This window comes from Calonectris borealis, chromosome 2 (genome assembly GCF_964195595.1).
Source record: "Calonectris borealis chromosome 2, bCalBor7.hap1.2, whole genome shotgun sequence".
Taxonomy (NCBI): domain Eukaryota; kingdom Metazoa; phylum Chordata; class Aves; order Procellariiformes; family Procellariidae; genus Calonectris; species Calonectris borealis.
In genome coordinates this window covers 9,362,304-9,433,928 of record NC_134313.1, presented here as the reverse complement: position 1 = coordinate 9,433,928, position 71,625 = coordinate 9,362,304, and the positions used below count along the sequence as shown (strand labels likewise).

The following is a 71,625-nucleotide window of genomic DNA, read 5'->3' as shown; positions in this document are numbered from 1 at the left end:
TACTGATATGAGCTAATGTCCTATGAAACCAATGCACATGGACCAGTGAAGACCCTACCCTCTTTGTGAGTTTAAGGACCATATGAATATCATATGCTACTGACAGGACTTGTGTTTGGGCACTTGCCCAGCTGAGCTACTGTGGATGTAGCATCTCTTGCTCTCTAGTGAATCTTTCTTCAATGCTCCCCATTGCACAAAGCCCAACACTTCCCAGTTAAAGATCTGCTGCCCAAATGTCTCTTATTTGGTTTACTTGCTTGACTGAAGCTCCCTAAGCAGGAAAACAGCTAGCCAAGGTTCCCTCAGCTTTCAAAGAAGAAAGTCGGTCACCTGGGCAATCCTCATTAATGTGGGATGAACTTCTCTCTGAAAGTCTTTTCTCCCTCTTTTTTTCTTTCTCTGTCTTTTTCATCCTTTGACAATATAGGAAGCCTAGAATCAAAGCTAGTTGGGCTAAATCTGGACCTAGGTGATTGTCCAAATTCACCTAGAAACTTTGTGAGAAAGCCCTGTCTCCTAAGACCTTTGTTTAGTGCCTTATCTTTGAATGTTATAGTGATAGAAGGAAAAAAAAATAAAGCTGTAGTCTTTAACAATTTTGCTAGTAATGTTGCCGTTTTTAGGCTGCCCTTGAATTATTTGAATATTATTGTAAAATCCAGATTCTACTACCAAGATTGCAGTATTCAAATAACATTAAAGATCACTCAGAAACCCATAGAAATAATAAGTTCAAGAACTAAGATAAAATCCTTTCCAGTTCACCCAGACTGCCTGGGTTTAGAGGGACTCTTAGTCCCTGAGAGATCTCACTGTGAGTACGTGAGGCATATGCTGCAATGGTTAAGCAATGTGGAGTGAATTAAGGGTAAACTGGAAACCTTAATTAAGCATTTTCATTACTGTCATGGGTTGCAGCCAGGCCTGCAATGTTATTTAAACATAAGGTTTGTGGGTTTGATTCCATGACCTTTTTCCAAGGGAAATGATGGGATTCAAGCACCAGAGGATGCTTCTTGCAGTGTGTAAAGAGTATGATGTATCTCAAATAGCATTCCCATTACACATTGTGATAATAACAGTCATTTCTTTATTTTTGGAGGGTTGCTGGGGATTCCAGGGTTCTTTCACCATTTATGGATATTGGTATATTCTATAGTACTGGGGGGGCTGCTTAGTGAAAAATCAAGTGGGTTATTTGTGTGTGTTAAACATGGATTGAGACATACTGTTTGGATATTTCAACTTAAAAAATGTTTACTCTGAATATTTTAGGAGTAACAGAAAGGTAAAATCGCTTTCTTAAGCCTAGAGGACTGGGCACAGAAGAGTCAAGTGGGAAGACTTTATAAGCTGCATAGCCAAGGCAAAGAACACTTCAGGCTGCATTTATATTGTTAAATATATTTATTATAGCCATTCAGGCAGTGAATATGGGCCCACAACCAAATGGTGCAGAAAGCTTGTATCCACATCATTCAGTGCTGGCACTTTCTAGTTGTCACGCAACGTAGCACTTGGCACTGGCCTTTTCTGGGCATCAGGTGCCCAGATATCTCTAAGATATCTTTATCCATTTATGTGCATTATTTTTATTTCAATTGTCCAAAACAGTTTGTGGACCACTCTGTGGGCCAGGGGTATTTTGATGGCATGGGCCATCAAAATACATGACATGCCTTGGAGGACTGTTCGTGTTGGAGGATACAGTGTGAGTGTTGGAGCCACACTCACTGCAGTCTTACTTATCCTGTTTATTGGGAAGGGCCCTTAAACTGGACTATCCCCCATGACAGGTTTTGTGTTGGATGAAAGATAGTTCACTCCAAAAGAAAGTTGTTACAATTGATATTTAGTCAAAGTGAATGATCAAGGGAGTAGACTTGAAAGTAAATTTTGGGTGATGTTATCTGACAGTGTGAATATATCACCCAATATTCACTAAGAAAGAGTGGAAACAGGCAAGTTCATTGCTGAGAGATTAGGGTCAACCAATAGATCATGCAGGCTTTTGCTGGTGTCATTCATATTTTGCATCCTACTAGCTGAAATCATCAAAACAAGATAATAAATGTGGAATTAATAAGCGGCTTCAGCAAAAAAAATATAGACACAGACACAGGACTTTGAGCTGATGACATGTTGTTTGCAACTTTTCAAAAGAATTTCCAGTAAAAACTTGTTTTTCATCGTCTTCAGAACAAAACCCACTTAAGAAAATGCTGAGACCAGTCAGGAAATACAGCCATGAGTTTAAGTTTCCTATACAAATGTTCAATCTGTAATTAATTTGAATTACAACAGAAATCACATTTTCTAATAGTTTCCTAAAAAGTGTTCCAGAGTAGAAGAGCACAGCTGGTGTCACTCAGCCCTCAAAAGATCAGCCAGTGATTGCTTTACGGAGAAGAACGTGCCCTGCCAGGAGTAATCCCATCATCTGCAAAGGAATCCTCTACAGATTTCAGTAGCTTGTAGGGGGTAAATTGTATTTCCCTTCTCTGGTCCCCGTGTCTCCTGCATTGCCTTCACAGCTGGTAAGTCACAACATGCTCAGCGACAACCATAATGGTGATGCAGCATAAGAATTGAGCAATACAAATATTTATCTTGACCTTGTCATAACACAGGGAGAGATATAGAGAGGTTTATCAGACTTCCTGAATTATTCTAATCTTTTTGAGACATGCAAGAAGAGCCTTGCTGCCTGCTGGCCTTTGAAATTTCACTGCAAGGAAGTCCAAGGTCTAGAGATTTGCCTTTTTCTTTCGTTGTGTGCAATTCCAGACGTATTCATTTGAGCTACATTTAGTCATAAAAATCAGCAGTTTTCCACCACGGGTGATTCTCAAGGAAACTCTGTGAGCCTGCTACGATGCTGGAGCATGAATGTGTGGCTACGTATATTCATGCTCTACATAGCAGGGCCCCCGCCAGTAAAAACACACTGACAGTAGTTCAGAGACATAAAAGCAGGAGGCAAAAAGAGAAAGACAAGATCTCTCTGTAAACTCACCTGTGCCTACCGCATCGGGCTCAGCAGCACAGCGCTTCTCAACACCTGGCTGGCTGTGGCTGACAGACGCTTCCTGCGAGTGGTTAATATTAGCTCTATCTCTGCTCTCTGCTGCGGCGCTCAAGACATGGTTCAAACTGTGCTGCTGGTGCGTAGTGCGGAGACTGATGCAATACATTGTGGGATTCTTCGCTTACCACAAAAAAGGAGAAATCCATGGGAGCAGCATATTAAAAAAGCAAGCAAACAAACAGCAATGCCTGAAAAGAAAGCTACTTTCTTCCCTCAGTAAAAAACCCTAATCCCTGGGAAATAGCATATTAAAAAAAGCAAGCAAACAAGAGGAAATATGCAGAAGAAAACATTTTCGTTGCAAGTCTTCAGACAGTCAGGAACACCAGATTTGTGGTTGCATCTGCAACCTCCAGTGAACTCTTCTTGGGCATAGATATTTACTACACAATTTATTTATTGTTATCTGTTCATATTCAAAGGAGAAGTAAAGAGAAAAAGTTGTCAGTGGTCACACAGCCAGGCAGTGGCAGAGGTCAGCCGATGCCTTAATTCTCCCGATACTCCAACTGATGCCCTGTGTACTGCTCTGATGCCCTCAGGTAGATGCTTTAACAAAATAGATTACTTGCACTGATTTATTTTTTTTTAATTATTATTTTTTTGATGCTCACAACTAACGTGACTGTACGCTGGGACTCTCCTGCTGAAGTTTCAAACTCTTTTATCACTTGTTCAGCATTGCCCATAGCAGAAATGGAAGCAGTGAGGTTTACCTATAAGCTTGTGACTTGCAACCAAAAATGCACTAAAATGCACTAAAAGAAAGAAAAGTAAGAGTTATCAGGAATAACAACTGGACATTATTTCTGAAGAATGTGTCAGATCATCAGAAAAGAAAAAAAAAACACACCAATTTTAGTTAAAAGTGCAATTGTCAAGTAAAGGTAATGAGTGGAAACAATTTGAAAATAAAGAGTATATAACAAATGAGAAGGTTGGAAATATGTTTTGTGATTTCTCTCTAATCAGGTGGTTGATAAGGGAAGCTGAAGACATCAGACACTATCCAGAGTTGAAAAGGCCAAAGACAGGAAGAAAGAGCGGTTTTTAAAGTGTATCAGGAACAAATTAAATGCTAGTAACAATAAAGGTAGCATGCTTCCAGTCTGTATTTGGGAGCAAGCAGGATGATAGACTGAGATCACATGAGGATGATAAACTACTTTCTGAGCCTTTAGTGGTTCAGAGAACATGAAACAACTCTTTTTGAAATCAGCAGGCCTGGATAACTTTGACTCGGGCATCTTAAAGTGAAGCTGATGCGGTCTCTGGTTCCCTGATGTTTCCTTTTAATCTCACAATACTGGGGAAATTACAAACGACTGGAAAAATGTAAATTCTCTGCCAATATTTGCTAAGGACAAACAAGACAATGCAAAGATAGGCTGAAAGCCAACCAGCCATTTGTATCAAAAAGAGACGTTCTCATAAATCAAGAATGAGGTTAAAGGCTAGGACTACAATTAATGATCATTAATGACATGTTAACATGAAAATAGCTCTCATATAACAAAGCTGATATTTTGCATATCGCAGTAAACTGACTGATTAAGGAAACTGCATAGCTTGAACCTACTCTAGCTATTTTAGGCTTTTAGTACCACATAATATTCTAAATAAAATAAGATAAAATATGCCCTGTACAACATCAAAGCTCATTTTTAACAGATTAAAGAACTACTTAACTGACAGCTATTGATTTTTTTTTTAATTGAGTAGATTTTATCAAGCAATAGATCTGCTAGTGGATTTCACAGAGATTGGTCCAGAACCACGTTTTTATCAGCAGCTTTGGAGTTGAATCTAGAGTTTGCCAATGACATAAAGATTGGCAGACTAGTAAATTATCCTGTGACTAGGCAATAATAAAAAGATGATGAAACATTTTGTAAATTGGGCCCATTCAAAGTAAAGGCAATTAAATAAAGGTGGCACTTGCATCCTAGAAGCACAGACCAAAGCAGACCTGAAGATGAGATTGGATACACAGGTGAATTTTAACCTTAAGAATGATGCTGGGGGAAATGACATCACTGATGTGATCATCAGACATACCCAGAGGAGGAAAGTGAGTAAGAGATGGGATGTGATTTCTACCTGGGTTTGTAGCAGCGGTGTGTACTAGAGTACTGCATCTTGGCCAGATAACCATGCTTTTAAAGGGATGTTGGAAAATTGTAGAGGAAACAGAGAAAAGCCACAGAAAAAAATGAAAGAGCTGCAAGAAAATATCTCACAATGAAATAAGTAAGTTATTAGAAAATTTGGCTTCTGTAAGTTACTCGGTAAGAAGAATGAGGTGCCTCTTGGAGTCATGGAGAAAATGCAAAGTAAGAGAAGTTGCCCAGGAAACAACGGCTAGCAGTTAAAATGAGACAAGCTTAAGGTAAAGGCAAGGTCTACCAGTCTCCAAAGGGAGACTGATTAGATCACTGGAACAAATCAGCAAGAGGAGTGGTGGCAGCTCAGTCTCCTGCTGTTTCCAGCCATGGCTGGATGCTTTTCAAGATAATCCTTTAGCATGACCTGATTGCAGGCAACTAGGTGATATTCTGTGACTTTCAGGATTCACAGGAATCAAGAAAGGTGGTCTTAAATCCTATAAAAATGGCCCTGCTTTGAGCTGCTAGTAATGCACAAGGTATATCTATATGTTACTGTACAGAGATTTTGGAACCCGTTGCACTAATATGTGTAGGCATATCTCATTTCTTAATAAAGGGTTATGAAGCAGGATACATGGGAGTTCCCCCATTTTTCTCTGTTCTTTTTGACCCCTTTCTCTTCCTTTAATGGTAGCAATCCAGCATGTCGAACATGGCTGGTGCCTCAGATCCCCATGTTTGCATCTGGCATTGCATGTCCATCAGCGATGCATTTCCACCATGTAGCAAATTTCCTACTGAAAAAAAAAAACCCAAACCCAAAACCCATGCAGTTCCATGGAAGGGTGACTTCTGCAGATTCTCATAGAAGTCAGTAAGTAGGTTTGACATGACATAGTGCACATCTCCATAAGGTGTCTATACATGACCAAACAAACCCAGGCTCCCTTGATGGTCAATAGAAAAACAATCACTAGCGTCCATGGGGTTGAGGGAGTGGTTCATCTCCTGAAGTATGCACCTCTATGTGGGTGGATAAACTGAACCATAAACTCCACTGACTCAACTGGCTGTAGTGGCAGCCCAGACAGCCAGCTCAGGTTTGCCTCCTGCAATGGCAGATGTGATGAATGCCATCTTTTTTGGTCCTACAGATCTTCCCTTAATGCTATTGTTGAGGAATTTGATGTGAGTAGCATATAGGGCCAAAGTGAATACATTGCTTTGGCCTATGTTGCAATTACTTTTACTTCATATGGTAAAGGAAACTAAATGGCTGTTTTTTTTAGGATACGGCCAAGCAAATGACTTCAACACATGCATAAACTGCACGCAAAGGACTTCATCACATAGAAACTTTGGCCAAGTTGGGGGAAGATGGGTTTATATTTCTATCATTGTACATCTGTGTCAGATGAAAAGTTATTTAAAAAATTAAACTTTCTACCTTGATACAGCTCTACCTGTCACTTGTTTCTTTCCCCTTTCTCCTCTTATCTGAACATGGACTTAAGGAATGGCTCCTAGAGTTCCTGCCAATTGCACATGACATTGTGATGATGTAATATAATTTCTTCTCCGTGGTCCATATGTGCTAAGGCAGAGACTATGCAGATATGCCATATTTATGGGATAATGACAATATTTCCTAAAACAGAGCAATTTTTTACTGCTTGTGCTGGGGTCCAAGTCATTACCGCATCTTTCAAGCAGTATTTCCCTAACCTCATGATTAGTAGGGTGAATGCAAGGAAGTGCTGCAAGGAATTACTCAAGATCAGAGTCATTTATACCAAAACTCCATCACATTTCATTCTGTTTACAAAGAGAGAATATGGCAGTCACATAATCTAGGGTTGGTCTTAGATAAACACATACAGCATGTCGGGGATATTCAGCTCTGCTACATGTGCTCAGGCCCACTAGAGAGGCAGCTGTCAATGGGGCATCATTCTCTCCCAACAGCGCAGCTGGAGGAAGGCTTTGCCTGGTTCCCAAGTGTGGGGTTACAATCTTTCGTACGGTGTCAAGCCCAAAAGTTTGTGAGTCCTTGTTCAAGTCCCAGGGGCTACTGGGGGAAGGGAGTTCTGCTGCTATCTCCAGTGATGGTTCCTGTCAGCCACTCTACAGTAGGTATGAAAATTGCACAGCAAACAAAGAATAGACTGAGGATTTGGTGTGCAAATCTCTTCTGAGACCTCAGCCGTTCTGCACGTGCAGGTACAAATCAGTCTCCAGAAATATATTGTGTAAACACCTTCAGTTTTAAAAAAGTCATAAGCAAACATCATCAATTGTAACCTACCTCTAACCTTGAACCCACCTCAGTGTGAAAAGTTGGACTCTGTGATCTCCTAAAACCCCTTTGAGCATTATGGCTATGATTTTAAGGGTTATGCCTTTCATGCAGCAGAAACTACTCCGTAAATGCCAGATTCTCCAGGGTACTCCAAATCCTTTATGTTGCTTTGGGGAAGCAGAGCAATTAACCGCTTTAGCTTGCTTTATAGCTGCTTTGTGTCTCTGGGGCAGTGCAAAGGGGGTTGATGCATTTTCTCTTGCAAAGCCTAGGGTATGCTAATGGTAGGTGTAAGAATAAATGTTCTCACCTGGGAGAAGGCAACAGAAACAATCATGCCCAGAAACCTTCCAGAGACCCCGAGCACACTGAAGGGCACTGGGCTTAGCGTTAGCTGGGGAAACAGGAATATATATTTTATGGAGTTTTCCAAATAATTTGCCAAAAGTCTCACTTCCAGCTAAGAATGGGTACAGAAATGCTGCTGGATGTGTAGGAACTAACACGTGTGTGGTTTAAGGGATAAGCTGTGGAAAAAACTATATCATCAGGAGCTAGATTTGGGACTTATTTGCCCACTACAACTCCTTGTTCCATGCTGTAATAGGTTTTCACATTATCTAGCCAGTCTGCAGCCCAAGATCATGAAAAGTTCACGCGTATGAAACATCTGTTTTATCATTCATGACAATAACTCAAACAGCAGATAATTTATTCCAGCACTTTCTTCACCATGCTCCTCCACAGGAAAGTTCAGTGGAAACAGCTACCCCTCAATAAGTACTTGCAGCTCCCAGGAATGCTTACAGGGGAGATGACACAAGAAATGCAGGCTTTGGGCTTGTTGGTGCCGATGTGCTGCCATTTTGACTTTTTCTAGAGCAAAACTTTTAAGAAAAGCTGGGAGAGGTTTCATGCACACTAGTGCGTGTCTGAGACCATTTAATATGTTGTTCCTCCTCAGAATTCCCATGCCCCAGTTTTCAAGGGGAATGTGTAATTAAGAGACATTGATAATTGAATACAGAGGGCTGCTACCTTTTGTCATTTGATGGCACAAGTCTTTCTTAGGCATCTGCTTCTCCAACCTGGTGCAACATTGAGGTTACTCTTTGCTCACAGAAGCAATGATCCTACAATATTTCTTCTTAGTAACCTCATCTTGGTGAAAATGAGTTGGTAGACGATCCCGGTTCCCCCTAGTCTCCAGACTGGAGGTGAAACGCAGCCTGCGCTGGTAACGGCTGGCAATTGCATGCATCCGACAGATGGTCTATAAGGACACGCAAGAAGTGGAAACTAGGTCAGTTTACTAAAGATGCATATAAAAAAATTGCTGGAGCATGTAGGGACAAAATCATAAAGGCCAAAGCACAGAACGAAATACAACTAGCAAGGGACATGAAAGGTAACAAAGAACTTCCTATTAATATTTCAGCAGAAAGAGGAAGATGAAGGAAGAAGCTGGTCCTCCACTTAGTGAGAAAGGAAAACTAATAATGCCTGGAGGGCTGAAGTGGTTAATGCCTTTCACATATCAACCTTCACTAAAACTGCTATGAGCCAATGACTAATATGTTAACACCAATGAACGGGAAGGAGGAATTCAATCTACAATAAGCAAAAGGCAGGCTAAGGAAATTCTTTGAAAAGACAGATTTTTTTGTTCAAATCAGAGAACTGGCTAGCCACTGTCTTGAAGGATATGTGAGACTTAAGAGGGACAGAAAAGGACAGATATGGGGCTATTGATGTGGAGGAAAACGAAGAGCTAGGGAATTATCAACCAACCAGCATACTTTCAACACCTAGAAAAATGTTGAAACAACAAGTGGAACAGACCATTTTTGAACACTTTGAAGATCAGAAAGAGCTTAGCAACACCAAGCATATGTTGGTTAAAAACAGATCATGATTAAAAGAACACCAGATTTGTGACAGATCTTGAGGATATGGGAGACAGAGTACATACCATAGAAGGTGATGAAGTTGCTGTGGTGTGATTTCATTTTGACTGTAGTAAGACTTTTGGCACTACCTCACGTGAAATTTGCTCAAATGAGATGGGAATCTTGCCCAGATTAAATCCTGTAGTGTGGATGGCTATCTGGTAAGAGAGTTATCCTCAATGGGATATCTGTGCTGCTCTTTTGCCCTGGAGGAATAGCTGGAGTGGGGCTCTGGAATGTAGCCTGAGGTCTTGGACAGCAGCACATAGGAGCTAGCTCTGCTGATGGTAGAAGTCAAGGTTTGAAAAGTTGACATGCATTTGCCATAGGAAAACTAACACAGGGGAAATAACAGAGAGGGAGAGAAGTAAAGCCCTGCAGATTACTGGTTCTGCCAGGGCATATCTGAGGGTGGTTACTGCTGCTGTTGAGGTTTTGTTGCTATTGTCAACCATTTTATCCCAGCAGATTTAATTGATGTCACAGACCAGATGCTTTCCCAAATGCTAACAACAGGGTTGTGGACATGTTTTGGTGACTGCCTGTTTTGCCTTGGCAGTCATTCACCTCAGTGGGAGCAACCAGCATGGTGGGAATAGGTGGCTTCCTGCAGAAGTAATCTAGAGATTGCAGGTCAAGAAGAAGTAAGTGGGAATTAAGCGAACTCTAGGAAGTGTAAACAGAAGGTCTCTGTCTAGTCCCAATGCTAGTCCTGGTTTCGGGTACCTCAAAGATTACAGGAAGAGCAAGAAGTCTGAGCAAAGAGTGGGAGAAGTAGGGAAGGAGACAAGGCTGCTGTGGAGATATGCATATTGTCTTTAAACTAGTTAAATGCTGCAATGAAGAGGAAAGAAATAATTCCAGTGTGCCCAAGGAACAGTGGACTTACACTGCAGCAAGGGAGACTTAAGGTAGACATTAGGCTTAACTCTCTAACTCTGAGGACAGTGAAGGACTGGAATAGGTTGCTGCAGAGCAGGTAAAGGGAAGCAGATTTGCTCCCTGAAGACAAGGTTAGACAAACATCTGTGAGGAAGAGTTCAGTTAATGCAGATTGTGCCTTGGGGCAGGAGAGATGTGAGAGGACCCCATGAGTCTCTTCCAGCCCTCTGACTGTGCCTTGGGCGTGTTCCCTTGCCTCCCTTTCCCTCCCATTTTTCTTCTTCAGCTCCTGAGTCTGCTCTCTAGAGGCTCGGTGCCTTGGCCTTGCTCTCAGCCCAGGCCCTTCCCTGCTCCAAAAACCAAGAAGTCTGGGGTCCTGAGGCAGGAGAGAGGTTGTGATGGCTCCCACCCAAGGAGGTCCCTTGGCAGGAGCTGCACTCCAGCACTGGTACCCTGAGGGAAGTAGATCCTCTCCATCACCTGGACACTTTCCCCAGGCACATTTCAAGGACCGCGGCCCAGCACATGGTGAATAAATAAAGCCAAGAGGCTTTTAACACATGAAAGCTCTCCTAAGCTGGCCACCTTACTTGTAGTCTCAGCAGCCACCTTGAGGCATCAGACGGGTCAGAGATTTTTCTTCCTAAGGTGCCTCTGGGAGGTGACACAAGATGAGGACAACAGTCCCCACTTTGCAAAGAGAAGGGTGGCTTTCCTGGGAAACCCATCCCTTCCATGGCCTGCAACAACTTGAAGTAACTGAAAATAAACGAAACTATCTACCCCCCAAGGGCATTGTGGTGTCTCAGCCATGGAGGCAAACTGTGCATTTTCCTGCTCCATGATGAATCCTGCTCCGTGAGACGCTGGGAGTGCAGCCAGACAGTCCCTCAAGGGCTGCTCCCAGGAACCAGGGACGTCATGCCAGAGAAATGCATTTGAGACTGAAAAAACAAACAGATAAGACTGCAAAAAGCAGCAGAAAGAACTTGCCAAATTATGCTAGAACTCAATAGTCAAAAGTGACCACTTTTGCTTGAAATTCCAATTTCCTCCTTTAACACTGAGCACTTGCATTTGTTCTGAGAGGTGTTTCTTGTGGGATGCCCCAAAGGACATCTGAGATGTGTAGGTCTTGTTGTGATGGACCAAATGGAGGTCAGGGAGTTAGAGTGAGGGGGAGTAACGGAAACCAGCCTGCACGGAGCTGAAGGACCCTTTACAGTTTCCTTTACAGGCTGGATCGATGGGCCGAGGCCAACTGTATGACGTTTAACAAGGCCAAGTGCTGGGCCCTGCACTTCGGCCACAACAACCCCAGGCAACGCTACAGGCCTGGGGAAGAGTGGCTGGAAAGCTGCCCAGAGGAAAAGGACCTGGGGGTGCTGGTTGACAGCCGGCTGAACATGAGCCGGCAGTGTGCCCAGGTGGCCAAGAAAGCCAATGGCATCTTGGCCTGTATCAGAAATAGTGTGGCCAGCAGGAGCAGGGAGGTGATCGTGCCCCTGTACTCGGCACTGGTGAGGCCGCACCTCGAATCTTGTGTTCAGTTTTGGGCCCCTCACTACAAGAAGGACATGGAGGTGCTGGAGCGTGTCCAGAGGAGGGCAATGAAGCTGGTGAAGGGCCTGGAGCACAAGTCTTATGAGGAGCGGCTGAGGGAACTGGGGGTGTTTAGCCTGGAGAAGAGGAGGCTGAGGGGAGACCTCATGGCGCTCTACAACTACTTGAAGGGAGGTTGTAGCGAGGTGGGTGTTGGTCTCTTCTCCCAAGGAACAAGCGATAGGACGAGAGCAAATGGCCTCAAGTTGTGCCAGGGGAGGTTTAGATTGGGCATTAGGAGAAATTTCTTTACTGAAAGAGTGGTCAGGCCTTGGAACAGCGAAGTGGTTGAGTCAGCATCCCTGGAAGTATTTAAAAGACATGTAGATGAGGCGCTTAGGGACATGGTTTAGTGGGTATGGTGGTGTTGGGTTGATGGTTGGACTCAATGATCTTAGAGGTCTTTTCCAACCTTAATGATTCTATGATTCTTTGATCCTACAGAATCCGGGGGGCCGTTTCACTACAGCTAAAATAGTTCCCACTGTATTGCAGCCTGAGCGCACTATTCAGGGATTGAAACTGTATTGTGATAGGCCCCAAAAAACAGTCCTGAGCTCTGCAAACGTAAAGACTACACCTCATAACCCAGTAGAAAGGAACAGCTAAATCAAAAAAACTGCTGGAGTAGGAACAGAGTGAGAAAGGCCGTTTGATTCACTGGAATCAGCCCCCAAAGTCCTCAACCCGTGTTATCTGAAGTCAAGCTGGTCCCTTTGGGTAAGTCAACAAACTTCTCCCTTGTCAAGTAAGGAGTGGGTATCGTGATGCCGTTAGGGCAGAAAATGACTTTGTGGAATATGGTGAAGAGTTTTCATTTTTGGCATCTAATGGTGCTACTAATGTCAAATTGTGTTCTAACTTATGAATAATAGGTGCAACCATCTCAGTGAAACTGGATGTTTTTCAGGGCTGATGAATGTATAGGTTGTATTTTAGGCTTTCCTTTTTTTAAAAAAAAAGCATGCTGGCCACAATTTTTGCTAATTGTGGGGGATACAGGATTTACCCTCTGTATATTTTTCCGATGCTTAAAACCAGGAATAACGAATGACGCCTCAGGAGCACGATGCTGCAGATCCCACGCGGGGATCTTCTCCTTTTCTTTCCCCACTCCTGTGTTGTGCCTGTCTCACGCAGTGTCCCAAGATATCTCCTCCTTGTCCAAATTCCCTTTGGGAAGCCTGTCCTGGCTGAATATGTGCAGCTCAGCAGTTCCTCAGGGACTCAACAATTTTAGGCATGATTAAATGGAGATGGACCAAAGCCATGTTAAAGAAGCACTGCCAGAACCCGTGAAACCATTTTATTACTTGGTGAAGAAGAAAAGCATTTGCTGGATCAAGGTAGACATCAACTGCACCAACCTTTCCCGTGAGCATGTGGGCTCAGGCCCTTGTTCCAGCCTGTTCTTCTGCTTTTCCCCCAGGTTGAACACAAGTCTATATCATCCCATCTGCTCCAAAAGGCTGACAGGAGGAAGAGGAAAGAAAAATAAGCCCAGAAGGAAACAGTGATTACTCTGTGTGGTGCTCTCAGTCCAGGAGAGGGTGGAAAACTTTATCAGGGATGATAGGCAGGGATGGAGCAAGGTGGACACTGATCACAAACGCAGAGCTTGGGGCAGTGACCTTCTCAGGCACTCCGGGTGTGGTACGTCACCTCCCGTGCCCCGTTCCCTTTCTTTGCCTCGGGACTGTGTCTTTTGGGTTGGCAAACAATGGTGCTCCAAGTGAAATCAGGAAACAAAATCATAATGCTCCCGATTTTGTAAAACTGATAATGAACGCTAGCAGGCATTGTGGTGAACACCCTCCAGGGCATTATATCTTCATTATAATCTTTTTTAAATGCTTCAGATACAATTATCAGTGGTAATAAAAACACGTATTTCCTGAATGCTCTCCATAGCTGAGGCCTCCTTCTGCTGAGATGTCTAAAACAACCCATATCAGACCCTCAATTTATTCATCTTCTTGAGGCAGAAACACTCTATATCCACTGGAAGGTGTCTGTATTTTTGCACCTTGAAAGAGTCCAGGCAATAATTTGTGACAGACTTAATATTTTACTTCTAAGGTGGTAGTGTGAAAACGGATACCTTTGTTCTCACCCTTCTTGCTTTTATAACTGAGACTAAATTAAGGAAGAATATTGGCATGGACTGGGAGGAGAGGAAGCTTAAAAGTGCTACTTGCAAGAAATACAAAAATGAAAAGATAAGAACTTGAGAGCATGTGGACTATGTGTGCCTAAAGTAGCAGTATTTTTGTGAGCACTACATCAATAAAGCCGCTTTCCCCACAGATTTGTGTCTGATGGCTGACTGTAAGCTCCAGCTGTTTTCCTGCAGTTGGCCGTCTGAGAGGTCTCAGCTGTGTGGCTTCTCTGGCGTCTAATATTGCTTGAGTAAGCACTCCACTTTTCCCAAAGGTGTGATACTCCTATGGCCTCTCTCTTCTTCCTTGGTGCCTCCTTTCACAAAATGCGCAGGAATGTGATCGTTGGTGAGATACCTCTTTTTCTGTCAAATTTGGCTTGATTTTGGCCAAGAGGCTCAAAAATTACTGCAAAGGGACACAAGCAGACAGACATGAACACGTACGAAGTGATTGCATAAGCTCCATTTCCCCAGGAAACAGAGACTGAAAGCAGCTCTGTTGAAAGAGAAACGTTTACTAACCAAATACCAAAGGAAACTTTGAATAAAATGTTACCAGAGTTAGAATGCAGAATTTGGATACTCAGGCCATAGAGGGAAAACTGGTCCTCGAATATTTCATGTTTCAAACAGGTTTGATCTCTTGGGGATCTATTCATAACTTTTCTAAACATCTCATAAAGTTTCTTTCTTATTTTCTTTAATATGAAAAAAATATATGATTTGTCGGCATTTATTAACAAAATATTTTAAAAACAACACACAGGCTAGAAGGGTAGACCTACTTTCCAACAGAAAAACAAGCCTATCTGAGACAGGAGATGGTTGTGTTTTATAGCCTTCATTCTTTTACACTTAATGCAATTTCATTGGCTTGAGGTTTTTTTTCCAACCAAAAATATGTATAATCTAACCCAACCTTGGAAATTCACTGACATATTTACAGTGCATATTTACACTGCATATTTACATATTTACAGCCTTGGTGTGTGATTGAAAGGGTCAAATCTGATTCCAGTCCTACCTAGACCTGGCTGGGAGCAATGACACTGGCCACAGTGAATTTCCAGCAGAACAGAGGAGATTTCCCTCCTCGTGTCGCCAACTCCATCCCAGAGACTGGAGAATATTGCTGCACTAGTAGGAGGAAAAAAGGCCCAGATGAATGAATAGTTGTGTAATTCTGTGGTCACTGATCTAGAGAATAGAAATACCAGGGTGTGCACATTATCCACAGTGGGTGAAGTCATTTTTTGGAGCATGTCATAAAATTACTTGTCAAGGAGACCATGATATGAAGCAGGCCAACCTATGAAGGGAGCAGACTACGCCGCTTCAGGAATGTGTGTAATATTTGTTGGGATTCTTCATCCTTTCATCTTTTCATCGTTTGTTAGATAATATATTTTCTTCTCTTTTCATGTGCATCAAGAAAAACATCTGCAGGAGGCAAACCCACAGGTTAATTCCTCCCCTGCACTTCCCGCATTTGTTCAAATAGTTGAACTAATATTTATGAATAATGCATTGCACCCGTGAATGCCACAAATCAATGCAACTCCAAGGACTTCATTTTTATACCAGCTGAGGCTCAGACTCAATATGTGTTATTAATCCAGCTTCTTTTATTGGTTAGCAAATATTATGTAAATCTTTATTTCCAGAAGACTACTTTTCTACAGCAAAGATTTATCAGAGCTTGTTCATATTTCCGGCAGGTTCTTGATTCTCTGTGGCCTGTTCATTTTGGTTATTAATTATTCTCAGAGTTTGGCATCTTATTTGTTGTTTTTTTCTTTTCTTCTTTTTTCTAAGTTCTGTTTGAAAATTTAAGAAACTGATGTTTTTTGAGAGCAGATACTGAGACAGACAATTTCTCAGGAAAAGCACCAGATACCCCAGAGTACTGTTGCTGCTGTCACAAATGCCTGGTACTGGTTCAAAACCATCAGAGTATCTTTTTTTGCCCACATAATGGCCACATAAATGTCCAACAGGAAATTATGAGAATTTAAGAATAGCTGAACACAATAGTCAGGCCATTGCTTTTGAGGGCAATGAAGAAAATACAATATCTGAAGTTGCTGGCATCAATAATTGAAAATCTAATATAACATATATTCGTAAATTGTTATAAAGTTCTACAATGTTTTAAATGGAAGCTTACAGAAACTAGTATTTTAATGGCTTGGGTTTTTGCTGCTGTCATTCAAACCCTCATGTTTTCACTCACAGTGGAACAGCTCAGCCGCTGTCAGCCAGATTAATGCTGCTGAAATCAACAGAGTCACACAGATTGACACCAGCTGAAGACCTGTCCTAATAAATCTGAGTCTATTTATGGGGGATGAAACCACAGTCATGTCTCCCCAAAGGCACTATTCTCACTCGAATAAATGGTTTTGGCTGCATGAATGAATTAAATATTGAAGATTCCATTTTTCAGACTTAGCTGTGGCTTCACCTGTATCAGTGGATCTGATTTCTACCAGCTCTTTGGAGAAATAATCACTCAGTCCTGGAGTGCGGACAGTCAGGCCAGTTTACCTGAACTAGCTGATTTTCTTTTTAGCTGTTGGCTGTATTATCAGCCTTACAAGTATGCGGCACGAGGAGTGCAAGCCACACAGCACTGTGCATACTTACTCAGTAATGGAAATCTGGGTTGAATAACATTTCAAGGCACCTCCCTTCACCTGGCATTTTTTAAGGACTGAGGGAATCCAGTGGTGGATTTACCACATCATTAGCTCCTCGCTGGTACCTTCTGCATCATGGTACCAGGGATGCAAGGCTGAACAGGTGCAAAGGAGCTTTTGGCTCTCTATCCATATTGTGATTCCCATCCATCTTCTTCTTTGGAAAGGCTGTTTAGACAGCAAAAGGGTGAGTCCTCCTGCTGTATTGCAGCTTCTTGCACTCTGTGGTGTCAAGTCTCATCCGCAAAGGCCAGTAACTCTGTGGAAATGAGATATTCACCTGTGCTGAAGTGGGGCTGGCTGAGTGCTCAGAAGCTCGATGTTATCAAGAGTCAGCTAAACCAGATGTTTTCATACCCTTGTTTCTAAAGTTTCTTTGATATTTCAAAGGACCAGGCTGATGTAACCCTCCTTCCCATCACCTAAGTAGCAATAACAACAACAGTAATGGATGGTGCAGTTTGACTCCCCCACCTCCCTTCCCATTCCAGTACGTGCCTCCTGAAGCGGGTGAGGTTCCCAGCCTTCCTGCTGATTGCAGGCCCAGCGAGGCCCCTGCTATTCAGCAAGCAAATCCTGCATGGAAGGGGCGTCTCCTCCATCACCCCGGCATGGAGAAAGGCAGAAAAAAAGGCACCCTGATAGAAAACTAACACAGCTCCTTGTTTGGCTTGTTTAAAAGCCAGATTCATGACTCAGCCTTTACCTTTTATGAGTCAGGAAATTCCAAGGTGCTCTTTTTTCCCTTGGACTTGTAGGCAAACTCTGATCTCACTTATTACAGGGTAAATCTGCTACAGGCAAGGAGCTATTCCTGCCACACATTTGCAAGCAAGAGCAGCATCCATCCTCCCTGAACTCTCTTTCTGTTCTTAACAGTCCCTGTGTTCTTTGGCCAGCTACAGCCCTCAGTAAAAGTGTCAGGCACATCAAACAGCATAAAATAAATCAATCCATTTCCCAGTTTATTTAGTCTAAAAAGACTGTAAAATGGAGTCAAATTGAGAAACCTGTTTATGTGGCCGAGAGGCCTAAGGGACGTATTGAGGAAGGAGTGATATTAAAATGTTAGGCTACAGAATCAGAGCTAGTTTGCACTGGGGCGTGCTACCTGTTTCCAGTTCACTGTGGGTAGTGTGACTGCAGAGTGATGGATAGTTGCATTCGCAGACATAATGTCCATGAAAGGCGAAAGGTAAAGAGACAAAAGTTATTAAAACTGTAAAATTGCTTCAAGGTCCAAAAAACCAATTAGACACCGAGTCTTAAAAGCAATGTGGCTTCCTTGTGTTATTGAAGAGGAGAGTCAGCGGTGATTTACTGAACCCTTGCATGTTTATATGTTGGAAGAAGGTACTGAATTCTCATCAGCCAAGCAGACGTTGGCAGAAAGATGAAACTGGCAAACTCAGACTTGAAAATATGGCACAAACTTTTAATAGTGAATGTAACTGAACTCACCAAAACATGAAGTGGATTTTCCATCATTTGAAGATCTTAAATTGAATTTAAGTCTTTGAACTAGACAGAGAAGTGTCTTTAGAGCCTCCATTTATTGGGGTCAGCACAAGACTCCCCAGGATTAAGCCAGGGTGATACAGGATTGCAATGATCCCTTTCACCGTTGTCATCCTTAGAGGGAACTGAGAGCCCCCAGGAGCAGAAGCCAAGGCGTGGGCTGTGGCCATCACTGAGTTCAACAAAAGCCTAAACGTCCCTGTCGTTTGAGACTTAATGAAATAACCTGACACCCAGTCACACCTGTAAGTGCACCGATGTGCTGTATCCACACAGGAATCGCTATCAGAAAGGCTGCTGAAGCAGCTGGATGTCTCAGCACCCCTGCCCTGGAGCTGCAGGCCTGCTTCTTGATCCCTGTCTCATCCAAGCTAAGACAGTGTCTGGTTTATGGTCGCCACATGATAAACTCCCATGACCAACATGAGATGAGCTGTGGAGCTGCAAGCAGCCAGATGTCCACATCTCAGACTCCATCCTTGCTGACACACTTGACCACAGCATCAGTTAAGGAATTCACTGAGGGGAATGAAATATGCAGGGGAAATAGTCAAAAGAGAGTGAGATAATCAAATGTTTTTTGGGGAAAAATACCAAAAACCACAAACTGCCATTTCTGGTGTGATTTATAAAGTGTTCTTTCCCTTGGTTTTGGAGTCTGATAACCCAGGAGCTTTGAACTCTTGTTCATCTTCCATTTGCAAAGCTACTTTTGCTAGGCCTGCTAACATGGCCCCTTCAGCTCCGAGCCAGCAAGCCTACCTTGTACGAGGTATTAGCCACCTACTTTACATCTCAGCCTATTACCCTAGGCTGATCCATCAAGTTTCACCTCTTTTTTAAAGAAGACCTCTCACCTAGGTCAGAGGAATTGCACTCTCAAAATGCTCCTTCCTTCACAAGGTGCTCAGGGCTTTCGACCCCGAAGTCAGGCACTGAGTAGTAGCCATCTGCAGATGAACACCATCCAGGTGACATGAAGATAGCAGGCTTCTTTCTAGGTTCCTCAGCAGAGAGAGAGCGTCCCTGAGTATTGCTGGTGTAGGAGGAAGGATGGGCGCTGGTGATGGGGAGGGGTGAGAGAGAAATATTGAGATAAAGAGAGGTGGAATGAATGAACAGAGGAGGAAGTGAGGAAAGAGAGGGAAGGATATAGAGAAAGGAGAACAGAAACAGCCCTGGAGGAACCTGACAGAAAATACAATCCCCAACCTGGTCTTCAGGGTGGTATGTCCTGGGAAGGGGCTGTGGTAGGGGTGAAGGTGCTGGAGGAGGAAGGCAGAAGGTGGCACTTCATCCAGCTAAGCTCTGGCTGAATCATTTCCACGGTGTCCAGACTGTCACACAAAAAACCTTTTAGAGCTCCCTGGTCCAGCTGATGTAAAACCATGAAACTGCCCATGTCACATCACACAGCACGAAGGGATGGAAGTCGCCGCGAGAATACGTGTTACTGGAGTACGGCTTCCTCGCTCTCCCCTCCCCACCCTCCGACAGCCGCAGCCTTGAGCGCTCAGCCGTGCCGGATCCGGGGAGCAAACCCCACCGCGGTGCCAGGTCCCCTGGAGGGCTGGGATGGCTGCTGGGGGGGTGGGGGGGGCTCACCCCAACCCCACCTGGCACACCTGAGTTACAGGAGGTAGCCAAGGCTGAGCAGAGGTTAAGGCACTATCTCAGTTCTAGTTTGGCCGTCAGAGTGTTCACCCACCCATCACTGCCCAGCCTGCCATAGCGAGCAGGAAGGTTTGCCTACTTTTAAATTTACCTTGACATCTCTTTAAGCCCATGTCTCGACTCTTTCTTGGGTTTAAGATCTGTAAAGCTATTAAATATGATTTTTCTTCTCTTTGCAAGCACTCATTTTCCTTGCAGTATTCTATTTCAGTTTAAAGATGAAAGAGACTTTAAATTCTTTTAAATTCAGATTTAGAGGGGTGAGGGAAAATACTGTGCCTCTGCCTGGGTCAAAGGAGAAAAACACATCAGAGATGACCCGGCTAAAATCAGGGTATACGTTAACAGGAATATAGGTGATCAGAGAGTTTATCTCTGTTCAGGGTGGGGTTTGCACTCCCTTGTACTTGGGCAATATTTGTTTTGCCCAGGATAGAAATATAACTGGGCCCAGGAGCTGACGCATACTCTGATACACTCCACTAAAATCACGGAAGGGATGCGAAGCATGGCAGGGGATAGTGTGCCTTCCTTTCATTTCCCATGTGGGCTGCTTTGTAAAGAGCGTGGGTCCCAAGGGAGCCGGCAGACTGCCTCCCGCGGGGTGCACTTACGGGACAAACATCCTTCTGCACTTCAAATGAAGCCACTCTTTTTAAAAGATTAAATAAATTAAACATCTGTGCATATTCGTATACATGTCAGGTCATTAATCATAACCAGTAAAGCCAGATCAAACATTTCTTGCCGTACTAGCTAAGTTGCAAGAGTCTGAATGCCATGAGCAACACGAGGGGTAAGCTTTGAGCGTTTCGGCGCAGAGCTAAAATCGCAGTGCGATGGACCACGGCGCTGCAGCTTTCCCTTTAAGAGCCCTTTGGCTAACGGCGATACACTGAAATGCAGGAGGTGGGACAACACCACACACAAAAATGAAGAAGTGAAGGCAGGAAAAGTTTCTCCAGAGGAAAAATGCAGGGCTTGTCCTTCACCCTGACGTCAGATCTGTCTTTAATAAAATCCCCAAAGAGCCAAGAGAAAAAGGCAGAGTGCCTAGGCTAGGTTGCCAGTTCAGGATTGCTCTGCATTCCCCAAAGTGGTGTTTTTGTTCAAAACGGCTCTAAATCTGGGTTCAATCAATGTATTTAATCCCGGCTTCCAGGGATGAGGTGGCTTTTGCCCTGGATTCTAGCAACAAGCAGCATTTTGCAGGTGAGTTTGGAAACTGCAGGAGAGACTCGTCTTCTGCAAATACACTTGGTTTTAATGCACGGTGGGCTGGGAGAGCTGAGTGCGGTATGTGGGAAGGTGGGCACTGGTGAGCTTTGGGGAGGTGGGAGATGTGAGAGTGGGGAGGGAAAGGTGAGCTGTCGAGGAAAGGGGAGGGAAGGGAAGGGAAGGGAAGAAGGAAAGGAAAGGAAAGGAAAGGAAAGGAAAGGAAAGGAAAGGAAAGGAAAGGAAAGGAAAGGAAAGGAAAGGAAAGGAAAGGAAAGGAAAGGAAAGGAAAGGAAAGGAAAGGAAAGGAAAGGAAAGGAAAGGAAAGGAAAGGAAAGGAAAGGAAAGGAAAGGAAAGGAAAGGAAAGGAAAGGAAAGGAAAGGAAAGGAAAGGAAAGGAAAGGAAAGGAAAGGAAAGGAAAGGAAAGGAAAGGAAAGGAAAGGAAAGGAAAGGAAAGGAAAGGAAAGGAAAGGAAAGAAGGAAAAGGGAAGAGTGCAGAAGTGTCTCTGAGTTGAGTGCACTTCTGCTCAGCATCCAGGTGGATCTGCACAGAAAACTGTAGTGTGGGGTGGTTTTTTTCCCTTTTTTTTTTTCTTTCTTTTCCTTTTATTGCTCCTATTTGTATTGCGCAGCAAAAGAAGGAGGAAAAGATCACCCATTCCTGCCCGAAGCAGCCAGGGTGAGGCTGTTAAGGGAGCGGGTTGGAGGGGAAAGGGCAGGTCCCCGGGCGGTGCCCAAAGGGAGCTGGGACAGAAGCAGTGCCGGTGCCGGTACCGGTGCGGGAACGGGGCCGGAGCCGTGCCGTGCCATAGCAGGGAGCAGGACCGGGAGCGGAGCCGGGAGCGGGACCGGGAGCGGGAGCGGAGCCGGGAGCGGAGCCGGGCGCCGCCGGCCGCTCCCGCAGGTGTGCCGCTGCCGGGGCTGCCCCGGGGCCGGCAGGGGAGGAGGGTTTGTTTCCCCCTCTCCCCATCTCTGTAGCTGCCCGATCCACGCAGGCAGTAGCTGCTTTCCTTCCCTTCCTCTTTGGGAAAACTTGCATGGGAAAGCCGCTCATTGCAGAACGTGTTTGCGTTTTGCTTTTCCTTCCCCGGTGCGGGCTTGCGGCGTGTGTAAAATCCGCGTGGGAGAGAGCTGGTTGTTGGGAGCTGTTGGGGTTAGGAAGGTGCCCACCACGGCGGGGAGGCGGTAGGTGCGGGGAGCGCCTGTCCCCGGCGGGAGAGCGACTGAGCGGCCGCCTCGGGACCTGCGATGTCCCTCCTCCTCATCCCCATCCCAGGAGCAACGCTGGGCTCGGGGAGCCCAGGGGACCCCGAAAGAGAGATGCAGAGGGTGGATCTTAGGGATCCGCTCGGGCTGTGGCGTTCCCTGAGCCAGACACGTGTGAAGGTGTCTCTGAGCATCGCTTCTGCTCGGAGGGGGGTAACATCAACTGCTTTGCACAGGGGGGATTTTGCTCTGCAGGGCTGCTGGCATCAGGGGTTGGCTTGTGTGTAGTGAGATAAAGCCGGGCTTTAAAGCAAGAAAGTAGCACGCGTGGTGTGGTACACCAGACGCACCTGTGTGAAAGCAGATGGCAAAGCGATAAGTCCTGCGTGAGTGTGGAGATGGACTGATAATGGCGCCTCTCCTAGAAAAAAAAAATACAACTCAAAACACAAAACTAACAACAAACAAACAAAATGTACCTCTTGGGCTCTCTGAGGTAAGTTGATTCTGACCTCAGTTGATTTTAGTGGAGCAAGTAAAAAGTCACGTAGAGGGAGGGGTCACCCCCAAACAGCGTTACTAGAGGAGATCTGTGTGAGCCTTGTAAATTTTACAGTGGTTGTTCTGGGTTTCCTTGATATCAAAGATGTTTGTTAAAAAAGCTGCTGTAGCATGAAAGTACGTGTGAGTGCATGCAGACACACGCGCCTGCTGTGGGGGTGAGTAAGGGAGTGCAATCCAAATATTGCTGGCAGCAAGTTTGGTCTAAAGATTGTCTAAAAAAGAGTTTGAAACAGTATCAAAAATAGCCTAAAAAGAGTCGTGGGTCTCGACTGTTTCAGTTCAAGCTCTCCATTGAACGGCGCAGGTGAAGCTGTGTCTCTATGGAGCATCCCAGGGGCACTGTCACCTCCTGAACACACCCGCGGAGTTGGACCTTAGAAGGTTGTGCTTACAAACATTGAGTAGGGATGATTTCTTCCCAGTAATGAACTGGCTTTCTGTGGGTCTTCTCCATGCCTGAACTGGGATGTGATGGTGGGTTGGTAGGCTGACGAAGGGCAGATTTCTGTCTGGCGTACATAAGGGAGTGGGGGAACGGGGATGAAAAGAGTGTATAGCGTGGAGGGATGAGAGGGGCTGGGGAGAGCAACTGGGAGGTCTATGTAATACTCAAGGGACTTTTGGGAGAAGAGCAGGCTTAGTTTGGTCTGCTTAAGGGAAGGATGTCTGAAGGAGCAAGTGATATTGCAAATGGTATGGGATATTGTGACTACTTAGCTGGCATGGCTACCCTGCTCATGAGAGATATCTCAGCTAAGTCACACGGTGACTCATAACAGATAAGTGCTGATAAACCACTGACATCACCCCACCTCATTGTCTATTGTGTTGTATCTTTGGTGACATCATCACAACAGTAATAAAGATCTTTCCAACACTGCAGGGGCATCCATGGAGTGGTAGCATCAGGCAGGTCACTGTGCACAGGCAAAGCCCTGTGGTCACCCTGGGGACTTGTCACTCTTCACATATATGAAGAAATATGGACAGAAAAAGATACTCCACTGGGAAAGAGGAGGATTGACTATCTGGAATATACTGGAATGTATATACTTGTTCCAGGAAGAAAGACAAAAGAGTTAATATGGGAAGGTCAGGCAGGTCTCAAAGGGCATTTCAGAAGGCAGCTATCAGGTTCTGCAGGAGTGTCCCCCTCCCCAGTACTGTATTAAGCTACAGGCAGTTACTGAGTTCTTAAACACTTTTATCAACAAGGTTTTGTATTGGGGCATAACTGCACAGGTGGTGGGCTTGCAAAGAGAAAAATAGCTGCGCATAGTTGGAATTTCAGGCATAAGTTTTCAAACATTTCTTAAATTTTTTTTTCATAGATATAAGGGCAGAGACCATGGGAGCCCAAGTCCCGTCAACTAGGCTGAGATTCCTTGGTGCCTGAGTCATTTCTGCAGCGAGGACTTTAAGGCTGGATGCGTTGGCCCCTTTCAGTGCTGCACATCGAGGAATCAGAGCCAGGATCTTCAGCCTCTAGTCCTGATTTGTTCAAAAATGTCCCAAACCAGGGTGATGATTAGAAAAGCAATTCTGCACTTTGTAGAAAATTAGTAAAGGAGATTATATAGGAAGAAGAACAGAATTGGAGGCTTCTAAAACATTTGAAGTGGAGGAATGGGTGGTGTGTGCATAAGAGGTGAATGCAAACCTGCAGACTTTTCCTTTAATGGTGCTGGTAAGCAACAGGTCAAAGAGCAAATAGCATCAACTAGTAGGCAGATATTGACACTTTTATTTGATATGATGGCAGTGACAGCCTCCCTTGGCTTTAGGGGGAGGAAGGAAGCAGAGAGATGTTTAAAGACAGTTTTATGTAGGCACCATCTCCTTTGTGAGCATTGATTTCACTAGATAGTCACTGATAATGACCCAAGTTCAGGGCTGCCTCAGGCTGTGTGGAAAGTGGTTTGAGAACTGTAATGTGCAGTTTTTCCTTCTCCTTTTTATAAGATTTATTGGCACAGATGTGAGGCCAAAAATTTAATTTGTAAAATGTTTGGATTTGGTGGGAGGAAAAAATTATTACATTTCTTTGGGCTCTTCCAGGCGAAACCACATTCTGACCAAACTTGAACCAAAAAAAAAAAGAAAAAAAAAAAAAGAGAGAAAAGGCTACAGATTGATTTATTCATTTATCTATTTGTTTTGCTAGCAGCTCATATATAGTCTAATGCTAAAAGTTCCAGATGCCTTTATTTTTGCCTGCAAAAATCCTGTGGCTCTCCAGGGGAGGTGAACTGAGGTTTTTATTGAGTGCTTCGTAACGGAAGGCTACAGGCTTGCAACATGGATAATGATGCATAGATAATCTTAGGCAGCATAGGTTCAAAGTTGATGTGTCTTGACCCTCTAACCTTCCCACCATGCCCTGTTGCTTGACACCATCTAGTTACCAGAGACAGGGTCGATACACTTCTCTTTGGAGGGGCTCCTACCCTACACTTCCATAAATTGTAGATGTCAATTAAAATTACTCTGGTTATAGCAGCTGAAGATTCATCTAAGTAAATGAGTATCTTGTGGCTCGAAGCTGGTAGACATAATCCCCATGGGTATGGCTGCACCATATGTGGGGCTTTCCCAAAGCTGGTCTTTTATTTGGCAGTCCCCCTCACAAATCCACTTGCAGAATGAAATCATTGCCAAGGCAACATCTTGAAGGTAGCACTGAATGTGCTTCGGACGGATCAGAGGTTCAGACGCAAGTCTGTGTCTGATGAAGCGAAGATGCCTCCCAGATACACAAACACATACACACACAGAGTTTTTGCTGAGAGCAGCAGGCTTTTATGCATTTTCTTCATAACTTCTCCTATCAGTGTCTGAATTTGCTTTGATAGCCATCAGCTGCCAGCGTGCAACAGTCTCTGCCAGCATTAACCAAGACAGAGCTGGGGACAGGAATTGGCTTCCTGACCCCCCTCGCAGTTGTGCCACTGCCTGTTTGTGTCCCCTCGGGCAGGTCCTGTCCCCATTTCACACTGCAGCAGTGCGAGTGCTCCGCTGGTGGGGCTTCTCGGGGAAAGGCATTAGTTAAAAATGATAGCTGTGGGTTTAGCAAAAGCATAAGGGTTACATGATTCTGCTGGCTGTTTGTCCTGTGAAAGAGTTGTGCATGTTTAGCTTCTCCTGCCTTTCCCAGGTGCTAGGAAAAGGCACTGGTCAAAAATTTCAGAAGTCCTCCACACCCACATGAGACATTTGATTTTTTCTTCAGAAGCTCTGGGCTCCCACGTTGGGATGTTAAGAGTTGCTTTAGCTTCTTTCCAGTGCTCAGCTTACTGAGAACTGCTCTTTTTGGATGGCCTCAGTGTCCCAGAGGGGTCTTGAGCATTCCTGTCTGGACAGCCCTGGCTCTTAGCATGAGTGGAAATGAAGCTGTTTAAAAAAAAAAAGAAATAGTATCACGTATGTGAACATTGTCAGCTGTGGCCTGGCAAAAGCTGAACGCCCACAGCTTCAGCTGAAGATGCATTTGAGTATCCAGTCTGACAGTGTCTCATGTTGTGGACCAGAAAGCAGGGTAAGGTTTGCTCACTCTTTCAGATTGAAGTTTGTCACCAGGAGGTGCAGGTAGGCACCCTGGATTAAGATGTTCCTCCCGATTCCCCCTTTGCTTTCTTGTAATATAGTTCAACCATCTTCATTCCTAGGGTGCTTATGTTAAAAGTAAGATTTTCTGTTTCTATTAAATAGAAACTTTGACTGACAGCTGTCAGCTTGTCAGTGATGGGCCCAAACAAAGTGTACCCATTTGTTTTCTTTTTGTGTTCTGATGTTCACCAAAATTCAGACCCAGTTTCTTGGACTGGGTGTACAGCACCCAATTTTCCCATCAATCCTTCTTCCAAGTTTTGTCCCACCCGGGGTTTGCTGCACCCTGAGATGAGTTACCTTCAGCCTCCCATTGCTGCAGGTTGGCTTTATCTTTACAGATGTGTTCCTGGGTTAAGGGCCTCTGCCTCTGCTGCTTTAGCAGCTCTGTGCAGATGTTCTCCAGTGCTGCTTTGGGTTTCCTAGCTGTGGGTGAGGATCACTGGTTCTCCTCCATCCTGGTGGTCTCCCAGCTCTGGGAGATACCTCCACTAGTGCCTCTGTTATTTATTGCATCCATACTGAAACCTTTTGTGTTTCCCTCTTGGCTGCTGCTTATTCTGGCATCCTGGGTGAGGCTTCTGGAGTCCTCTTAATCCTTTGTGCCTTCTAATAGGCTGCTGCTGGGCTTTGACTTGTAATCCTTGCATCTGGGCTAGGTGTTGGAAAGTAGAAGGGAGAAAAGGCATTTTTACCTCTGTGCCAACAGCTGGCTCTGCTCTACAAGTAGTTCTTCTTGTGGATGGGGAAGGAAAGGAGAGCCTTTGGGCTGAAATAGCTGTGGAAGAAGATAACACTTAAGCTAAGCTTTGCAGCACAACTTAAATAATGAATTTCTAATACTTGGGTTGGTAATGCATTCCAGGACTGTGTGGTCATCTCTGTGTTCTTCTTCTTTTTCTCAATAGCTCCCACGTTGTTCTTCTGTTTTATTAGTCTGAGTCTGTCATTCTACTTAACCTATAAAGCAAATAAGAGATGAACAAGTTGTAAGGCCAAGTTTCATGAACTCCAGGATGGCGTGCAATGAGCCCAAAGGGAAACCTGAGAGGTATTTGCAGAAATAACTGTGGGCTCACGCATCATCCATGGAGGGTTGTGAGTCACGTGGATCCTGATTTTGCTGGACATGTGCGCAGTTAGGGTTTTGCTGTCATGGAGCAATTCCAGCCCTGCAAAAGGACTTTCTCCTAAGAGCTTGCCTTGCAGATTCGGAAGGAGTTATAAGAAAAAATGTCTCGTACTTGGTGATGGGGCAGCATAGCAAGGTCACTTGGTCCAGTATTTCATTGACACTCAGATGAACAGAACTCACAATAACTGTAATGCTTTGGCTGCTTCTATACCTTTTTCTTAGAGCTGAAATAAACTCCTCCTACTTCAGGTGAACCTGTCCTTTACCTTCCTAGCATACTAAAATCATCTCCAGTGTAAAGCTTCCAGGTGGATATGAAACATTGGTTTTATTATTACGTTTCTAGCACGCAACTGTCTGGCTTGACTGAGTTAGTAGCTACATTAGATTTAGAAACATGGAACTACTATATGTAGTATCTGTATATAATGGAAAGAACACAGTAAAGTCAATAGTAGTAAGCAACTTTGTAATTCTGTACAATACCTGACACAAAACTCTGTGCCACCGGGAACAGTGCAACCCACATAGACTTAACAACTTTGACCAAAATTGCTCTGGATGACTCAGGGATTTTTTTTTTTTTTTTTTCCAGAAGGCAGCAACATGTGCACAGTGTCACTTTCCCCTTTATAGAATTTATGAATGCATCTCAAACTTTAATTTTTGAGTGGTTTGAAAGTTTCAATTTCTTTCCATGCTCTACCAGCTTTCCAGACTACCATCCTGCTTTCATTTTTGGTGTTTTCTTACTGAAGCTTTTTGAGCAACAAGAGACAGCAAGATGAGTGGGGGATTGTTTCTTTCTCTTGCTGAAGTTTCCTTATATCCATATATGTATGCTTGGCCTGTGAAATTAAGATTATAGAGAAAAGAAGGGAGCATGGCTTTGCTGAAATCCAGTTCGGTGCCTTTTGGGGACAACACTAATCACCTGAAGCAGTGACCCTGGTGAATTTGTTTTACTCCATGAAGCGGCCAGCCTTCTTGCACTGGGCAGACAACTAATGTACCAGGGCTCTGCAGAGAGACTGGTAACTTCCCCCCAAAATGCCATCGCTATCTTAAAGCATCTCCTGACTGGGCTCTAAACACTTGTGTCATTGTCACTGCCATGCCTGATAAATGGTGTCCTTGGCATTCTCCTATTTGTGGTGCAAGAGGTCACTCTGCATCTGTGTTTTTTGGACTTGTGGATCCTCTTTTCTGGGTTTTGAAGTCCACCAAAATATTCCTGGATGTGTCTGATGACCAAGCAGGCTATAGCTCACATTTATGATCACCAGCTTATATCTGCTGTGACAAAGAGAACCTTCTGTATCTGGGCTGATAAGAAGGCAGAGACATTGAAACCCATATGGGGGAAATTAAGTGCTCCTCCGAATGGCTGGCACATGTACTTGGCTGCCCACAGGCTACTAATTCCCTGGTTTTAGAGTAACAGCTGGGTCATTTTAGCTGTTTTGCAAGGAAGGACCAAACCACAAAAACTGCAGCCAGTGCTGAGAATCTGCTAGTGGATTACACTATAAAACTCTTTGGTTACATTTTTATGAGAAAAAAAGGGTGGAAAAATAATTAGGAAAATATCCAGGTTCCATTAACTAGTTTGGCCATTCAACAGGTGATTTATTTATAAGCACTGCCAGCAATATTTCCTGCTGGATCTTGGTCTTGAAGGACTAGGTCATACCCACAGCATCTGTGTGTGGGCTGATATACATTGATGTAAGAGAATGAGGGCAAATTCAGTTGGCTTCTTTCTTTTTTTCTTCTACATTTGACCCTAAGTATTGCAATAACTGTAGTTAAATATACAATGACATCCCTGCTATTTAACACTGCAGTTCGTTTATGGAAATCATTCACTATTATTTTTCACTGTTTCAATAGAGTGTCAAGTGTACATTTTTAAAATTACATTTAAAAATACATAAGGGTCAGAGAAGCTGCAAGCTGATGTCTATGAGGTAGTGGATTTCTGGGGTTCACTTGACTTATTTTTCCAGATATTGCATCAAAACCTGTGCTTAGCTTCCCCAGTGCACTGGGGTTCCCCAAAGAGGAGGTATGATTGTGCTCGTGAACGCTGGTGAATTCCTGACCCGCCAAAGCTGCCCGGGTGTGGGTGAGCTCCTCAGTTTGCGATGGAACGATGCATTATGTGCCTGGTTTCAGGCTCAGATAAGAAGCTTCTGCTTCTTATAGTTGATATGCTTAATTCTCTGTGATTTACATATACATATATATAATACATGTATGCATATACCCACATCCACCCTATATTTTTATGTTTTGTGTCAGTTATTCCATACATATTGTATCGGTAGTCTGTTTGCACTCGAGGAGATGTTTGTGACTATTTTTGACTGGTTTTGACTGTTCGCCCCCCACCCCCAGCAATACTAATATGTTTTCCCGAGTATCATCTGGGAGGCTGGAGTATTTTATTAGAGGAATAAATGGATATTATGGCAGCATAGTTGAGATCCCTTTAAAAACTCTGCATCCTCGATGATTGTACCATTTTATAGAGGAATAATTAAAGAATTGCATTTGTCTCATTCCCATGTGACTATATGACCGTAAAGGTGTTGATCCTGGTTTTATTGTTCACCCTGTAAAATAAAGGGGAAGCTTTCTCAGAAAAACTACCTCTACAGTGGCATATAAATATTTTGGCTTAATACCTCCCTCCCCTACGCTTCCCAAATGTGGTTTTTCTGGCACAAATGGTGTCTGTGGAGCAGCCTTGGCCCAGGGGGGATGCTTGGCAGAAGCAGGGTGCTGTGCAGGGCTGCTGGGGAGCACCACAGCCTTGTCATTTGTGCACCAACACTGCCCTCGCGCGTCGGGGATTTCGGAGACCAAACCCGTACCTGCGTGTAGGCTCCGCGCACAGCTCCCGCTCCTGCTGCTTGCTGTGGGCTACAGGCAGCCAACACCAGTTATTCAGAGATAAGCAAAAATGTCAGCAGCCATATAATTAGAAATTCATCTTTATCCTCCTGGAGACAAAACACTTAGCTGATGTCCTCCTCTATGTATGAAAGCGGCAGCGTTAACTGTTTAAGGGCTGAGATGTTGCCACTTTCCAGTTTGGAGTTGTTTAGGATGGGGACGTGGCAGCATTTGCGTGGTGTGTTTTTTGGGAGGCATGTGGGTGATGATGGGCATGAAGTCTAAGCATCTTTCCCCTTGTGACCTGCCAAAGCTCTCAGGGCCTGGGTGCAGGACTCCCCGTGTCAGTGGGTTGTGGTGGAGCTGCAGCAATATCCTGGCCTGAGCAAGGAGTCTTGGTTTTTTTTTTTATTATTATTTTATGCCATTCGTGGTGTCAGTAGATCTCAAAATCAGAAATGAGAAATTTGTCACCTGATTGGTTTAGACCTGGGCCCCAGCAGGTATCATAGCTGCATGCAAGCAAGAGTGAATCATGTGTGAAGGACACATTTCATCACTTTGCACAGATGCATCAAGTTATAAATTGCTGATCACCACTGATTTGTTGAATTTGAAGGTGTTGGAGAGGTGAAAGAGTCTTACCCTTTTGCAGGCATCAGGTTCATGTGATGGTTGAAAGATAAAACACTAAGCAATTGACTTTGCTGAACTGACAGCATCTGAGAGTCTGCTCCGTGGAACGGTTTCTTTTTTTGCATCCAGTAAGAACTAAACAACTTAGTTTATTAGCTGTGTGTAGGAGGAGGGATCGTGGTATGGTTACAATGTAGGAACAAGAAATCTAACTGTTATTTTTGGCTGTGCCACAGACATCCTGTCTGCCTTTGGGACAGTCACTTGGGCTCCAGATTGAAACAGGGTTATTCAATAATTTCCTCCCTGTGAAAGGTGCTGCTTTCCACCACGAGCAATGCTTCCTAGAAGCAGACCGTGACATGGTCTGCTTGCCCTTGCAAGCGCTGTGTGTGCATTCCCATCCAGAGAGCTGATACCTCCGAGTATATCAGCCTTCACATTTACTGCTTACGCCAGTTATTTTAGGTTCATTCTCTGGCATCTTTTTTACCAAAGCCCTGAATTTCAGTTCTGTTTCCACTGACTTCAAGGGCAGGAGGATTCATTCTCCAGCACAATACATTATTTTCCTATACTAATAACTTCACTCCTTTTTTCTTCATGAATTTGTGCCAGGAGGTGTTCTAGTTTCCCCACTTATAGTTTCCATTGTATTTAATTTGAAAGCAATGGTTTTGTCCCCAAAGCCTTGTAAAAGCCAAGGGCAAATCTAGTGGTCTCTTTCTTTTTTTCTTTCTTCCCCATTTGCAATGTGTCAGCTTTTGTTGGGGACAGGGGGGAAGGTACAGATACTTTTTGGGGCTTTCTGTTGTGTATTAGAACAGGATCTGAGCTTCAAACGTGTCTGGAATAATGTTTGTTGTGCAAAGCCCAGGCTGGCTTGAGAGCTGGCTCCGACCTCTTCTGAACCCCTTCCTTCCCATCGCCTGAGTTTGTTCTTTTTGCCGTTTCTGGGCCAGCTCTCCAGGAACAGCCTGTTCCCCCTGTTCAGGGACTCATCACCACCCCCTCCTCCTTTTTCATAGCACATGGGACAAGATGTAGCCATCACTCTGCTGACTGCTGCCCTGCAGCGGTTCTTGCTAAAAAAGCAAATGCCCCTTAGAAAAGTTTTTTGGATCAGCCTATCTCTCAAGCCTCACATGGGAGACTTACGTGGGTGGTCTTTTCTCCAAGCTCCCCTTGACTGTTTCTCCCTGCGATCCTGCTGGCTCCTCATCCTTGATGCTCTGCTCAGCTACTGCTATGGGAAATTAAAACACGGGTGAGAGAACCCCAATGTTGTTATCCTGTCAGCATCAAGGACACACTGTTTCTCGGGCCTACAGCATGGGGCTGGCCATGGCAGTGAAACCAAGACCCGGTTGCCCATGCACCCACAGCCTCAGGTGGCCTCCTCTTGATATGGGGCTCCAGAGCAGGAGATGGGCAAATACCTGCTGCAAAACTGTGTTGCAATGCAATGGCCCTCAGCTTACATGAGGGCTTAACCAACTTTATCCAAGTCTTGCAAGCCAAATATTCTGGGCCAAGCCCTGCTGATTTTCAAAAAGGGAAAGAATTATGTTCCTAGCCATCAGCTAGCAGCCAAAAGAAAGATCCTTCCTATGCCAAGCCTGTAGCATTTTAAATGTGTGCTCCATGGAAGTCCAGAGCAATACAGACAAGATGTAGAGAAATTGTCCATGACAAGGTAATGAAACTTGACGACTGTGAGAGAACATCATAGTGAATATTTTGAATCTGAATTCAAGGTTTTCTTTAAAGAATACTATCAAGTAGCCAAACTATTAAAAAGAAACTTTTCAATTTGGAGCTGCAGAGAAGATCTCAGGGCATCTGTGGATGCGAACTTTCGCATGAACCCCAGTTCAGTGCTGAAGGAGCACCGTTTTGGAACGAAACCATTCTTTTATTCCCTTCTTACTAATGTCAAATAAATCTATATGAGGTATTTGAGTAGTAGTCATTCCGAAGGATCTTTATGTTACAAATGTACATGCTGCCTCCTAGGAATTGCCCTGGCTTTTCAGCCTCTGCCTGTGGAAAGCCCCAGTGCTTTTTTGTATCTTTTAATCTCATAATTTTTTGTGGTCATCTTATTTCCTTTTAATGCTATTAAAGCTTAAGTGATGTACACTCCCTATAATTTTCACTCATTTTTTGCAAAACTGCTACCTAAATGGATTATCTGATGTTGTTAAGATCTACTGCATGACATGATAGATCAACATGTACCCTGAATTGGGTAATCACCTGAAAAAAAACCAGGATATGGATCTAAATCACTCTTAAAGATGAAAAATAAGATGAAAACATAGCAGAGTGAATGTAAAACCCCAGCATCCTCTTCTGAAAATTCACTAAAAAAGCAAGCAGTATCTGGTTTGAGGAGTTAATGGTTGTGGGCTCTATGAACATGGGGTGTGAGACCCTGGTCCCCAAGGGTCAGCCCTAAACTCCCCTCAACCACAGTGCAGTTTGTAGCAGGCTTGAAATTATTAGTTGTTGGCTTACAAAATGAGTGTATTTGGAAAAAAAAATGTTGTTCCTTCTCATTTTGTATCAGTCTCTTTGTAAAAGATTTGCTTGCTTGTGTGTTTGTATTTTGGTTTTCCCAATAAAAGAGTCCCAGTAGGAAGGATATACCCCAAGTGCCATGTAAGTAACAAAACTCACATTTTTTTCTCACCTTCTGATAAAGCCAAATGCATTTCTTGCCTTTTCTATTGCTCTGATGAGCCAGAGGGGTTTCAGACAATGAACGTTGTCCCAGGCTTACACAGTACATTAACAGATAGTTTCAGTAATAGAAACGGGGGCGGGGGGGGGGCGGGGCGGTGGGGAAGAAAAGCCCTTGTGTGTTACAATTAAAACACTGAATTCAACTGTTTTCTTGGAAAGCTAATGGGAGCTCTGTGTAGGGTCAGGAACCTGAGACCAGATCACATAAATGTTCTAATATCTCTTTATTTTTCTCTGCTTTGTGACTGAATCCAAACTGAAACCAATGAGACTTGGACACTCCTCTGAGGCTGTGAGCTTGGCTCAAAAAATGGAGAAATAGGAAATCAAAATTATAACTTCATAGGGTTATTCAGCCTAGGAGAGTAGAGGAGGGAGGAGACAAGTGGCCTGGAGACCAGCCAAAATGTGGGGGTATATGTTGAGAGATGGACAGTCATGGGAGGTCTGGTCCGCAGTGCCTTGGCTGCTTCTGGCTCAGCTTGACCTTAGGGCCTGGCAGTCACCCTCAAGCCAGTAAATTCCCATGGTGTGAGACTCCCTTGAACCTTGAATAGGCTTTATTTCTTCGTGGTGGCCTGGAAAGTGGATGCTATTGCTGATAAGTGCCGTCCAGCTGCCGGCACATTGGAGCCTGCTCTCTCCCCTCTCCATACTTCGTTGCTGCAGAACTTGCACAGCCGAGGTCTTTCTTTTTTGTATTATATCTCAACTGTTAATCTTCTTCGTAGATTTAAGGAAGAAAAGCACAAGTTAAAAAATGCACTTCTGACTCCAGATTCCACTTTCCTGTTGATACAGCTGTGTGTTTCCTACTCGATGGCTCAGTAAACAGACAGTTTAACCCTTCAAATCTCGCAGTTGTGTTGCTTAAGCATCACCAGTTTCTCTCCTTAAAGCAAATTTCCCCTCTTGTCTCCATCCAGAGCAGCTTTTTTTTGTCTTCTTTTTTTTTGCACATCCCCACACATTTCACATCCTGTTGCGGTTTAACACTTTATTCGAAAAGAACAGGATTTCCTCTTGCTTTTGGTGAAAACACTTCTCTCCTTTGCAACCCCCACTTTCTGGTTTTGTGTTCATGGAGGAGAAAGTAATTATACCTTCTAAGTTTAATTCACAGTAATTACAATTCAATCAGTAAGTTCCTTGGCAAGGGGATCAGCAGAAGACTGATGCACCAAAATTTTGTATACAGAATTTTTATTGCATGAATTGAGAAAGTGTCCACTGGACTTCAGCTTGGGATAAATTACATGCCAAGGGTATTTCAGCCCTTCATACCAGAACAAAATCTTCATCACATCTGTGTCTGGTTTCATTCTGGTATTGTATGGTTATTTAATTGAAGGCATCTGTGGTATCACACCCATTGATGGTGACCTGGCTGCATCTGGCTGTGGCATCCTGAGCAAAACCTCTCTGCTACTGGTGTGGAGCTACAAGTATATCCAATATATATGATGAATATGCTGGCTGTCACATAATCATTCCTCTTATGTGAACAAAATGGAGAAACATTGTCTTTTTGCTAAAGTAGATGGGTTGAAGGTGCTCAGCTGTGGTGTCCCCCTGCATTTGAAGTTCTCCAGACACCTCTGAAAGTCATATTCAGTAAAATTCATATGCTACAATCTGAATACTGATTTTTCTATGGGTGAATGGATAGAAATTTGTGCTTCCCAGGCACATCACCAGCATAACCACAGGTCTATAGCCCTTTCAGCAGCTCTGGCTTTCCTACCTCTCCCTATCCATACTGATATCTTCATTGAGGATCTCTCTTGGGATCTCCCTCGCCCTTATTCTCTGTCTGCCATCTCCCTTGATGGCAGCTGCATGTTCCTCCATGGTCTGGGCAGCTCACAATCTTCAGAGTTTGTTTCTTGTAGCAAAAGAAGCATTACCACCCCCGTTCTGCAGACACAGAGAGGCTAAAAGCCGAGTTCAAATAGCAAAGTCATGCCCTAGTCCTTCAATCTAGAGTTTACCTTCCCTACCTTTAGCAGCCCTAAAGTTAGGCATTTTATCTACAGTAGCTATCAGGTCCCTTGTGCAGTCAGTGCAATGATCTCCTCCTCTGCTCTCAGCAGAGGGGGCCCAGGGTTTGCGTCCAGCAGCTGCAAGCACAGCTAGTTGCATGGAAAAGCTGAGGGAGTGGGACCTTTTACACATAATCTCACCAGTGCAAAAGATCCCACCGATCTACTGAGTGTCTTGCGAATGTGGTAGCTGCTTATAACCAAATCTGTAATCTTTTACAACACTGGACAGTGAGCTGGTGATTTGCTGAGGGACATTTTTGGAGTCATTTTGCATATGTGCTTGATTGTCAGTGGTTTTTATTTGTTGACTAGCTCTAAATTAACTTGACTGTGCAAATCATCTGACTTTCATTAGTATCAATATTCTTTTAAGGCATTCGTATTTTAGTCGTGCTGTTCTGGCTGCCATTTATCCTTTCCCAGTGACTGTGAGACGCTCACAAGGTGCATCCATGTGCAACAACAGTGTGGCTATGAGGTCTACATTAGAAAGGAACTTCCCTTCTCTTAAGCAACTGCCATTTAAAGCAGGCTGCTTACGTTGGCTCCTTTTAGTAGTCTTATATGTCTTCCTGCATTGGCACCTCCAGGTCCCAATCAAATCTGATTTCCTCCCACTCTCCTCTCCAGCTATGTTCCTACATAAACAAAAATGAATATGTCTTGTGAGAGGGATTTTTTCTTTCTTGCCTTTTCTGGGAGAAAGCTGATCAGATATCCTCTTGGGTACGTAAGAACTGAGTAGCTTCTACATTCACTGAGAAGAAAAAAGTTCTTTTTGTGACTTTAATGGGAGGAATTGACCCTCAAATGGTTGTGTACTCCAAAACTTTGCCCTCCTGGTGGACTTGTCTTGAAAACAGCATTTTTTTTCTTTCTTGAGAGACGTGGAGGTTGGTTGGTTTGTTTGTTGGTTGAGCCTGTAGCTCAGGTGAAGTAATGGCAGCATTCAAAAAATTTAATTAATAATTAATAATAATAATAATAATAATAATAATAATAATAATAATAATACCACACTTTATGGTTTTTCCCTGCTGGTAAAGTTTTGTCTTATTAGATGCCCTCTTTGGAATTGCTTTATTATTTTTTCATTTGACTGAAAGCAGTGATGGTGTTGATTTCTAACATGATCCCCAGATAGGTCAGAGTCTCCTATGAAGAACTCATTTATGAGATTGGTGCCAGCTTTAAGGGGTTAGTTTTATACTAGATGGCATTCAGTTTGTGGACTTCTGATGTCCTTTTGCATATCCCTTAGGCTCAGGTACATTGCACACCTGACTACCACTGAGATTGAGCTGAGCATCTGCGTAAGAATATCTCTAGATCTAAGTTTCCCAGATGTCAAAGAAACAGGATGCTTTATTCCACTCTTCTCCTTTTGGTAGGCTATAAACAGTTTGGGCAGGCTTGTCTCTTGTAACAGATCATAAAAACCAGCACAGTAGTGTCCTGGATCTGGTACATCTGATGATGAGTACATTGAGTGTACTCCATTTGCAGTCTCCTCTGTTCTGCTTACAAATCCTGTACTCCAAGATACTTCAGGGTCTTGACTATCATCTAGAAAAGTTAACAGATTACAGATTTGTTTACTCGTTTCTTCCATCCTCCTAGCTTTAGCCCTCATGATCTCTAGTATCATCTGTGTGAAGGATCTTTGTATACATGTTTTGGCAAGTAATGTCTCCGCTCCACATGTTGAGCTAGTAAATTCCTTCAGTTAGGCTGGGTTTGTTCCAGGGATTTGGGGAGATAAGCTCAGCAAAGCTTGGGAAAAGGAGGCCTCTAGCTAATCACCACACTCCTGCTAAATGATCTCACCATAAATTTGGCAAGGTCGTTTGTGCTGATCTCACTTTAACTTCTAATATGAGCTTAGAGCAATTTATCATTTCTCTAGCTTATGGGTCACCATGTTTCTGGCTTGCTGTCTACCTGGTGTGCATGGGCGCAGACTCCCTTCCAGCCATGTTCTGTATGTCTGAAGTCATCCAGAGCTTGCAGCTACATTTCTATTGAATTTTCTGCTTTTATTTAAAAGTTTTTAGTCTTTTTTTGTGTGTCTGTGTTCTTGTTCTGTAGATTTTTGCTTTTTGAGTCAGAAGGAAAAATGCTCAGAAGTGTGTGCTTAGCATTCTACTGCTTGCTCCTCTTTTTAGACTTCAGATTCACTGTTGCAAAGGACTTCAGATTTCTTTCTTGAGATCCTTTTTGGCACATTCTAGTGACAAAATGTCTAATTAAATCTGTTGGGGGGGATTTTAAGAGGCAATTTTTTGACATTGGTACCCTGTGATATGGTTAAAAGCTTGATATCAGCTTTAGGAAGAAAACAGATTAGGAAGATAATGTGTCCCCAGGGAATTCAATACTTAATTCCTTGAGGAAGTGATTTAAAGCAGTATCTGCTCTGTGCAGTGTATTGTTTTGTACTTTGCTTCAGATCCCTGGACCTGAAGTAGATATATCCATATATCCAAATAGGATATGCATCTATTTCTATGAATCAGTTTATAGCACTCAGAGAAATGTAATGGGAATATTTTCTAGGATTTTGAAAGTGGCAGAGTGTGCAAAGGTCCGTCGTCTTCTGTTGGTCCTAAGGATGTTGCTGACCTATATGTCTTCCATCTGCATTCTCTGTCTAACAGATCTCATCAAATACTATAAGCTACAATTACCAAAACATGCCATGCTTGGTGCAAAAATATCCTTTCATGATGGGACTCTTTACCTGGAAATGCTGCTGTTTATTCAGACAAGTTGTAGGTTCTGTCTGTTTTTTGCTTAAGCACAGGGATGTAGCAGTGCAGTCTTCATGCTCATCTTTCTTTGAGAGTTTTGAGGTGGCTTTGATATAATGATACAACACTATATTAAATGGCAGTTATGTTTTTTTGGACGAATCCACACATGCCATGTGTTCCAAAGGGGCCATTAAAGTAGCAGTAGCAGCAGCTTCTCTTTCCTTCTATTATCTTGAAATCTTCCAGCTACAAAACCAGACTTATGGTACGTTTCCTGTTATCAGATAAAATAATAATTAGCTGCCAAATAGCGTTTTTGACTGTGCTCATGATGTGAGAGGAGATGGACCTGCAAAATAGAATTCTTTTGTCTGTATTAAATGCACCATTTAACAAAAAGATTAGTTTTTATTTCTGTGTGCCAGAACCAGACTTCAGGTGGCAAAATGCAGGACAGAACAGATGAAGATATCTTGTTGGTGGTTTGGGTTTATGGGCATATTCCACGCGTGGTTTTGGCAAGGTTTGCATTCACAGGCTGCCAGAAACGCTGGTTGTCAGTGCCCTCTGGAGGTCTTTAATCCAACAGCTGAGGATGGAGAATTCCTAGTGCTGCACTGCTCTTCTAGTGAAGAAGTTGCCTTCCAGGTGTTGAGACTAAACCTCCCCAACTACATTTTGTGGCTGCTGCCCATTAATATACCCTCTGCTACCTCTAACTAGATCACCATTAACCTCTTTGGCAGACTGCCCAAGCCCAGCTCCCTCAGCATCTTGTCCTGGGTCATGACCTTTAGGTCTCGGACCATCTTGGTTGCCATCCTTGGGACTGCCAATTCCTTGATACTCGATTTAAAGTGAGGGTTCAAAACTGTAGTCCAGGAAGTGAATTAATCTATTGAGATCTCACCAAGACCAGATTCTTTTCCATATTCTGTCTAAACAAACCATTAAACAGCGGCAAAATGAGAACAAGTAACTAGTCCTTAGTAAGGATTTCAAGGAGGAAGACACTTTGACAATTGGAAAATAAAGTGATCAACTCAGAAAGGGGGAAATAGCAGTGCAAAGTTGACACGGGAGGAAAATTGCTGCTTAAAGGAAATAAGGATGCATAACTTTGTCAGTCCATCAGCAGCTCTAAGGAAGTACAGATATTAGGTCAAGCAAACTGTTTCACATTTGAGAATTTAAATAACAATAAAATTTTAAAATGGAAAGTTGTTTTAAGTCAAAATGCTCTGCACTGGAACAGAAACAGAAGATCGCTGATACTCGAAAATGTAGATTTCTATTTTTATTAGAAAAATCATGAAAACCAAAATGATTTTGAAAAATGCCATGAAATCTGTGCTATTCTTGCTGGGGGGGGGGGGGGGGGGGGGAAGTAGAGCTTCTTAATTTTACTTGCTTTACTTTTCTGCCCAGCTTGGAACAGAGTGTCCCCAAGGGAGTGAGAGGACAGAACGTGTCTTTCTTTTGATCTCAAGACCATGAGTGAAAAATAGGAGATAAGCAAATGCAGAACATGGCTAATTGCAAAGTAAAACCTCTGTCAAAGCAGTCTGCTCTTGTCTGGGAGCTGGAACTGTGATACTGTTTTTGTTACCCAGCTCGTGGCTCATATGTCAACATCTTGTTCTGTACAGTTTTAGCATGGTTTGTAACCCTCTGACCTTGGATGGTCCAAATGCACTTTCCACTTTCCTACAATTGAAGTCTGTCTGCTTGTCCCTTCTGGAGACTTTTCTCTTTGCTCCTCCAGATGTTCCCTGTTACTTTTCAGACTCTAGTTCAAGCTAGTTTCACTGGATGAGCTCATTAGCTGCACAAACTGAACATGTGCAGCGCAAGACATTAAAATGTTCTTAGAGCACAGAAACTATGCTGTTTAATATCCCAATTAGTGGAGTCTGTGGTGGCAGTGTCAATTTGTTAATGATGTCCAAACATTTTTAGGTCACCCTAGTCTAAGCGAGTGCTACTCCTACTGGGACAATGTGAAACATCAGGTTGCTTTCTAATAGGGAAGTTCTTTCCCTCTGAACACTCCATGGAAAAATGTGAAGAAAACGTGAGGCCACACTGAGTTTGCCAGCATAAGCAATATTTTGGCAAAGAGGTGAATGTATGTAATCTTTATTCTGTAATTGTCTAAACTGAATTAGAAAAGACTATTCCAAACATCTGCCTACATTCTTCCCACAGATACGTTTCCCAAAATAAGGTTATGGGAAGTTTATTGTTCATCACTCACAGACCTACAGAAATATTAATGGTTGACTCACTGTGGGTATTTTATTTTCTTAGGCTATTAAATGTTATGCTTCATGCAGAACGTTCCTTCCTGCACAGCCTACAGTGCATAGCAAGAATAAATCCAGCTGGCATCTGACATCTATAAAACTGTCTTATATTTTCTGGGTTCAGAGTCTGTTATTTTACAATATGTTCTGGAAATTTCATGTCTGGGATCAATTTTAATGAGGTATCTAGAAGCTCATGCGTGCTTTGAGGAAGCTGAGCCCCGAATAATCATATTTTCCTCTTACCATTACATGTCCTGCAGAATCTGATTTATATTTCTGTCCTGACGCTGGCTCACTTGTCACGAGTATTACCTTGTGATAGTTTATGAGGATTCATGGGGACTTCGGGATTTGTAGCAAGAGTTTAACAGCGAGGAAGTCCTGACGGTACTGTGATTACTGCTGATCTTGCTATAAGAACTGACTCTTTGTCGACTCATCTGTTTCGGGTGTAATAATAATGCAAATATTCAGCAATATTCAGCTCAGAAGTTCCAACTGAGTAAGATCAAGGAACAAACTTCTACCTTGAGGGCCTGGTTTAAGCCCACTGATGTAAGCCAGGTCCTGTTTTTCATTGCTAATGTGCCCATCTCTCTGACATGCATTATGAGTTGTTAACCCCTGTCTGTTCTGGGATGAAGATAAGCATTCTCTATGCTTGCCCAGAGATGCAACTGAGAGATGGGAGGGTATGTGGCTTTATTTAATAGATTATTTATATTTCATTTTGTCTTTTTGTTTTTACTTCTTTATTAAGCTCCAGACACTGTGTTCCCCCGAGAACTGTGCTACGTCAGGTTAGTAGTAGGATGTTTGCAACTCTGTGAATGTGGATGTGAGTCTCCTGGGGTGCCTTTTAAAATCATTTTGGTTAATGGGAACCATTAATTTAAGGTGGTACGTGTTGTTGGAGTTGGCTCTACAGGCGTTTCTGCTTGTCCTGTCTAAATAGTTCAGCCAGTAGGTGGAAGCAGGAGAAAGCAGATGTGTTGTCTGGCAGGGAGACAGTAGAAATGCACAACCCTTTCCTAGGAGATGCATTCCTAGGTGTCCTCTAAAAGTTGTGTTTTTAAACTCAGTGTCCCTGTTTAGGACAGGCAAACTGCAAAATCTGGAGTTATTTCTAGACAGTGACAGGCTGATGCTGTCAGGCCTTGGTGCGTGAACTCCCACCGGTAAGGGTGTTTGGGTCAGTCTGCAAATCAGCTGATTTGATCACATAGTAGTACGGAGGACATTTTAATAAAGATTTCCTCACTGCCTGTTTTCTCTTGTGAATGTGTCAGAGATGGAGGACAGGGGATAACCCAGATCACATCTTATCCCTCCACCAATGACATCTGGCATTTGCTCAGAAAGGCAGTATCAGAAATGTAGGTTAAAAATATTCCTTTAATGTGTTCTACCGTGGGAAATTAAAAGGAGTCCACGCAATGGCATGTGCCTTGCAAAACACAGCTTGTGCAGCTAAGAGTGAGCTCAAAAGCCCTTCTTTTAGAGAAAATTACCACCAAGAAGAAAACAGCAGGAGATGATAAGGTACTATGGTTTGAGCAGACGTCTTTCTGCCAACTTCTCATAACCATTTCCCCAGCTCTGCCAATAGCCAGAGGAAATGAATTTAGAAGTCACCATCCTTTCTGGACATTTTCCCGTGAATAAACTGGAGGGGAAGAACATGGATAGCTTCTCCCTACCTTCACCCAGCTCATCGTGATGAGAAAAATACTTGAAAGAAAAAAGCATTAAGAGTAAGATCTTGCAGCACTGAAACAGTGAAATCAATACTCATGAATATATTTTTAAACACCTGTAGAAACTGGAAGCAAAGGAATATATTGCAATTCATCTAGGGCTTTGCTGCTTAAAAGCAAAGCTGGAGGTTTCCTCATGCATTATGTAAAAGTGCTGCTATATATTTGGCTGGCTTGCAATTTGGAGTGTATACACTAATTTCAACATCGTAACTTGGTCTTTCCAGTTTTCAAAACTAAAACAAACTTACAATTACAGTATTTTCCAACAAATTGAAAATATACTTTGCCAGTAGGTAGAACATGCTGCTAAATGCTGCTATCCATTTTGTATCTTTAAGACTTGGATAGTAAAACTCATGGCTATTAAAAATATTGAGTTTGTGGCCCTGGCAGGCAGTGAGTCATTTTTTATTTTCTCCTTCTCTTCTCTTGAATGTGAACACAGAAATTAGCTGGAAATTGTTGCTAGAGAAATACTATTCTCTGCAGATGCAAAAAAGAAGGTCATTTTGGAGCTTGCCAAGCATAAATCAGGAGCGACTTCAATAGAGAGTTATCAGCCATGGCAGGGTGAGAAAGGCTTCATCTTGTTTTAATGAGAATGGGCTTGTACCTCCAAAAGTAGCAAAATTAGAGCTCATGAATATTTTCTCCTTCGCATCCAAGATATCAAATCTGCAGACCCCGAGATTAAAGAGTAATTATACAAAACAAGTTAATTGCCAGTACCTGGAAAAATTAATTTCCTAGCAGACACATTCTTTTCTCTTTCTGATATTTTAAAATAAACTTGTCAAATCCCCACCACTGTGCTTTTTGGTGTTAATTTTCTCTTCACTCTCATTTTGGATTTCTTACAAAACCGTTGTCCTCCTATACATTATATTGACCCTATATTAAAGACGTGATTCCTGAAACCTTAACTTACATGAGGGTTTTTCTTTGTTTCTTTGTTTTTTTCTAGTTAAGGCTGGCCATTGACGAAGGTCATTACAGTGTGATTTCCTGTTGATAGCACCTGTGGAAAGAGTTGTTTTTATTGTGGTATTTATAAAGCATTATTCATGATGTCTTAACCATCATACCTATTAATAAGAAAGTGTCTACATCCCAAAATGTTCTGGGACGTTGAAGTAGTAGGGCTGAATGACTTTTCCAAAGAGATTTAGATATTCCAGTGATGACAGCTGACCATGGAAAAGGAAAAGCCAAGAATTTTATAAATCTACAGAATTGTTTATCCCATAGCAAAGCTCTGAGGGACTTAGGAGGGGAGAGGAGGAGGGCCTGGAAGCTATACAGGTTGTGCACTTTTTCTAGTGTCCAGTGGACAACAGTTTCCAAAGGTTGGGTTTTGGTCGGGTGGCGATGGAGCCTAGGACATGATGCCACTTCCATCTCTCCATGCCTTCCCTATTTGCAAAATACAGGAGTCATAGTATTTTGATGCCTGTCCACACTGATTATTTGAAGAAGCTCGTGTAGCCCACACTAAGTGTCCTTCCTATGGCTTACTCAGCCATACCACTGGACTTTTCAGCTGGCATGTCCAAGAACTATAACAGCTAGTCACTATAAGGACACTTGAAAAGCTTCCTTGGCCAGCTCAGGCTTCAGACCTAGAGGAAGGGCTGTTAAATTATTTACTCTAAATTCCTGTCTATCACAAGCCACCAAATGGCTCCCAGCTACCCTGTCCTTCACAAGAATTCAGCCTTAGTCCTTCACATATTAACTAAAACCATAGGACTAGCAGGGTTCCTCCTTGCTACGTGTGTTGATTCACAGACGCTTTCATATCTACACAGGGTAGGAGCTGTTTGCTTGCTCATGTTGACAATAGAAACAAGGGGCTGTGAAGGGATTTACTTACAGGGTTGGGCCATGGCAATGGGCTCTTTAAATAGCTGTGTGACTTTTGTCTGTGTATCTGGATTTGATTATTAAGCACTTTTTAAATGATCAGCAACAAAGTAAATAGGTTTATTGCACTTGAAGAGGCCTCTCTTCTCAAGTGACAGATTATTGCACCTACTCAAATTATTGTGAGTGAAATGAAAAATACTACTTTTAAAAAGCCAGGGCTTTTCATTGATCTGAATGTTCCTCTTTTAACAACGTTGGCAGCATCAAGGAGCCTTAAAGTGGGAGTAGATTATATTGGTATGTTTTAGTTTAAACATGAGTTTAAATGTGATTTTAAGGCAAATTTAAGGCCAACTGTTTGTAAAGGGGGCCTTAATGGAATTGGGAATTATGCCCAGGGCAAACACGTTGCCTATTTGGCAGTGATTAGCAATGTGTTAACAATTCAGTGTTCTAAATACAGGCTAACTAATTACTAAGATACTTAAATACACTTTCAGATACAGCAGTAGCAGGTTTAGATATGTACTTTAATAAAATTTGAGTCTGCTAACAAGGAAGCTGTAGAAGACAGTAAAAGGGCTTTGCAGAGGTATCCTGATGGATATCTCGTTGGCTGTGGGATCGCAATTCTTGGGGATTCTTTTCCCCACAAAGCCTTGGGTTGGGGCATTTTCTTCATGGAGAGGTGATGGAAAGCCTTTTGTTTGAGACATCTGAAACTGTAAAGAGGACAAAACACTGGGGAATATATGGTACAGTACAAGGTAGCCAGGAATGTGGGATTGCCTTAGTAGTTTCTTGACTTTCCTCATCTGAACTTTGTAGGGTTACACACTTATTCCTTGCAGCCCTCACACCTTGTCACATAAAGGGGCTTCTGGACCACAAGTGCCTAAGCAGGGTCATGTCCTGGCTGCTGTTGATAGCCTGTAAATAACCCCATTTGTTTCTGTGCCTGAACTACTGTGCCCTGCTTGACCTGCAGCTCAGGTTTTACCAGTGATCCTGGTAGAAGACACATCTTTGCTTTGTCACTGGGCTGGTTTGCACCCTTCCTGCACCACAAGCATGGGCGGTGAGTTAAATGTCATCCAGAGTTTGCTCTGCAGGGACTGGAGAGTACAGAAGGCAATGAATCTCTGCCCTCTCTGGGTTTTGCTGTGAGCTAAGGTACCCCAGCACTCTGTTATCTCGGTAACAGTAACCTTAATGCCTACTGGCGTAGCATCACTGCATTACATGAAATCCCTTTTCTATCTTGATTTACCTTGATCAGATTTTTTATCTGATTATCAGATTTTTAGTTAATTTGCAGTTTTGTTTTTTCTTATTTGCCAAGGAAATGGAGATCAGGAAACAGAAACTTGGCAGTATCCTCCCCATAAAAGTTTTCCTTCCTTGCTCACCATGCTGGCAAATATTTGTGTACGACTAATGGGACAAACACTAACATTATGAAGCTTCATTTACACTCATCCGACTTATAGGTCCCACAGTGACTCCATGTAGGACAAAAGCATGTGCTAAAAGGTGGAAGTGGAAAATCACTGCAGAAACATCCCAATTGTTTGACTGTGTGGGCCAGGGCAACATCATGGGAACCACAGTGTGAGACCTGGAAGAGCCCATCACAGACAGACCTAAGAGCCTCATGACTACTTTAGGATTCACAGAGAGCAATTCTGCTGAATATGGTAGTCTGGACACTGCAAAGGATGGATAACGGTGTTTGTCAGAGTGCTTAGAGGAAATGCATGACTTATTTATTTTTAATTTTTTAAAAATTATTTTTATTTTAAAAATTTTTTTAAATGATATAGCCATAGTGTAGCTTCATTGCTTAGGACCGGGACTCTGTCAGGGAGCTGAACTGCATGTGTGTTGTGCTATAGGGGTGGAGACAAGCAAAACATTTTTTAAACAGAAGTGGGTGCGCTTGTGCATCAAGACATGCACAGACAGTTAGGCAGGTTTTGGTTTCAGAGGTTATGTTTTCCTGTCTCTAACCTCATCTCTATTCAAGTCAAAGGGCTGGGATATTGTAAGGCAGCAGTTGTTGTGTTATTAGTGGTATTGCAAGAAGAGATGAAATGGCCAACACATCCTCAGGAGGTCCGTGATGGAGTGCTAGGCCAGTGGGTTTCGGCTCATCCTCACAACACAGAGGTCCATGACTGGGTGTCTGTGAGGGTGGTGGGCTCACAGGCCTGCTCCCAGTTTCCTCATGGATTTATGGGATCCCATGTTTTGGTTGCTAGACCCACACAAATGTAGATAAACCTGAGGAAGACGAGGCCCAACAGGGCCACATGCTTTCATACTGCAACATGATGGCCTTTATCTTGCTTGGTGACCTGAAGGGCAGCTGCTGCTGCCTGAGGAAGCCTTTGAGTAACCAAGAGACCCTGGAGCCATGTCTCAATGAACAGACACAACCGCTATGGGGTGGCACAATCCTCTGACAGCACCAAGCACCACAGGGTGACACAGGCTGGAGACATGTCACACCTTCTTCTCATGTATCAGTCAGAGGGGTCTTGACATGTGTGCCTGTGTTCCTATATGGAGAGAGACCTCTGTTTAGAGAGTAGAGGTCTGGAAAGGCTGAGTACCAGCAGACTGGGGCTATGCAGTACGGGTGCTAGTCCAAGCTGAAGAGCATTTGCCCTCAGCTGGTATCTGAAAGGGTTTACAAGAGAGCAGGGACTGCTCCCTTTCCATGGCTCTCTGACATTAATTCTTTGGTTTCCTTGCAGTCTCTTTAGACCCGAGAGGTTTTTTATTGAGGACTAATCACCACAGGGTTCGCAGCCCACTTTTCTCTGGAACGCTCTCCAAGCTGTGTTTCTTTGTTTATAGGCCATTGCCCAGACTTCCACCACCATGACCCCCACCGTCCCTGCCACGACAGAGGCCTACACGCGGACTCAGTACTGTAAGTGGCCGTGCGAGTGTCCGAAGTCCCCGCCCCGGTGCTCGGTAGGCGTCAGCCTGGTCACAGACGGCTGCGACTGCTGCAAGACCTGTGCCAAGCAGCGTGGAGAAACTTGCACTGAGGCCGACACCTGTGACTTCCACAGGGGCTTGTACTGTGACTACAGCGGAGACAGACCTAGGTACGAAATAGGAGTATGTGCACGTAAGTGATGTACATATATTTTTGACTTAGATATACATTGGCAGCTCCCCGTGGTCTGAGCAATGGCTGAGATTTATCTCATTAGATACCTGACTGTACGCTCATCAACTCCTACATTGATCATCTTCCATTTCCTTATAGCTGTCTTCATTCTCAGGGCAGTTGGCCGGATGAGAAATGTCATCTGAATTCTTGCTCTTTGAGTTGGCTGCAGCCAAGAGCAAGGAGCAACCAACATTTGAAGGTCTTCAGATTTGCAAGTAGATGATTCTGTATTCCCCGTAACAGGGGGAGGTGCTGCAGTGGGTTGGGGATGAAGGAAGGATAGGTATGCAACGGCTTGAAAGACAAGCAATATGGGCATCTACATGAAAACCATGACATTAAGGAGACGCTTTTGGCTTATTCCCTACAGTTGATCCCCAGGAAGGATAGCATGTGGTATCCTATCAAGAGGGTTAGGGATGAATCATCTCCTAGCAAAGTTTCTTGGTGACATATTGAGGTCTGAGCCTTAATCTTACAATGGTTTCAGTCATGTCAGCTATCACAAAGAAGAAGGATTTCTTCCTGCCTGTCGTAACAAACTCTTGGTGGGATAATTCATGTGACTGGAATGTTTTTATTCAAGAAGAGGAAAAAGAAATGAAGTACTTTTTTGTGTGTCAAGTATATATTCACTTGTTCTGAGATCCAGAACATGGGGGGAATCTGATCTGCTCATAAACGTCATAAATGATTGAAAATCATTACTCTGGGAATGATTAAAAGGGAAAGGATCATGAGTACAACCACACAGATAGCTGATCAGAAAGGATGCTAACTGTTTAAGCAAGTTATTAGAGCATATTGGTTATGGCTTTAGATTCATAAACAGGAAAAAGCCATTTAGAGGGACCGTCTTTTACGCTGGAATATAACCCTGAATGAGGTACTAATAGAAAATGTAAAGGCGGAAGAAAACCTGAAGGAAAGCTGATAGTGAGATGAATAGATAGAATAACTGATCCACACTGAAAACAGTGGGCAAGTCTGAGGAGTACGGAGGTTCAGGGTAGCTGGCAGTTTCTCACAGAAATGATACTAGGGTTTGCCGTTCCTCAGCAGAAGAAGGATGGAAAGTGTAGTAAGAAATGAACTTGGCTTTGCATTAGCTCAGCCACAAGAACTAAGCATGCAGAAAGTCTAACCAGATTTTTGTAGGATATGGACAAAATAACAGCAAGAGAATGTATGTGCAAGAAGCCGTAAGCTTAAGCAGTGACTTTCAAGATTAGAAAAGATCCAAGGTTAATAAAAGAGGATATGAGATCATTCAAATGTATTGTCTGGAGTGTGTGTGGAGCATTCATGGGAGGTCTGTAAGAACAGGTTAGACAAACATCTGTCAAGAATGACATTGTTACAGCTGGCCTGTTTAAAGACCTTCACGTTCCTTCACGTATATTTATTTAAATGCTTGCTTTCTTAGTTGAATTTTTTGGGTTTTTGTAATCCTCCCATACATCACAGGCGTGATGTAGGAAGGTTGAGCTCCAGCTTCCCCAGTGAGGTCTGGAAGGATTCCCAATCCAATACACTTTTGCATGCCTACTGCCATGACAACATATTCCCTATCATGTGACATTTATGGCTCTATGGTGAGTGGCATTGTGGCGTGCACAGCTGAGGGACGTGCGAAGTAGGTCTTTCCATGGTTAGGAAGTGAAGCAGTTTGTCTCTGGCTGCGTTAGAAAACTGTGGTCTTCCCCTTGCTTTCAACATCCAGGTAGATGCACACGACAGGAGCTGCTGCCATGTTCTTTCTCGTGCGCTGGGTCCCGTATAGGCTGCGTCACTCCACTCTGAGCACCCCAGCTATTGCCCTGGCCGCAGGGTGACTGAAGGCAAGAGCGGGACTCCTGTGCTGCGTGTTGGGGACTAACGGCTGTGAGGAATTTGCTTTGCAGCTGGATGCCAAAAGCTGGGTCTAGAGAATCCAGTGCATGCAGGACTACAAAAACAATATAATTTGTGGAAAGTAAAGATCCTGAAAGAGCTAGGAACTGGTGTTGGGAAAGGGAATGGGGTGAAACCATGGGAAATTCAGGCTGTATCTGGACCGGCGTGCTGAGGTGTGTCCCAGGATCTGGTCATCCGGACATCAGATAGGAGCTTGCTGGGAGTCACTACAGGTCTCTTTTTGATGTTGGCTTTTCGCCACACTGAAGGGTGCTGAGCACATGCCCAGGTGGGGAGGCAGGCGTTGTGCACATGGGGCCAGGAACTGCAAAGTGCTCCCAAATCGCCTGACTTAGCTGCAGGTTAAGCGTAATTCTGCATGAAGGCATTCAACAGCCCCTTTGTCTATGTTTGGGGATGTTCTCATGATGAACCTCTTGATGTATGAGACCTGCAGGAGGCTGAGTTAACACAGTCCAGGAGGGACATGCTGGTAGCAAAACACCAGGAAATGCAGCATTTTCTTAAACTGTCACAATCCGTGTGCACACCTAGAAGCTTAACTGAGTCCTCAGCTCCGGCTCCAGCACTGAGTGATGTCTCTTCAACACAAAGGCTGAAGCATTATCAAAATTGGAGCTGAGCACAAACTGGAGATCTGGATCTGTGCTTCAAATTCCAACAAGTCTCATTTTTCTGCAGAAGCAAGGGATTTGCGTTTGATGTTTTCATTCAGCCCATTCTAAAAATAGGAAGCCGTTGCAGAATTTTAATCCAGTATTTCAATTTGTGTTGGCCCTGAAGTAAGCCACATTGCAGCTCCGTTTCCCACCAAACTTAAAACTTGAGCAACCTGATCGGTGTGTGCGCACTGCCTCCGTGTGACCAAACAAGAAACTGAAGTTTGAATTTTCCCTTAGAAGATTTCTGCCCCTGGTTCCAAATAACTGTCCATATCTTTGAAAAAAAGAGTTGCTACTTTATACAACTTGTGTCTTATTTCCTGATTCAATGTGATTCCTGTTCATGGGCAATAAAAAAGCTTGATTTTTTGTGATTTTTATTTAAAAACATACATCAAATACTAATTTTCATGGCTTTATAATGTGTTACTTCATTTTCCAAGAAAACTGTTCTGTGATAAACTGAGTGGGATGTAGTTGCCTAAATATAGGAATCCAGCCATTTTAGGTGCTCCTTTGCTACCTTGGCTGTCCTCCTCCTTCTGCTTCAGACAGGTACAGGTGTCGCGAAGAGCTGTGTCATATTTGCAACTCTGTGTAGTCGTCTCACATGTCCCTGAAAACCTCAAATTTCACTCAGTATCTGTTTTAATTACTTTGATTGCTCCTACTGTGAGTATTTTACCAGCATGCCATGAAATGATTTTTTAAGTGAGCATTTGTGGATAAAATTTGTTTTATTTTCTAACTTCTTTTTTCCATGAAGCATTAAAAGATTCATTTTTTGCTGTGATTCAGAATGAAAACAGTTTCCTAGATGGTGTGACCACATTTGGCTCAGCATCACGTTGAATACATTGCCCTGCAGCACAGCCGTGTCTCCTCGTTGGCTCCATTAGCTCAGGGAGCAGCTTGGTAAAGAAGCACATCAACGCTGTTTGTTGCCAGCAGTATTTTAATGGTGCTCTGTGTGTCTTTCTCTCTTTTTCTTTCCTTTCAGAGATTGTCGGTGTAGGATGTGTCCTCAATGGAGTCAGGTATAACAATGGGGACACATTTCAGCCCAACTGCAAATACAACTGCACGTGCATTAATGGGGCTGTGGGCTGTATTCCCATGTGCACAAACTCACGCCCTCCCCTTGTCTGGTGCCCAAACCCAAAGCTGATTAAGATGGCAGGGAAGTGCTGCGAGCAGTGGATTTGTGATGACACCAAGAAAATCAGGAAGACATCTCCACGCCACATCTCCTCTGCAGGTATGGTGGGAGTGAGGTGGACCTCTCCTTCATCATCGGGGAATTGAAGTCAGAGTCTCTTCAACCAAAGCATCAGCTTGTACTGGCAGACCTGGCAGGCATCTAGTCTTTGTGTGAACAAGGCACAGAGACTCCTATACAGCATGTAGTGAAGGGCAGGACATGCAAACACCAGTGGTGTGCTTGAACTCCTTAGCAGCAATATGATACTCATCAAAGATGCTTGTGTGACAAAGCCCCCTTTGAAGCACACATCTGCTGGCACTTTGAAGATGTCACAAGTCCTTTTTGCTTCACCATTTATTTTTTTTTTTCAGTCTGGGCCCTCTGGAAAATAGAATGGGCTCAGTTTTATTTGGGACCCAGGCTTTCTGGTGGGTGATATTGTTTTAGCAATATGATTTTAAAGCCCCTGTATCTTAGTAGTCCCAAACTTACATAACACCTTAAAAACAGTTATTGTGGTGGAAGTTTCACTGCCAATTGGGCTAAATTGTCTTTGTGTTAGTATAGCTTTTTAGCAATTCTGGACTGATGACATTATTGAGCTACCTATTTTATGTATCACATAAGGTTTCTTCTTTCCTCACACTCACATTTATAGCGGGGGTCATATAGCCCACTGCACAGAGGTGGTACCATTTGATTCAAACATGGTCCCAAATGCCTGAGATGGGCTTACCTTGTCTTAAATTTATCCTCATAACGCCCTGTGATGCAGTGTAGTGACATTAGCCACATTAGCCCTATTTTAGAGACTATCTCACAAAAGCAGAGCTCACGGAGACATAGGTTGCTTGTTGTAAACCAGGATTTTGGTTCCTTGATGGTAAGGGGTTTTTTCCCCAACCTTTGGTCTGTATTTTTGTTACACAAAACAAAGCCTTAGTCCTTATTTTGTGGGTTAAAAACCACAGAGTTTATCCCTCACTTCTCACTTTGAACTGTGAGGTAGGTCCAAATTCAAAACATCTACTACTGAAACTGGCCTTATGCCTTCATGGCCTGTGTCCCAAAATGGGCATAACACAGCTTTCCTTGCCTGACTTTTTCTCTTATAAATAGAAGTCTTATAGAGGCGAGACTAGCATTTATTACATTTAATATAATAACGAATATAATAACAAATATAATAGTGAGCAAGCTCGATGCAGCAGAGTTTCTCTCCGAGTTTTGCCTGTGGGCTGCACTGTGGGTTGCAGACCAGGAGGGACTTTGGGCCAAGGCTGTGAAGGAACCTGAACTGGGGTTGTCGGCTGCTTTCAAAACAGAGCCCACCCTTTCTCCAAGTGGCTGCCGAGCTCCCCGAGAGCTATTCAAGCTGCTCTTCCTCCCAGTGAAAGGCTGTGGCTGCTTCCCAAGCCCCTCGGCCATCCTGCAAAGACTGTCAACCACTTTCTGCTACAGGGAATCAATTGAATGGGCTCAGAAATAAACCTTCACGGTGAGATCAGATCTCATCCCTTTTCTGCACCGGCTGGCGCAGGCTTCTGTAATTCAGTGTTTGGATTGTGGCAGCACCTGGGGGTCCCAGACAAGGACCCCCTTGTGCGAGGCTGCGAAGGGAAATAAAGAAAAGAGCCCTGGCGCTGAGCGCTCGCAGCACTGGAGGGTCTGACACAAGTAGGTCAGCGGCAAAGGGGGTGGGATGAGGAGGTTTGCAGGAATGCCGAGCCACTTCACTGTGCTTTAATTATTTGGGTTAGTGGCCTGAATGTGTAATGAGCTGGGAAGAGCTTTTTAATATGGAAAGCTGCACTGGCTGAATAATGTGGGGTTAATCTGGTCTCTGCAGCGTACGAGGGAGAGGATGAAGCCTGGCAGAAGAACTGCATCGTTCACACCTCATCCTGGAGTCCCTGCTCAAAGACCTGCGGGCTGGGCATCTCCACCAGGATTTCCAACGACAACGACCAGTGCCGGCTCCTGAAGGAAAGCCGCCTGTGCAACATGCGGCCCTGCGAGGTGGATATAACCGAGCATATTAAGGTGGGGACTGTTTCTCCCCGTGCCCCTTGAGCTTCGCCTGGACATGGGGTCAGCCTTTGTTTGGCAGCTTTCAGGTCTCCGAGGGCTGCAATTCTGGTCTTGGAGGCTGTTAGAGAGTACATGTGGACTCCCTGTGCTGCAGAGAGATCAAAAATGTGTGCTTCCTGTGCTTCCACACGCTGGTATGGAAACCTTCCCCTGAGAGCTTTAATTCCAGCCAAAAGGTCCTTGAAAGGAAAGGGAAGCCAACTCCGCTGTGCTCATTGCTGATTCAGACAGGCCTGTGACTCCGTTAGTGGAAAAGCGATGGTGCACTACGGTCACGGCTGCGAACTGTATTTTGCAAGTATCCTACCGGCAGCTTCTGGCTTTGTATGTCTAAACATGTGAACCTGTCACACCCTCTAGACCAGGGCTGTAAAATGCTTCCTAACAGCTTTAAAATCCTTTAAATATCGGGAGTTTGTGTGTCCTACCTCTGTCAGCAATTAATATTAACCTGTCTCTTTTTTTGTTCTTCTCTGATTTAGCCTGGAAAGAAGTGCTTGGCTGTCTACAGGGCCAATGAACCAATGAACTACACCATCTCAGGTTGTGTGAGCAAAAGTCCTTATAGACCCAAATATTGTGGCGTCTGCACAGACAACAGGTGCTGCACACCCTACAAGTCCAAGACTATTGAAGTGAGGTTTGAGTGCCCAGACGGAACTGAGTTTTCCTGGAAAATCATGTGGATCAATGCTTGTTTTTGCAACCTGAACTGCAAGAACCCCAATGACATCTTTGCCGACTTGGCTTATTACCACGATTACTCTGAGATCGCTAATTAAATTGGCTGAATGCTGGAATTAACCCATTGCTCTGATTTTACAGAGGTTTTAAAATAAAAGGAGAATCTTTTATCCACTGCCAATGTACAATTTGTTTTTTCCTGAGTTAGGATGTTAAATCTCCTTGTTTTGCCACACTGGTTTTGGAGAGGCTTTGAACGAGCAGGGTTTTCAACTCTAATAGACCTCCATCCATTAACAACAGCCAGAAATTCCTCTGTGCACAGATTCCAGGACCTAAATGACAGTCCTGTTGGCACTGCCATTTATTAGGCCAGCAGTTTAATTGCCCAAAGGAAAGAATAGTACACTAGTATGACAGCAAAAGTATGGCTGTCAGTAGCTTAGACACAAGCTTCAGACATCGTTACTGTCATTTCTTGAATAATGTGGTTTAAGTTGGAAAATGAGCATTGACCTATGTATTTTATTTTCAACATTAGACTTCAGTCTTTGATGCTCATGACCTTTGGGACTAGACTCAGGTCTCTGTCACACTGAGATCAGTCCTAGAAACTCCCCCTCTGTCGCTCTCAGTCAGATCCCACCCCATGGTGAAATTCATGGGAAGAACCAAGTGTTTCTCTTGAAATCTCTGTTTAAAGAGTCCCTGTCTCACTGCACTAGGCTGGGTCAAAGATCCTCTGTGACCTGCTCTCCTTGGACTCACCTCAATCTCTTGGAGCGTCTTGTGCCAGGGACATTCTCACAGTTTCTCTACCAGCTCTGACCTTGAGCAGCCTGAATGCTCTGAATCCAAAAATGGCCAGCCCAGAGCTCATGTTTTCAGAGTAGATCCTCTTGTCCATTATCTTAGCTCTGCAGAGCTGAAGGATGAAATGTAGAGAGTCAGATGAGGGTTGAACAACAATACCTCATATGCCCATTTATTCACATAGAAATGGTGTGGTCTGTGTCTGGAGACCACCACCTCCTCCTCCCCGTGGTGTTGCCAGCACGCAGGTCCTGCTTCCCACTGCCACCTTGCCAGTGACACGTACCTTTGTTTTACATGGTTGGGGTAGAGGAAAGAAGACATGTGCTAAATGAGAAAAGAGGTGTTAGACTTCTCATCAGCTCTGTGGATGAGTCGATGCAAAAGGAGAAGACAACCCCACCATAGCCCAGGTGCATCTGTTGCAACTGGGCTGCTGCTTAGAGTAAACATCAACGTAAACATTTTCTGCAGAAGTGGTTTCACATGCAGATGTCAGCTAAGAGAAGAAAAAAGCTGTCATTACCTTTCCAGGCAATACATTTATCATCACTGAAGGATGATGGAGACAGTTTTTTCTCCAATAAACTATTAGTACAGCACCCATGCTCCATGGCACGTTCGCTGTTGCTTCACTTGGGAGAGTGGAAATGTGTTTCTGCATGGGGAACTGTAGTATCCGCTTCCAAAATCCCTGGTGGCACAGCAGAACTGCTGAGTTACACATGGTCTGGAGATAAGACCAGTACAGGGCTGAACTTCGGATAATGCAACTGTTTTAAAAATCAGTCACTTATTTTGTTTTAATTTCAGTTGGCAAGTTGTCTGTCTGCATCTTGATAACCCAGAGGAAGCCAGATGAGTTCCCAGGAGGCATAAATCTTTCTGGCTATGATAAATTAAAGTTTCTTGTGAGCAGGCTGAAAATGATGCAATCCCTATGTAAAAATATCTAGAAGAATTGCTGGATATCTTCAAAAGCTGTTAACTTCAATGGCATCTTTGTTTGTATACAAGGATTTGGACCATAAATTTTTCATAGAACTAGGTTATTCCTTAATTAAAAGCTTTTACTATTTCTTTTTTTGAGCTCCCCTGAAATCTCCAGTGGCAGAAAAGAAGGGTGATCCCTGTCTGCATGTTCCAGTGCAGGTGCAAAGCACCTCTCCTGTTTGTTCCTCTGGTGATACGCGACCTGAGGACACCAGCGCTTTGCAAGACTCAGCCTCATGGCTGCATTTGGCCTGGATGATGTGACAGGAGAGGTCACATCCTCAACCCAAATGGGAGCTCAGCATTTGCAAGACTGAGAATGTTAAATTTTAAACTCCATCCCTTGGTAAAAAAAGACCCTGGGGACATAAGTAAAAGAGGCCTTCGCCAAGAAGTTGACAATGGTTTTCCAAAAGGGAAAATGGTTTGTATTGAGGCACTTGGTAGGGAAGCCATCCTAGGATCTCTTTCTCAATAAGATCCCTTAAATATGACTTGGAATCCTGTGTTCTAGTTCTGGCCCATCTTAAAATACCATCTATATATGCGTGTATACAGACACACACATCTATGTATATATCTACACATATGTATATGTACATATGTATATATCTGTATATGCACATGTAGAAAATATTATGTGCATGCATTTATATAATATTGTATATAATATTATATATAAAAACATATATGAACATGCCCATGAATAGATATGTTTATATTTGCATATACCTATTCCTCTGGTGCAGTCTGTGGTGCATAAAATAGAGTGCATGTATAGTGTGTGTTTATATGTATAATCAGTCTTTCTCTGTCTTACATGTACACGTAAGGAAACAAGAAAAGTGGATCAAAAGCCATACCCCAAACTGTGGCACTTTGTAGGCTTGCTGTGCTTTGCAATTAGCTGACACTGTAACCGCCGTAATCAAATGCTGCCGTGGCTGAAACACACAGCTTTCATTGTGAGATAAAAGCAGCTATTGTAAGCTAATGCATGACCAGCAGCTCCAGTGCGTGTCGGTTTTTAGTGAAGTGAATGCCTGGAAACCACAGATCTCACCCAGCGCACCCAAGATGTTTCTGTTTCTAGCCTGGTTTCCTGAGGGAACAAGGCATATGCAACCATGCCGCCCATTTGCTTGTCTGTCAGTCAGTGCCTTTGTGGGAAATGTCAAAGAAAGCAGGCAGAAGAGTAAAGATCTCAGAAACATTGCGATTCCTGAAATAAGAAATGAAATAAAATAGCAGGACAGGGGAGAGGCCCACCACATTGCTCCTACCAAGCCCATGCACGTCTGCCATGCAGCCAACACGTCTGCAGCGTGGCCCAACCACAACAGCAGCATTAAGGGATTTTGAACAGACGCGCCAGTTGGAAACAAGCAGCAATGGAGGAGGGAGAGCTGAAGGCATCACGGATGCGGAACAGTGGTTATGACACTGCTGTAAAGGAGTTTTTGGGGACATTGGACACAAATCTATAGGAAACCAATCCTTATTAGCTCTGCTGCTTGTGCAACTGCTGGTCTGTTTGGTGACACTGAAGGGGGAAGAGCAACACTTGCAGCCAGTGAACTTGACTTGCAGTTTGTGGTGCGTTAGAGATCCTTTGTTTTAACGGATGTTTACAAGAAGATTAGCGCTAGGAGTAAGCCAATGGAGTGGCCTTCAGATTCGGTTCCCTGGCCCCCTGTGCGCTTGGGCAAATCGTGTATCTTTACAAAAGTACTTTTATGGTTACTGTTTAAATACATTAAGGAGCTAGATCCTCAAAGGCTTTCATGGATCCCGCCCTTTGCTTCGTTTTTCCTCAGTTCTTCAGAGCCAGAACAACAAAGCCCTACTGTTCATCGCCTCTGTTGAGAGTGAAAACTCCTCCAGCAGTAACTGATGCTCACTGTACATTTGTACAGTGCCTCGTACAATGGGCCCAGGTCTCTGCTGGGACCTGAAAGCGGTACCATCATCCCAGAAACCAACAATAATGCCACTGGGGAGATACCAGGCTCTGTGCTGGTGCTAGACCCCTCTGGTGCAGCGGTCCAGGGAAAGGCTTGGGAAAGGATGGGAGTGACAATTTTGCAATCCAGGCTAAGCTAAGAGACAGTTTGACACACAGCCTGCTCATACAAATCATCCTGTAGGTCTTGTAGGCTGGGACAAGGATGGAGGATGGGATTTTGAGGGTCAGCTCATGCTGGTATGAACGGCAGGCTCCAGCTAGCTCCAGTGACCATAGCCATTAGCCTTCCATAGGGGCTTTACCAGAGTCAGTTCAGTGGCTCAAGCTGCCTTGTTTGGGAGCCTCAGAAAGCAGGATAGCCACTCACTGGAGGATGAAAAGATGCAAGAATATGACTTATAAAGATGCCTTTACATTGAGCGTTGGCTAATATTTAAAACACCGTTTCAGCATGCATGCAACTGGAAACAGGGTGTAGTGCAGTTGCTTTATTTTTTGTGTGCTCACTAGGATTGTGCTGTTTATATGTAATACTCCAGGAAGACCTCAATATTCAGAAACATTGTGTCACCTTGTAAATTAAACCCTGAGATTTTTTTTTCTCCCAGTTTTTTGAAGGAGTTTTAAGACAAGCAGTTTATTAAACCGATGGAGACAGAGTGCTCTCATTAACCACAGGCACATATCCATACACATACCTTTTCAAACTGTGACTTTCCAATTTTAACAGTTCTACAAAGTTATTTCTGCAAGCTTCATATGCTGAAATATATGAAAAATTAATGGGAAAAACAGATTGGTTTGGCAATGTCAGTCTGAGTTACACCAACTATGTAACATACATTACTTGTTCGTACAGTGTCATAGTGCGGTTTTATAGGTGGCATGCTGCTGCTATAGTTTAAAGATATTAAATTACCTCATAAGTGGTAAATGATTAATGAATCTATGACTGACACCTCATTTAGAAGCTTAGGCAAGCAAAAGAAGGTGAAATATGTTTGCCACTGACATTTCTTTTCCTTTTCCAATCTACTTGCCTGGCCAATGTCCAAGTGTGCATTTGCAACGTGTGACAAAGCCCTGAACTGGAGGACACATAAAAATAAAAATAAAAAGCCAGCCGTGTGGTAAAAAAGGATGCTCTGAGAGCATTTCCTTAAGTGTGAATATTTTGGCAGCTCACATGTCCTTGTTTGCTGGTCTGTTTCTGGCTCTAGGGTTTGTTTTTCTTTCCCCAGCACTCTTAGTGGACTTGGGATAGCCTGTCTAGAGTCTGTGAGCAAAGTGGAGTGTGTTACTCAACCTGCATAAGCATCTCTTATCAGCTCTCTTGAGAGGTTGCAGGAGTAACCCGCTTGCAGCAGCCATACAGACAGAAATTGTTCAAACAAGGTTATTAAAGACATGGGGAAAGGCATTTAAATTAAAGATTCATTATTGCATATCCCTGCATTTACATATCCTTAGAGCTAACCCCAGTAAGGATTCTATTATTTAATTCTAGAAAAAAATACCTGTAGAGTTTTCCCACAAATCAAGTTTGCCTTCCAGCCTGAAGTAAGTTACCTGCCTCAGTAGGAGGCACTTAAACACTTTGAGTGGCCTCCTGTCCCGGTCTGTGTTGGGCTTGCTTATGGCTACCAGGACATTAAGTGAGAAAGCACCCTCTCCCCAACCTTCTCCTTCAGTGTGCTTTTTTTTTTTTGGCTGGGAAGGGGTGTCCTCTGCATTTTTAAGCACATTCCAGCCAACTGTGCGGCTGGTGATAGCTTTTAGCAAGGGTAGCACATTTCCCTGCTGCCTCTACAAGCAGCCGAAGTCCCATCTGGCCACTGCATCTTCTGCTTGCACATGTGGCAGCCGCCAAGCACACGATCTTGCATGAAGGGCTTCCTGGCTGCTTTCTCAGCTGCTACGTTTGGACTAGGCTGGGAAACCCATCAGCTCCTAAGTACTCTGCACTTCCAAATAAAGTGCTGATCCTGGGGCAACCGTGCTAGGCTCTCCCCCTGTGAGATCTCCTCCTGCCGAGCTTGCGTGAGCGGCATGGAAGGACTCACCATAGGATCAAAGTTCAACATTGGACACTGGTGGTAAAGAACTATGATTTTGTTTTTATCTGATCATTGGTTATCATTAAAAATAGATGAAAAAACATTGCAATTAGTCAATAAACGACAATTTCCGAGCTGGAGAGATGCAACTGTAGGCCTGAGGTAAGGCAAGGGGGTCTGACTGCGTGCATCCCGCTGATGTGCGAGGGGCTGGGTGGCACCTTTGCTCGGGGCAGGCTCGCCAAGCCCTACAAGCAGGTTGGCCATGCCCCGTGCTGATGCCAGGTTTGCCATGTGGGGTGAAACCACAGCTCAGCAGCCTCATCTTCCCTGCCCATCTTGCTGCGTGCAGGGTGCTGAGCCTCGCAGGACCTGCACACATGGACATGCACGCACAGACACATGCACACACGCGCAGAGCCAAGGGCTGCAAAGTCCAGGCCGGTGGCACCTCTTGCTTTCTTCTGAGTGCCATTGCTCATGTAGGCTTTGCCTGGAGCTGCCCTAGACCTCCGCCAGTGCAACCGCCCGGCAAACAGCCCTTCCCTCCCCCAGCCCCCTTTGCATGCTGACCTTGACCTGAATACAATAATCCACTTCAGCCATAAGCAATTGCAGAGAGTGGCAGGTCACCCAAGGATATTTTTTCCAGCTCTGCTGTGGGTCGCAGGTCACCGCGGTGGTGCCGCTTGGGAAGGAAGAGCTGCCTGCTATCCCCTTTGCCAACCCTCTTCTGCAGATGCCCAGTGAGATCTGCATCCAGTGTCTGATGTACATCCCACAGCCACCAGTGCCAAAAATACGCAAGGTGGGGGGCTGCCTCTTTAATTACATCCGAATAACAACTCTGGTCCAGCCCCAGGAGGTGCTGGGTGAGCAAACGATCCCCACGCTGGGTTGCAGGGAACAGACATTGAACTGTTTGGCAGTTGCAATCAGAAGGCTTTTTTTTTCCCTTCTTTTTTTTCCCCAACACTGGTCAGCAGCTGTGTTGTTTATAAAATGAATAGAGCCCTTAATGAAGCAATAGATAGAAACAGTGAGAGGCTGTTTCTGTCTGTTACAAAGGGCCGAGGGGGAAGGGTTGATCTCTTAAAATACCCTGACATCCTTTCTCTCAGTTATTTAAACATTAGGCGTAGCAGTGATCAGCTATCAACATAAAGCCTATATTTGGCTCAGTGGAAACACTAAATCCACACATCAAAACAGCTGTTCATATACACAGACTGGGAGAGACTTTCAGTGGATGTGAAATAGTGCAAAATAGTGCAAAAAAAAAAGCAGACAGCATGTGGGAAGGGGGAGGACCAAGTTGCAAGCAGCACTTGGGAGACACTGCTCAATGTGTTGTGTTGGTAGAAACAACAGACCCCGTTACCGGCACATTGAGGATTGCAACAGATACTCTGCCAAAGGTGCAAAAACAGACAGGAAGAGGATTCCAGCACTGGAGAGAAAAAATAAGCAGCTTTGCTATAAACTCTTTTCTCTCCAGCTCAGTCCATGGCTTGCAACACATGACATTAATCATAAACCCCCAAAACACATCTAGGTTAAAGTTTCCAGCTGTTTTAGTCTCTAGAGACTTTTAAAGAGGAAAGCAGCATCCTTCAGCACAAAAGTCCTGGTGCGATGACATGGTATTGGCACATCCTCTCCCATTCCTCCTCTGCAAGGACAGGGAGGGGGAAAGACATCTTGAAGTTTAGCCAGATTTTTGTACAGTACATGTCAAGGCCCAGGCAGAGGTGGAAAGAACTCAGATTTCAGCAACGACATCCTTTCTACTAGCGATTTTGAAGAGCACCACTACAGCACAGATTTGGTATTGAGATACACGAATGCAATCAGGAAGCCTGTTGGTCCCTGGGAGCCCATCTTCCTCTTCCACCCTTTATAACCCCAAAAGCATTGTGAAGGGTGAACTGTTTACTTTCTGGAAACCTCTTGTTATCCAATCTGAATTTCCCCTATGCTACAGGAGCTCCTTGCTCCGTGGTGGTGGCCATTCATCCTTTGAGAAAAAGGTGAAACCCCACCTCATCTTTTCTGGTTTAATGACACTACAGTACCCAGGCTAACTCTGTCTCCAAGAATAATGCAGAACTCAGCATTTGCTAGCTCTAGGAAGGGGTTTTATAAAAAATTCTAATAAGTCTGCAAGCCACTTGCATCTCTTCAGTTACAGCACACGTGAAGGATGCCAGGAAGCCAGTACCGCAAGGAAAGAGGAGTCATAACTCCTTGTAAAAGGTAAGACACCACTCCTCTGTACTGTCCTCCAGCTTTTCTGTACAGGTACACACTGTTCTTTGCCAAATGAATACTTTTTGTTGCAAAGCTGACATTTATAGTGGTCCTAGCAACTCCTCGCTGCTCCGAAGTGCTCGCAGATCCCTTTGTGCTGCAAGAAGGCTTGGATGCATTCCTCCCCATTAAACAAAAATAAACTGCCTAGGCTTGACAGGCACACCATGGTGTCCTTGTGGAAGGAATGATTAGCCATTCCCAGAAAAGCTCAGCGAAGAACATAACTTTGCCCTTCTTTTGTAAGATGAGTTGGCACAGGTCCCTCCCATTTTCACTGGCACTGGCACAGGCTGTGGTTAACCACATCAAGCCCTTTGCTGGTATCAGTCCAATCACAACTGCTGAATCATCACATCTAGCAGAGCCTTGGCTCAGACATGCCAAATATTTGCTTTTGCCTCTTCTTATCGTGGGATTTTTTTGCCATACAGGAAGAAGGAACAGCCCAAAATAGTTCCAGCAAAGCCACCAACCCACCTGTCCCTGAAACCCCAGTATGTTACATCAGTCACTGGGTACGAGCACCACCTCCTCACTAAGGTCCCGATGCAGAAAGCACAGCAGATCCACTTTGCTGACCGGGCTCTGTTATTTCCTAACCACCCCAAGGCTGAACAGCATCAGTGCTCCCAGGCCCCTGTAACCCACGGAAGGGAGCCTCCAAGCCCGCAGAGGGATGCCTCCCCTGCTCAAGTTACAAAAACCCCCCCATCTTTTAACAGGAAACCACTGAGAGAAATAGAAGCTTAAGGTGAACAAGAACAACTGTACTTCTGCTTTAAAGACGGAAATAAAACAATGTTTTAATTCTTTCCTGCACCTTTAGATTCCTCTCCCTCTTGTATTTGGGGATTCCTTTTAAAACTTATTTGTGAAGGGTTAATCTTTTCTCTCCTTTTCTGAAGTTAGATTCTTGCAAGAGGTCCAAGAAGATCAGCTTTTGGAAACTCAAAGTGGCATCTGCAATTTCGGTCAAGAGGCCCAAATACCTTCAGAGATTGGTGAGGAACATGTCGCACATCAACGGATTTACAGATCAGATTGGGAACAGAAAGGATGCAACAAGCATGGCAACAACTCCAGTGCGGAAGTCAGCGTAGAGACCACAGACCTATGCACTAGACAGTACTGTATCTAGGGAGAAAAAGAATACTTCGAACAGCAAATTAATAGTATACTCCATACCAAGCCCTCAATTTTGTTACGCATTTGTTAAAGCAAAATTATCCTTAAGTACTTTGAATAGCCAGTCACACTTAATACTGCAGTGTTTTGTGTTTTCTTAGTATAAATAGTAGGCTGGAGTGGGGAGAAAAAAAAAAGCTTTGAGCACAAAAGTAGGGAAGGGCAGAGATATGAGCAAAAGAAAAAAAGATTTCATTGATACAAATATACTCCCACTGAGAAAGACTATAGTACTCCTGGTAAAACATTAAGACACCAGACATTGCAAAGTTACAAATTTATTTGTTTTGAAATAAATACAAATACTTCATTAAGAAACTTTTCTTGATAGACTTTACACAATAGCTTTATTCTTTCTGGAAATTGTCTTTTCTTCCCACAAACTGTTACGGATATTCTACACAAGAGCTGAAGTTAGTCAATATAAAGTAACCTAGATGGTGTTCTTCTGAACAAGCAATTCCAAAGTATTAACATTTGCTATTTAACTGCTCGGCATTTGAGTTCTCGTTTGTGTGAGGACTGCAATGCAGCAGGTATGCACTGGAGCTCGGGAAATCCTGTCCCACTACCTATGGAAGGATAAACTTAAGAACACCCAACTGTGAAAATCTGACTGGCGGAAAGGTATCAAGCCACTAAGCATCGAAGAAAGTAACCCAAGGTATCGGGAGGCTACGTAAAGATGCAGAACCAGCAGATCGTGACATTTACGCAGTCATTAAACACTCTATTTCACAGATACAATGTTGCCGCTCCACGACTTTGTGGAATACACTTCTCAGCACCAGTGAGATCTCATCAGAGTTTCAAATCTAGTGATTAGTGGTAGTTGAACGTACAGTATCTAATTACATGCCATCCCACAGTTATTCATCTCTCCTGACAAAGAACAGCTGGATCTGGCTTCGCTTATAGAATTCCGAATTTATCACAATTGTGCTGGACACAAAAACTTGAGTTGCAAAGATAAGAAGCTGTTTGAAGGAAAAATCAAGCTGTTTCTGCTTTGCTGGCATGTAAGGCTACCCTACTTGTTACAGCTATACCAACTTTAGCAGTATAGTAAACCCTTTGGCCCAAGATCCCAAAGAGAAGATGCTACCTTGCTTATCAAATTTAAATCCTGTCCTCATTTGGCTAAGCAGGTTTGAGGGTCTAGGAAGGGGGAAGGAAAGGAAGACCGGAACTAAATCTCAGAAAAGTGAAATAAAAAAGCTTAAAGATTTAGTTCGTCTCAAAGTCACATTAAAATCGCCTATTTTAGTAGGATATTATTGTACATAGGAAAACAGGCTTGTATACTAATGAATTAGAAGGCCTATAAATGCACGATACATTAACTTCTTTATCATTTGAAGTCAAGCTATATACAATGAATTCGACTCCAGCTTCAACATGAGGCTATAACACATTTGTTTCGTTTCCTTCTTTAAAAGCCATCCATAATAGTGATTTTTTTCTCCCCCTCTTTGAAACTCGTCTCAAATTGTGCCAGTTTACTTCAAGAGAATAAGAGATAAAGGGACATGTAACAGCTTTGATTTTAAAGGAGGATTTTAAGCAAGTCTGGTTTGACTGTGAAGTGTTTACAACCACATCAGCTTTTGGCAAGTATCCTTTAGAATTTGGCATCCATTGAAGGAGGGCACAATAGCAGCAACTGTCTGAGTTACAAGAATAACGACAGAGCAAATGAGATGCTTCTTTTCTTTGGTCCCTGTCAGACCCTGGTGAACAGAGTTCATCCTACAGAATAGCTTGAGATTAATACCAGTTATGTTTTTGCGAGACACGGGGGGCATCCATTACTTTTTCACACTGTGACCAGTTTAAACCTCCCACAGCCATCTAACAGGACACTTCCATGGACTTGGGGCTTGATTGTTCAGCGTTGCTTGCCGAGTTCGGCGTCAGCTCGATGCGCGTGTCTGTGTGGGAGCGGTTCCTGGCACCGTCCCCGGTGTGGGATCGGCTCCTCGTTCCCTCCCCGGTGTGAGACCGGCTCCTCGTTCCCTCCCCGGTGTGAGACCGGCTCCTCGTGCCTTCCAAAGAGGTTACGCTGGAGCCAGAAGCGGTGCGGGACCTCATCAGCCTGGTCATGCTAGCAGAGGGGACTGGAAGAAGAGTCCTTCATTAATGCCTTGCTTCATGGGCTTGGAAGGAAGCCCTTGCCTTCCCCTCCAGCCCTAACCACCCTTGGAGAAGCCTTCAGGGTTGAATATATACTTTTAATGGTAGCTTCACGTGTAGAAGTACCACCACTGCTCCAGGCGTACAGTTAAGGAGCCCAAATCACTAAGGCAAAATTGGTGGCCAGGGCTGAGGGATTCACGACAGAGCTTTATGGCATGTCGCTGTGGCCGCAACAAGCCAGAGGAAAACTAAAGGACTCATCAGACCTCTGTTACTTTCAGATGTTTAACCTTCGCTGGCAGCCCAGGCCAGCAATGCATCTACACAACAGCAGTTGTCAGAAGCACATACATGAAGGACACACAGCTACAAATTAAAGTCGTCTCTGAACTAACGAGGTTTTAAATGTCGTGTGCAGCATATGAATCATCGCCTGTGATGCAACAAGGGGACACTATTACAAATATCCACCTTAAAAATATCAAGATAAAGTAAAAAGCAGGTATTTGGGGGTATAAGCTCTCTACAAAGCTCTCTACTACGTAGTAACATAATTTGGTCTGAAAACCCTTTGCCCAGACACCACAGGTGGTTTTTTTTTCCCCTTGCAAATGCATATCCAATAGGGAAAAGATCACACATCAGGGATCATAAGACTCTCTGGGTGCTTAGATGCCCAACAAACTTTGGTAGCCAGGTGAACCATTCCATAAAATCGATACTTACTGTATCCCATTCCCTGAACAAAGTATTTGAAAGCTTCTGCAAGCTTGGCAGGCTGCAAAAGAAAGAGAGTATTATTGTATACAGTGCTCAGCAAGCTAGTTCCATTGCAATGTTATAGATACCATAGATGCCCTATCTGAATAGCGATTTTAAATATTCTCAGGGTTCTACTGAATGTCTGAAATCTTCACTTACATGAGAAAATCCCACCATTCCCCTCCCTAATCTGTTAGCTGCATTTGAGAATGAGATTTCGGAGAAGTGACTACAGGTGGTCTAAGCCTGGCCCAAACTTTGCTCGCACAGTTACTGAGGCAGATGAGCCAAAATAAAACAATTGGCCTCACAAAATATACAAGGCAGTTCATACGGCATCGGTAATTCAGCAACTCTGAATCAGCAGAGAGCAAATTCAGCTAGTCAGAGCTGATAGTTATGTTTATAGGGCAAGAAAGCTCAGCAGGAATACACAAGCACAACTGCTTATGAGTGACATTCTTGCAATGAGGCACTCGCTATTTTTCTCTGCTGCTGACACAGTGGCCAAATAAGCCTCAACCTCAATTATTGATCTTGCAAATATTGCCTATATTTTTGTTATAATTTTGTCTGCATCAGTTCAGGGAACAGACTATCAGAGAGGAGCAATGCACATACTCCTTTGTGGCTTTAAGCCTTTTCCCACCTCCCACTGTAAGAGCACACACTGCCTGTATAGGGACTTCTCAGCTGCAGGTAATTACAAAATCAGTTTTTTCCTTAAGATCAAGAACACCACCTTATCTTGCTTAGAAATCTGTTTAGAAAACATCACATCCTAAAGCTGATTTACAGGTCAGCTGTTTTAGTGAAGCAACACTAGAGCGTAGGTAAATTTTAACTTTCCCAGCCTGGTTTCACTAGCAGCCTTGGAATTTATGCCTAAATATATTTCAGAAACTCCAGTTCATTCTCAGTCAAGCCGGGTCAGTGTATGCAAGAACAGACCGTTGTTATTTCCTGCCTCCCACTTTCCTGATCTATACTATAAATAGTCCAAATAAGAATATGTTTTTAAACCACTAGTGCTCAAGCCTTAATCCATGTTAGCTTAGTAGATAGGCATAAAATAATACCTCTGCATTCCCACCTCAGACCTTTACCCAGTTAAGATTTAATTAGTGGAAATAATATCTCCTCCCAATCTTAATTTTGCGCTTCATTGGTCTTTAAAGAAAAAAGAAAGCTCAGATGACCGACTGACATCATTATTCGTGAAATCATAACCATCCTTTTGGCTGACATTTGGGAACAGCAAGTACCCTACAGGAAAACACCCGTTTGTTGCAGTCTGACACGCTGCAGAACAGGATTAGTAGGATTTCCGTCAGCCAAATCCTACCTGGGAAACTTGAGGGAGCCCACCACAGTCAGCCATCTGAAACGGGGATGAGAACAGACAGTTAACGTAATGCCAGAGGAACTCAATTATGCTCAGGATATATTAAAATGACTTTTTTAGCTATCTGGCAGAAAAACATTTCCTTTTGTTGTGTGAGTAACATGTATGTAGATGAAGGCATCAAAGCAAGCAGTTAAACATTTATAAAAGCTATGATTGCACCCCAGAAAACCCCAGGCAAAGCATGTCTTGACCCTCAGGCAAAGCATAGTCTGGAGCTACAAATAAATGTTTTTTTGCTAGGCAGTGATTACCAGTTTTTTAGAAACTAGCCTATTAGTCCTGGTTACAAGTTCAGCTCTGAACTACAATAACGTGACTCGGTATTGACCTGAATGACAAACAGGGGAGAGAGAACAAAGACCTAAACCTCAGAGGTGAGAGGGAACAACGATTTGCTGAGATTGCGGATGGCAAGCATCAGCCTGACTCGCCAAGGGAAGCAGGGAAAGCCAAATTAGAAAAGCTATCTTGAGTGCATGCAATATTTTTGGAGCAGTTCACTTTTCCTGCCACTCCACCCCTCAAAGCAAACCCAACAACAACAATCCTGTTCCAAGGAACACCACAAGCTGAAAACAGCTGAGTTGTGAATTACAGGAAACCCCAAATCCTATCTAGGATTAGTTAGCAGCAAAACAGGCCCGTAGCAGGATCTGGCATCAGCCACATCCCTGGGCTGAGCAAAGGCTGGCCACTGATGGAGGATCTGAGATAGTGTCAGATTTTTTCTAAGGGTGAGTCTGCCACGTCCACGTGGTAGATCAGCAGTGTCACTCCTCAACGTTAGGAGGAAAAAACATTTTAAAAAATCTGTTTATTATGATTTTCACTGACCAGTTCAATAAAGAGAGATACAGTAAGCTCCCAGCAGAAGCATGACCAAACGTGTTTCACCATTTGCATGCTATTACACTCACTGCATTTTACTTCATCACTAACGAGCTGAAGATTGCACCCATACTCTGAATGCCAAGTATCAGCCAAAGCCTTTGCACGATGCTTTGCTGTTTGAAAGTGCATTTTATCAAGTTTTTGGAAAGTGAGAGGGTCATTTCCAACAGTAAGATGTCCTGGACTGTGTCCACATAAAAGGCAGGATGACAAAACCATGGCCTCTTCATCTGACATTACTGCTGGGGGACAGGCAAGCACAGGAACAGAACGAGTTGGTTTGCACTTCCACTCTGCTGATGGCTTTTTCAAACCTTTCGAAATACGTCGAGATCAATTTTGCCAGCTCTAGTCAAATTCATTACGGGTATGTGAAATACTGAGAGTTTCAAGTCTCACCTCTAGTGTTTTAAAATGGAGGAGCTGAAAAATTCCGTGTTGTTAACCTTGACAAGAAGCCCCTAGTCTAGTTTATCCCACTAAAATACTCTTACGCTGAAGGAACTGGCTTTCCACGTCAGAACAGGATTCTCATCGTGTTATCTGTACTGCAGCACATCGCTCTGGTTCTGCTTTTTTAATTAATCCAGCTGATTTTAAATGAGGGGAATGTTTATTTTAAAAAAAACCCCAGCTTTTGTTATTACCTTCAGAAGCGTGGTCCTTGTTGGGTCCAGCTTTGAGTTGCATTCAACCTGTATTAAAGAACAGCAGCATAAGGCATTATACAAAAATTTTAATTATGAACTGCTGGATGAAAGCAGTTCTGGCTTAATACAGACTGAAGTGTGCATCTTAGGTTTCCACATAAAGACTCTATGTATATGTCTTTAAACCCAAGTAGGTCATTTCACATTTCTGACAGTATTCTTTTCCATCTACAAACCAACCCATTAGCTGGGAATTAGAGATTTTTTTTTTTATCTGTTTCTGGGACTCCAGTGGCAACAAGTGTTGTTTATCTTGTGATGTGGGGTCATCTGGTAGCGTCCCAAGTGGTGAGCAGCCATATGGCCACCGGCCAGCAGACTGGGCATGCCCGTTAAGGCACAATGTTTGAAGTCACCCAGTCATCTGGGGCGAGTTATAATGGTCAAAAAGAAGCTCTTCGCTTCCATAGTGACCCGGGGCAGAGCTCCAACACCACAGAACAAGCTAAAATACCAGCAGCAGATTCCTCTCTAAAGGAAAATATTTGCGGTTCACTGGAACTGCTGTGGCGATTGTTCCTAACGCAGCAGCTATTAAATAATGGTGCACAGAGGGGACAAACAGCGAGGAATTAATGGCAGCTCTCCCGGGGTCTGAAAGAGGAGAGCCAGCTGGGCCGGATCGATAGCCAGCGAGGTGGCTGCGCGGGCGTGAGCTCCGCCGGCCTCGCACGGCTTCTTGGCTCGCTTGCCCGTTAGCGCGGTGGCCGAGACGGCTCGATATACACACCACGGCGTCCACCGCCGGGGAACTGTCGCCAACCACCAGCAGGACGGGGCATCTGCAAAGAAGCACACAAAAGCGGTATTATCTCTGTGATCCGGCCCAGACTTGCCCTAAGCCACATTTTGTGTCGCTGGAAGGATGAGACAGTTAAGTGTGTGAAAATGATTTGTTTTGTATTCCAGACACCTCAAACACACATCAAATCCACTGTATTAGCTGCAGATCTACTGACATGCTCTGACACCTTGCCTGAGAACCTGTCCTCTTCCCCACCTCGTAGCAATTAGCCCTTCCCAGTGCTCTTATTCCTTCTTTTAAAAGAAACTGAATGTGGGCATCAGCATCAAAGTCTCACCCCCACCCGCCCCTGCCCCTTCAGCTCCGACTTTTGGACCTGTCCATCCAATTTCAACCAGATTGGCAGAGGAGCAGAGTCTCAAAGTCTCCTGTGTGTAAACACCAGCAGCTGAGCAGAAAAGGACTCGACAACTTTTTCGTTGCACAAGTTACAGCATAAGTGAAAAGCTATTAGCAGAAGATCTGGCAGATAGTCATTCTCATATCTGCTCCACCTTCCTGAACATTTGTTGGTGGTTTTTTTTTTAATTGGTTTTGTTTATGTTTTCTTGGTTGCATAGGCATGACTTAAGTGCATTCAGAGGCATAGTTTCCATTAACTAGGACATATTTCCAGGTGAAGCTGGAAGTACATCTACTTTCCAAGTACTTACTCTGTAAGCCTAAGTTTGCAAACGCACAGTGACAGGAACTACTTAACTTTCCATTTCAGGTAATATGACTGAAGTTTGAAGAGGGGAAGCCTTCCTAATGGCAGCCCCTGACTTGCAGTAACCTTTTATCCCCTAGACAAAGTTATAAGATCCTTTTCTAGCACATAAGCACATTCAGCCACAGCTCTGCAGTGCATATGCAACACACCCACTGACCACACCTCTTGGCTCACACCGTGTACAGGTGAACGGGTAGGAAATAAGATACTTACTGAAGGGTGACAACATTTATTCCAGGAACAGGGCGCTCAATCTCTAGGTCTCGCCGACTAAAAAAACCGAGAAGACAAAGGCTCTTGATACACTGAAATTTTACAGATACTTCCATATTCTTATAGTTTAGAGAAAGTGCAGACACTCACATATCTTAATTTAATCTGATACATGTTGCAGCCTCCAC

The 71,625-nt window shown here is 43.7% G+C and overlaps 2 protein-coding genes across 2 annotated transcripts in view; one reads left to right on the top strand and one right to left on the bottom strand.

Moving 5' to 3' along the window:
* The first annotated feature begins 21,042 nt into the window (after nt 1-21,042).
* On the top strand, nt 21,043-54,649 carry CCN4 (cellular communication network factor 4). The gene is made up of 5 exons (XM_075141128.1): nt 21,043-21,195; nt 47,591-47,870; nt 51,495-51,752; nt 53,548-53,741; nt 54,272-54,649. Exons 1-5 carry the CDS (start codon nt 21,148-21,150, stop codon nt 54,569-54,571), a joined length of 1,080 nt encoding a protein of 359 aa, XP_074997229.1. The 5' UTR covers nt 21,043-21,147; the 3' UTR covers nt 54,572-54,649.
* Nucleotides 54,650-65,128: 10,479 nt separating this feature from the next.
* Nucleotides 65,129-71,625, bottom strand: part of NDRG1 (N-myc downstream regulated 1) — a 39,938-nt gene continuing 33,441 nt past the window's right edge. Inside the window, exons 11-16 of the mRNA XM_075141126.1 lie at nt 71,438-71,494; nt 70,438-70,489; nt 69,645-69,692; nt 68,044-68,079; nt 66,663-66,714; nt 65,129-65,917 (exon numbers count right to left, since the gene is read on the bottom strand). Coding sequence (XP_074997227.1) covers nt 65,652-65,917; nt 66,663-66,714; nt 68,044-68,079; nt 69,645-69,692; nt 70,438-70,489; nt 71,438-71,494 — 511 coding nt within the window. The 3' untranslated portion in view covers nt 65,129-65,651. The remainder of the gene's footprint in view (nt 65,918-66,662; nt 66,715-68,043; nt 68,080-69,644; nt 69,693-70,437; nt 70,490-71,437; nt 71,495-71,625) is intronic.

Excerpts from the sequence above, each read along its gene's own strand:
- CCN4 (XM_075141128.1), top strand. The coding sequence starts at position 21,148 with ATGAGGTGGCTTTTGCCCTGGATTCTAGCAACAAGCAGCATTTTGCAG. Across the intron at positions 21,196-47,590 it reads CAACAAGCAGCATTTTGCAG|GCCATTGCCCAGACTTCCAC; the intron begins GTGAGTTTGGAA and ends CTTTGTTTATAG. Across the intron at positions 53,742-54,271 it reads ATATAACCGAGCATATTAAG|CCTGGAAAGAAGTGCTTGGC; the intron begins GTGGGGACTGTT and ends TCTCTGATTTAG.